General features: G+C 43.7%; 2 protein-coding genes across 6 annotated transcripts; one reads left to right on the top strand and one right to left on the bottom strand.

Annotated features, from left to right (window-relative positions):
• Positions 1-48,759: 48,759 nt before the first annotated feature.
• Positions 48,760-60,248, top strand: LOC147854141 (uncharacterized). Of its 5 annotated transcripts, XM_087332364.1 has the most exons (17): positions 49,490-49,535; positions 49,633-49,715; positions 49,869-50,914; positions 51,020-51,045; positions 51,158-51,256; positions 51,477-51,622; positions 52,061-52,646; positions 53,084-53,307; positions 53,426-53,461; positions 53,598-53,820; positions 57,497-57,697; positions 57,980-58,060; positions 58,155-58,306; positions 58,395-58,500; positions 58,595-58,762; positions 59,314-59,653; positions 59,917-60,248. In XM_087332364.1, the coding sequence occupies exons 3-17, from the start codon at positions 50,098-50,100 to the stop codon at positions 60,051-60,053; spliced, it is 3,342 nt and encodes a 1,113-aa protein (XP_087188490.1). In that variant the 5' UTR covers positions 49,490-49,535; positions 49,633-49,715; positions 49,869-50,097; the 3' UTR covers positions 60,054-60,248. The 5 variants fall into 5 exon arrangements, with proteins under 5 accessions (XP_087188489.1, XP_087188491.1, XP_087188490.1 ...); XM_087332363.1 differs by lacking the exons at positions 49,490-49,535; positions 49,633-49,715 and adding an exon at positions 48,760-48,849; XM_087332365.1 differs by lacking the exon at positions 49,633-49,715 and having other exon boundaries at positions 49,473-49,535.
• On the bottom strand, positions 60,078-64,607 carry LOC147854140 (uncharacterized). Its single transcript, XM_087332367.1, has 3 exons — positions 64,592-64,607; positions 63,157-64,060; positions 60,078-62,784 (listed from the first exon to the last, which is right to left on the bottom strand). The coding sequence occupies exons 2-3, from the start codon at positions 64,022-64,024 to the stop codon at positions 61,220-61,222; spliced, it is 2,433 nt and encodes an 810-aa protein (XP_087188493.1). The 5' UTR covers positions 64,025-64,060; positions 64,592-64,607; the 3' UTR covers positions 60,078-61,219.
• Between the last annotated feature and the right edge of the window lie 7,482 nt (positions 64,608-72,089).

Below are 72,089 nucleotides of genomic sequence, written 5' to 3'. Positions count from 1 at the left end.
GAATGGGCTTACGGAGGACTGGTCGAAGGTCGGAAGGGTGTGCCAACGGCTAGACAACGAGCGAGCCGAGAAGGCTAAGAGGAAGGTGATAGGGTGTATAAGATAATAGATAGTTATACACTATATGAGGGCTTGACCAAACCGATTAGATGGAGTTGAAAATCATAATATATTATATAGCTCTAGGTAATTATGATTAGAGAGTATAACTCAAGAAACTAAGAAAAAAGATAGAGAAAGCGAGCAAGAAATAAGAATGTTCTGATATTCCAACATCAAGAGAATACAAAGGAGACAAACTCCACATTGAACTAAAACCAAAGACCTTCCTCTTCTAAGACACTTCCTCTTCCACAAAGACACTTCTTCCTAACACTCCTCATCCACTCTTTTGCCTTCACTCTTAGCCTAATATCACTTCTTCTTTTATAACCTTCCTCTTCTTATCCACGTTCATGCTATTTTTAGAAGCTTTTTATCTCCCTATTTTTAGCTATGACACATCGACCTTCTAATCGTCATATCTCCCTCATCCATGCTCCAAATTTAGAGTTTTAAAAAGCTACGGATAGCTCTCGTCATAAACTTTCTAACCCATATTTACACGTGATATTTGGGTATCAAACGAGAGAGTTATGAGCGTTGGTTTCTGACTGCTTTTTCCTTCTTTTACTTTTCTCCATCTTTCTTGCTTTTAGTTTGACTTATACTTGAAACCTTGATTCGTGTTCTTGACCTTCGGGTGTGAATGCTCCATACCTTATATTTTTGTAGACTTCAATACCTTGAATTCTAAAAACACTTTCACATTTAGCCCTCCCCCTTGCTTTTTGGTGAACCATTTATGGTGAACCCTAAGCTACTAATAAAACTAAAGGTTCTCCTTCGCCTTATTCATGGCTATAGACAAAGAAGGAGAAAATAAATAGAAAAGAAACAAACTATGTGAGTAAAACCCCCGCTAGTCGATAGGAAAAACCTCACACTTCTAAACACACACACATACACATTGACAATTGCCATCACCATCTTTCTCCTTGTCAACACAAAGAAAGAGGTTACAACAATTAGTATATCTTCATCAACTTTCCAAACAGAAGTAGGTCTATGTGATACATAACTCTTGATAGAAGTAAGCATGTTAACATATGAATAAATCTTTCGAGCGAGCGAACCTTTTGTACAAATACCTTCAAAGCTTCGAGACTTGTCAGAATTGTCATATTTTGAATTATGTCGATCTTTGCTTCATCAACATGACTTTCTTCTTGGCACACCACATTCTCCACATTACCTTGTTTTTTATGTATGACCATTTCATCTAGAATCTCATCTCGAAAAGGAAGCAAAAATAAATCTCGTTTGGTTGAATCATTCAAGGATTGGAAGTTGACGTCTTTCTCCTTTGGAACAACCACAATAAGTGAGACAAACTTCAAATTCTCCATATGATAAATGAAACTCTCTTGTAACAATGCTTTATGATCTATCTTTTGCACAACCTTAGATTCTTGAAGAGTTTGGGCAATTGGTACCTTCAATTTGATAAGGTCTTTGAAGCAATCTTCTCCTTTTATATGTGAATAGACATTTATGAGTAATTTTGGAAACTCAAAAAGAAAAGAACTAAACCTTAGATGCTCTTCTCCTTGGATATAGCTTGAAATCATCTTCTCCAAGGTGATAATGCTTTTCTCTTCAATGACTTCTTCTTCCTCCTTAGACACCATGTGGAATGATTTGTTTTCCCTATCCCACGAAGATTCATCAATTGTTATGCTTTCCTCTTCTTGATTGCCATTGTCGATAGATGATTCCTTCTCCTTTATACATTTGATTAGTTGTGGTGGATCCTTTGATGGTGATAAGTTCATGATACTCCAATCATGCATTGCAAGTAATTCTCTTCGCTCTTGATCAAATTGTTGTTGAAGAGTTGATGCCCACATAACTTTGTTGCTACTCAATGCAAATCCAAAACATAAATCATGCACGAACACCTTCATACACTGCAACTTGGCACTTACCAATGCTTCCTTACACGCATTGATCTCCAAAAGCCAATCTCCAGTTATCACTTCTAGGTTACCTTCTTCATCTTGCAACTTCGTTGTGGGTACTTCACCATCAACAACTTCTTTTGTCATATCTTCCATTTCATCTTGCACATATTCATCATCAACCACCATATCACTTGTTGTATCAATAATGTCCTCAACATGATGTACATTGGCATCACCATCCATAACATCGCTTCTCATAACTATCTCCTTAGATTCGTCTTTCACATCATCATTCTTTATATCATGGTTGTCCTCATGAACTAGATGGGGGGACTCCACATTCATCACCTCTTCTTCATTGTCTCTGGAATCACCTTCATAGACATCATTATAACTCCAAAAATTAGAATAATGATATGAGGGAACCTGTTGAATTGGACATTGCAAGTAGGCTGGTTGTTGGCTCATGACCGATCCACAATTATTATAGCTTGGATTTATGGTATATGACGCCGATACTCCATATGCTTCACCGAATAACAACTTCTTCAATTGTTGATCATAACTTTGACATACTCGAAGCAAATCATGGAAAGACCTTGGGTACTTCATATGCACTTCATATTGAAAATATGGATCTAGCCCTGCTTTGAATCTTTCCATCTTGAAGTATACATCTTCAACGCCTCCAACAAGTCCAATCCAAGTGGACCATATATCCAAAAACGTCTTCTCATACTCGAGGTAGCACATTGGTGAAACCATACGCAATTGGAAAAGTTCTCTTCGTAGATCTGTCGCATCGCGAACTCCATATCGTGCCATTAGTTTATCGGTAGATCCAACCATCAATTAGTGGACAACCGTTCCTCCCGTTATACAGAAAGGATCGGCCCTCCCTGGAGCGCCAAAAATGAAAAGAGAGATGATGATAGAAAAGAGAGAGAAGGAAGATATAGAAACCCAAATCTACAAAGATATATTAATAAGGAGTGATGATCATAGAAACAAGAGAAAGAAGATACATAAACTCAAGCCTACAAGGATGAATTGATCACTAGAAAAACGCACTACATGAATAGGCAAGAAAAACACCACAAGAAAAAAGCCCCTTCTCACCACCTCACTCTTCTTGCTTTATATGAAGTTCTCCTCTAGTAGATAAGTTTCGCTTGCTTTCTTTTCCACGCTTTTTTTAGAGCTTTTCCATCTCCTATTCTTAGCTATGACACAACGATCTTCTAATCGTCATATCTCCCTCATCCATGCTCCAAATTTAGAGTTTTAAAAAGCTACGGATAGCTCTCGTCATAAACTTTCTAACCCATATTTACACGTGATATTTGGGTGTCAAACGAGAGAGTTATGAGCATTCGTTGTAGACTGCATTTTGGTGCCCGCTTTTTTCTTCTTTTACTTTTCTCCACGTGACTTGCTTTTTGTTTGACTTATCCTCAAGACCTTAGCTCGTGATCTTGCCCTCCGGATGTGAACGCACCATACCTTATATTCTTGTAGACTTCAATACCTTGAATTCTAAAAACACTTTCACATTTAGCCCTCCCCCTTGCTTTTTTGTGAACCATTTATGGTGAACCCTAAGCTACTAATAAAACTAAAGGTTCTCCTTCGCCTTATTCATGGCTATAGACAAAGAAGGAGATAATAAATAAATAAATAAAAACAAATGATGTGAGTAAAACCCCCGCTAGTCGATAGGAAAAACCTCACACTTCTAAACACACACACATACACATTGACAATTGCTATCACCATCTTTCTCCTTGTCAACACAAAGAAAGAGGTTACAACAATTAGTATATCTTCATCAACTTTCCAAACAGAAGTAGGTCTATGTGATACATAACTCTTGATAGAAGTAAGCATGTTAACATATGAATAAATCTTTCGAGCGAGCGAACCTTTTGTACAAATACCTTCAAAGCTTCGAGACTTGTCAGAATTGTCATATTTTGAATTACGTCGATCTTTGCTTCATCAACATGACTTTCTTCTTGGCACACCACATTCTCCACATTACCTTGTTTTGTATGTATGACCATTTCATCTAGAATTTCATCTCGAAAAGGAAGCAAAAATAAATCTCGTTTGGTTGAATCATTCAAGGGTTGGAAGTTGACGTCTTTCTCCTTTGGAAGAACCACAATAAGTGAGACAAACTTCAAATTCTCCATATGATAAATGAAACTCTCTTGTAACAATGCTTTATGATCTTTCTTTTGCACAACCTTAGATTCTTGAAGAGTTTGGGCAATTGGTACCTTCAATTTGATAAGGTCTTTGAAGCAACCTTGTCCTTTTATATGTGAATAGACATTTATGAGTAATTTTGGAAACTCAAAAAGAAAAGAACTAAACCTTAGATGCTCTTCTCCTTGGATGTAGCTTGAAATCATCTTCTCCAAGGTGATAATGCTTTTCTCTTCAATGACTTCTTCTTCCTCCTTAGACACCATGTGGAATGATTTGTTTTCCCTATCCCACGAAGATTCATCAATTGTTATGCTTTCCTCTTCTTGATTGCCATTGTCGATAGATGATTCCTTCTCCTTTATACATTTGATTAGTTGTGGTGGATCCTTTGATGGTGATAAGTTAATGATACTCCAATCATGCATTACAAGTAAATCTCTTGGCTCTTGGTCAAATTGTTGTTGAAGAGTTGATGCCTACATAACTTTGTTGCTACTCAATGCAAATCCAAAACACAAATCTTGCACAAACACCTTCATACACTGCATCTTGGCACTTACCAATGCTTCCTTACACGCATTGATCTCCAAAAGCCAATCTCCAGCTATCACTTCTAGGTTACCTTCTTCATCTTGCAACTTCGTTGTGGGCACTTCACCATCAACAACTTCTTTTGTCATATCTTCCATTTCATCTCGCACATATTCATCATCAACCACCATATCGCTTGTTGTATCAATAATGTCCTCAACATGATGTACATTGGCATCACCATCCATAACATCGCTTCTCATAACTATCTCCTTAGATTCGTCTTTCACATCATCATTCTTTATATCATGGTTGTCCTCATGAACTAGATGGGGGGACTCCACATTCATCACCTCTTCTTCATTGTCTCTGGAATCACCTTCATAGACATCATTATAACTCCAAAAATTAGAATAATGATATGAGGGAACCTGTTGAATCGGACATTGCAAGTAGGCTGGTTGTTGGCTCATGACCGATCCATAATTATTATAGCTTGAATTTATGGTATATGACGCCGATACTCCATATGCTTCACCGAATAACAACTTCTTCAATTGTTGATCATAACTTTGACATACTCGAAGCAAATCATGGAAAGACCTTGGGTACTTCATATGCACTTCATATTGAAAATATGGATCTAGCCCTGCTTTGAATCTTTCCATCTTGAAGTATACATCTTCAACGCCTCCAACAAGTCCAATCCAAGTGGACCATATATCCAAAAACGTCTTCTCATACTCGAGGTAGCACATTGGTGAAACCATACGCAATTGGAAAAGTTCTCTTCGTAGATCTGTCGCATCGCGAACTCCATATCGTGCCATTAGTTTATCGGTAGATCCAACCATCAATTAGTAGACAACCGTTCCTCCCGTTATACAGAAAGGACCTGGAGCGCCAAAATGATAGGGTGTATAAGATAATAGATAGTTATACACTATATGAGGGCTTGACCAAACCGATTAGATGGAGTTGAAAATCATAATATATTATATAGCTCTAGGTAATTATGATTAGAGAGTATAACTCAAGAAACTAAGAAAAAAGATAGAGAAAGCGAGCAAGAAATAAGAATGTTCTGATATTCCAACATCAAGAGAATACAAAGGAGACAAACTCCACATTGAACTAAAACCAAAGACCTTCCTCTTCTAAGACACTTCCTCTTCCACAAAGACACTTCTTCCTAACACTCCTCATCCACTCTTTGGCCTTCACTCTTAGCCCAATATCACTTCTTCTTTTATAACCTTCCTCTTCTTATCCACGTTCATGCTATTTTTAGAAGCTTTTTATCTCCCTATTTTTAGCTATGACACATCGACCTTCTAATCGTCATATCTCCCTCATCCATGCTCCAAATTTAGAGTTTTAAAAAGCTACGGATAGCTCTCGTCATAAACTTTCTAACCCATATTTACACGTGATATTTGGGTATCAAACGAGAGAGTTATGAGCGTTGGTTTCTGACTGCTTTTTCCTTCTTTTACTTTTCTCCATCTTTCTTGCTTTTAGTTTGACTTATACTTGAAACCTTGATTCGTGTTCTTGGCCTTCGGGTGTGAATGCTCCATACCTTATATTTTTGTAGACTTCAATACCTTGAATTCTAAAAACACTTTCACAGAAGGTACGCGACGGCGTGCCATCACAGCGGGAAGAGGCCGAACGGAAAAGGGAGTTGGCAAGGATCGGCGTTAGGGCCACGATTGCGGAGGCGTACGCAGCTCTCAAAGCGATGCTCGAGGAAGAGGGAAGATCAAGGCCGGAAGCCGAGACCAAGGAGACGGACTTGCCCCACGCGATGGCGGAAGATCGGTACGACGATACCACAGGAGAGGGTGCGGAACAAAACGCCCTCTCGACTTGCGGAGATAGAACGGCCAAGGACGAGGCCGAGATACCGATCGCGGAACCGGAACGTTGGGACCAGCGGTTTCGGGCGTGTCAGCCCGAGATCCCGGTCATTGGAGAAGCAAGCCCAGATGGGGCTTGCGCGATCGGTAAGAAGACGACCGCCGACCACGGAGAGCCGGTGGCTACGGACAAGGGCGTAAAACGGACGGGCGATTCTTTGTGTCTTCCCCCACTTACTCCCGAGACGATGGCAGTCGGGCCCAAGTGCCCACGTGAGTCCCAAGCGGAGGAAGGCGGCGGCGAAAGGCCAAGAATCACCGGCGAGACGATACAAGGAAGGAGCGGACAAAAGCCCACGGACCCAATTCCGGAGAACTCGGCATTCGGGCCCGTATGCCCATATAAGACCGAGGAGATGGATGGCGGTACCAAGGAGTCCTGGCACGATGCCAACGAAGACGGATGGGAGACGGCCTGCGGGAAGGCCGAGGACGGACACGGCACGTGGAGATCGGCATTCCGATACGGGTGGAGCGTGATCCGGTCGTGGGTCGTTTGATCAAGGCCGGGCTCGGCATAAAGGTGCCGATACGAGAGGGGGTGCGGGACGAGCCCCCCTCTTTTACATGGGGAGAAAGACCGACCGGGCGAAGGTCGAGATTATGAACGAGAATGAAAGCCGGTCCTATGGGATTCCTTACACCGATCCTGCTGCAGGCCCGAGTGCCGCCGTGAGTCCTATAAGAGAGATCGATGGCGACAGGAGAACGGGACTCAACAATCCGGAGAAGGACGAACGGACCTGGACGAGAACCGGGCGGAGCGGACTCCCGGATGACCATTCCGGGAGGGAGGAAGAGAGCCGGCCTACGAAGAGGCCGAGGACACGGTACGTCGGTACCACGGGAGAGGGTGCGAAACAAAACGCCCTCTCGGCAATGTGGAAAAGGACGACCCGGGACAAGGTCAAGAAGGCGACGAAGGTCTACGAAGGATCCTTCACACCGGTTCTAGAGACTTCGGCGGTCGGCAACGCGGCCGACGTAAGACCAAGATACTGACTGTGGCGGCGAGGTGACGAAGACAATGTGCGTAAGGAAGTCCTGTCCTACGGGATCCCCACACTTAACCAGAGACTCCGGCAGTTCGGCCAACGTGGCAACATGAGACCGAGAGAGAAGGTTGGTGGCGGCGGGAAACGGGACCCGACTACGCGGAAGACACGAGGAGAGTCCGAGAGGGACTCAAACAAAAGACACCCTAGTTTCGGCAAGCATAGAAATGGAGTCCGGTCCTATGGGACCCTCACACCGATCCGGAGACTCCGGTAGTTCGGCCAACGTGGCAACGTGAGACCGAGGGAGAAGGACGGTGGCGGCAGGGAACGGGACCCGACGACACGAGGTATCGGAAGGAGCCGGTAGGGGTGAACACGGGGAGGTGTGTCAGGCTTGAAAGGCACACCTTGGACAGAACAAGAATCTCGCAAGTGACCATCGCGAGCCGGATCGAAGCGTGACTACGGGACGGTGTTCGGCACGGGCAGGCCGAACGAAGGAAGTGGAAGACTCAGGACCTATCGCGGCAGCACAAAGATGGAAAGGGCCAAGCGGGCTACTACGGGGTGTTCCTCGGATGCAAAGGACACCGGTATGCGGGTGAGCGGCGATGCACGATCTGGCCGGGAAAGGGGCCGACGAGGCGTGCAATGAACCGGAGTACGGCACAGGCGGTGCCAAACAACCGACGGATCAAACCGGCAGCGAGCCGGGATGCGGATCACGGGAAACCAGTTTCTCACCGGCCGAAATCTCTCACCCTTCAACCAGATTTGGCACATACCGGTGGACGTGCAGTTAGGTGGGGGCGGATGTCGTGAAGAATTTCGTCCAGAGGCGGAAACTGGGAAACATTGGCTACATCGGCGGGGTGCAGTGTGTGTACGCACCCATGTACATTTAGTGTGAATATCGAGGGTGCCTTTATGGCGCCGAAGAGTAGTCAAGTAGGGGCAAACGATCCCATGGAAGGTGGGATTTGTCCCACATTGTAACACATCCCTTTCCTTGTTCTATAAAAGGAAGGGAACGCCCTTTGTGAAAGGGTTGCCCATTTTGCATTAGAGGGTATACCGTTAGGTTTAGAGTTAGGTTCTTCTTCTCTCTCCTTCGTGTTTGCTTACGGTTTGCTTTGGTTAGGCCTCTTGTGCAAGACCCCGCTCGGCGCGACGAGCTGAGAGCTCCCCGACGGCGGCTTGGCAGCAGACGACTACAGTAACCTACCTCAGCCCGGCTCGAAGCCGGGAATGTATTCTTCATATATATATACATACATATACGTTTATGTTTGTCTGTGTATATTCGCGTCGTTGTTGGCGTCGGGTGCTTACCCTCTCCTGCGTTTTCTGTACATAAGGCGTGAGTCAGGTTGAGCTGCGTGTGCGTGTGTGTGTGTGTGTGCGTGAGTCGGTGTTAAGCACTCTCTCTCTCTCTCTCTCTCTCTCTCTCTCTCTCTCTCTCTCCCTTCGGTTGCTTCCGGTGTGTTTCTGGGATGCCCCAGAAACAGTGAAGCACGACTCCCTACGCTCCATCACTCTCTCGTCCAAGACCCCCGTGGTCCCGCCTTTCTCCACGCATGCGCATAACAACGCGACATCGCTCTATCTTGAGCTGTTTTTATATTATCTCGTGCAATATGCAACATATCTTGCATATCCCAAAGAAAGTTTTGCGTACTTCGCAACTCATCATGATGTATATTAACATCAATCGGGGCTTGTGGCTGAAAACCATACATCAACATAAAAGGACTATATCCCGTCGACTTGGAGCTGTTATAAGCAAACTCCAAAATTGGGAGATAACGTTCCCATTTTGTTGGTTTTGCACCAACGTATGCTCGAAGCATGTCCTCAATAATTTGATTTACTTGTTCTGTCTGTCCATCGGATTGAGGATGATCCGTGGAGCTCCTGCTCAACGTAGTTTCTAACTTCTTAAAGACTTGCGTCTAGAAGTCACTAGTCAACTTTGGATCTCGATCACTCACGATATCGATCGGTAACCCATAAAAACGAAATAATTCGTCAACGAATTGGTAAGCCAATTCAGGAGCTGTTACCGTGGTTTTAGTAGCAATAAATCTAGCCATTTTAGTTAGTCGATCAACGACAACCCAGATGGCATCATGACCTTTTTGGGTGCGAGGAAGGCTAACAATAAAATCCATGGATATACTTTCCCACTTATTATTGGGAATGTCCAAAGGATGTAAAAGTCCGCTGCTTTAAGTCGCTCGGCTTTGTTAACCTGACACTGGTGACATTTAGTCACATAGTTATGTATGTCAGGACGCATCTTAGGCCAATAAAATTGAGTGGAGATGAGAACGAGTGTACGATGTATTCCAGGGTGCCCTGCTGAGGGTGCATCATGGCATTCAAAAATAATCCTCTTTTTGACCTCGGGTAAATCTGGAACACAAACCTTCCCATTACAGTAGAGCAAACCGTTAGCAATGTGGAAGTATTCCTTCAAGGATGTGGTGGTGTCTGTTCCAGACTCAACTCTTGCCCAGTATTTTGCAAAATAATTGTCATCAGGATACTTTCCTCGAAGGTGATCATAAAGATCTGATGTTATTTTAGTGAAGCTAAGCATGTTAACTTCACGGGTGCGACTTAGTGCATCAACGACAATGTTCATGGAACCTTTACGATATCGTATGGAAAAATCAAAGTCTTGGATGAGATCAGCCCATCGTGCCTTACGACCTTTCAGGTCTTGTTGTTCACAAAAATATTTCAAGGACTCCTAGTTCGTAGTTACCACAAAGCAATTTCCATAAAGATAATGGCGCCATGTTTTGAGCGCATGTATAACTGCAAATAATTCCTTTTCTTGAACGGTATACCGACATTGAGCAGAATCAAATTTCTTTCTCTCGAATGCTATTGGTTTACCATCTTGATACAAGACAACACCTATAGCATAATCGCTTGCATCGGTTTCAACCTCAAAAGGTTTTGAAGGATCAGGTAAAAGAAGTGAAGGAGCCTTGCAAACCAGGTCCTTGAGTTCCTTAAAGGCGAGGTCTAGTGTAGAATTCCACACAATAGGTTTTGTAGACTTACGCGTTTGACCTTTTAAAAGATCAGTAAACGACGTCGTCAATTGGGAGTAATTACGAAGAGACTTTCGCAAAAACCCGACAAAACCAAGGAATGATCGAACTTCTCGAATATTCCGAAGAGTGGGCCAAAGCTTGATTTTCTCAATGCGAGAAGGATCAATTTCAACTCCTCGTTCGGCTATAAGATGTCCTAGATAAGTAATTGATTTCTTGAAGAACTCACATTTTGAGATCTTCGCATAAAACTGTTTGTCACGCAATGTTTGTAAAACAAAGCGGACATGTCTAGCATGTTCTTTTAATGTACGGCTATAAACTAAAATATCATCCAAGAAAATAATGACAAATTTTCCAAGTTGTTCTTGGAAAATGTCATTCATTTCTTGTTGAAAAGTAGTCGGACCATTGGTCAAACCAAAAGGCATAACCAAAAACTCGTAATGGCCATAGCGCGTTGTCACGTTGTTACGCGCGTGCGTTGAGAAAGGCAGGACCACGGGGGTCTTGGACTAAGGAGTGACGAAGCATAGGAAGTCGTGCTTCACCGTTTCCGGGGCATCCCAGAAGCACACCGGAATCAACCGAAGGGAGAAAGAGAAAGAGAGGGAGCCGACTCACGCCGACTCACGCGCACACACACACACACACACACACACACACACACACACACACACACAGGCCGACCCGACTCACGCCCTTACGTACAGGAAACACAAGAAAAGGGGAAACACCCGACACCAACAGAGACACCAATATACACAGACAGACGCAAATGTATATATATAAAAGGAGGAATACATTCACGGCTTCGAGCCGGACCAAGCTAGGGTAGGTTACAACAGCAGTCTGCAGCCAAGCCGCCGTCCGGGGAGCTCACGGGCTCGTCACGCAGAGCGGGGTCTTGCAAAGGAGACCGAGCGGGAACAACCCTCAACGGTCGACCTCCCCCGCGAAGAAGAAGAAGAAGATGAAACCTAACTCTAAACCTAACGGTATACCCTCTAACACAAAATGGGCAACCCCTTTCATAAAGGGCGCTCCCTTCCTTTTATAGAACAAGGAGAGGGATGCGTTACAATGACTTACATGGGATCGTCTGTCCCGACTTGACTACTCTTCGGCGCCATAAAGGCGCCCTCGTTATTCACACTAAATGTACACGGGTGAGCACACATGCTGCACCCCGCCGATGTAGCCAATGTTTCCCGGTTTCCGCCTCTGGCCGAAATTCTCCACGACATCCGCCCCCACCTAACCGCACGTCCACCGGTACGTGCCAAATCTGGTGAAGGGTGAGAGATTTCGGCCGGTGAGAAACCGGTCTTCCGTAATCCGCATCCCGGCTCGCTGCCGGTTTGATCCGTCGGCTTCAGTTCTTCCTTCGCGCTTACCTCCCCGTAGGCTCGTTCGACCCGTCGATGGGTCCTTTGCCGCGATCTCCGTAGTACGCGTACTTCCGCTGGCCCTTGTTCGGCCGTATGAACGCCCCGATCCCCGCCGTATGCCCGATGTCCTCCGCTTGGGGAACGCCCGTAGCGGCCCGCTTGGCCTCCGTTGATCATTCGCGTCATCCTTATTGTCGTCCCATGTTGTTTCGCGTTGCCCTCGTCCTCTCGCCGCCACCTTCCTTCTCCATGGTCTTACATTGCCGCGATGGTTCGAACCGCCATGGCCTCCGGAATGGTGTGGAGGATCCCTCTCTGGCCTCCTCCGCGCTACCTCCGAACCGCGCAAACTGTCTCCGCGCTCGCCTTCCCGCTCCGGCACCTCCGTGTGCCACATACCCTCGTCCGTTGTTTGGCACTGCCTCTGCCGTACTCCGGTTCATTGCATGCCTTGTCGGCCCCTTTCCCGGCCAGATCGTGCATCGCCGCTCACCCGCATACTGGTGTCCTCCACATCCGAGGAACACCCCGTAGTAGCCCGCTTGGCCCTTCCCGTCTTCGTGCTGCTGCAACAGGTCCTGAGTCTTTCGCTTGCCGTCGTCCCCTCGCCCCCACCAGCTTGTCACCCCGGCTTGCCGTGTCAGTCTTCGCTACTTCGACGGAGCTACCGAGATCTACGAAGCGAGTGTGGAGGATCCTCCTCCAGCCTCTTTTGCCATCCCTTGACTCCAACCCTATGCAATCCACTAGGCACTCGTCACCTCGTTCCCGACACCTCCCTTGTGCCGTCTTCCGCCTGCGCCGAACACCGTCCCGCAGTCATGCTTCGATCCGGCCCGCAATGGCCACTTGCGAGACTCTTGTTCCGTCCCAGGTGTGCCTTTCCGGCCTGACACACCTCCCCGTGTTTGCCCCTACCGGCTCCTTCCGAAACCGTAACCGGCCGGTGAGGGTTTCGCACTTCGTCCGCCCGTCTTACCGGCTCCCTATCCGCTACCTCGTGTCGTCGGGTCCCGTTCCCTGCCGCCACCGTCCTTCTCCCTAGGTCTCACGTCGCCACATTGGCCGAACTGTCGGAGTCTCCGGATCGGTGTGAGGGTCCCATAGGACCTGTCTTTGTTTCTTCGCTTGCCGAGATCCGGGTGTCTTTTGTTTGAGTCCCTCACGACTCTCCTCGTGTCTTCCGCGTAGTCAGGTTCCATTTCTCGCCGCCACCAACCTTCTCTCTCAGTCTCATGTTGCCACGTTGGCCGAACTGTCGGAGTCTCTGGTTAAGTGTGGGGATCCCGTAGGACCGGACTTCCTTACGCCCTCTAACCTTGCCGGAAGGTCCGATTCGGTTCGTAGCCGCCTCGCTGGCTTGGTACCTTCCTTCTCTGCTTCCGTCATCCTCTCACGTTCTCCTGCCGCCACCGATCTCCCCTATAGGACTCACGCCGGCACTCGGGCCAACGCCGAATCGGTGTGAGGATCTCCGTGGACCGCCCATCCGTAGCCCTTTGCCTTCGTCCCCTCGCCGCCACCGTTCATCACTTTAGGCCTCGCGCCGGCTCTCAGGCCGACCGACGGTTTCTGTAGAACCGGTGTGAAGGATCCTCCTCGGGCTTGCCATATCTTTGACCCTCATCCTGGGTCTTCCTTCTCTCGTAAGTCGAGAGGGTGGCTCGCTCCACACCCTCTCCTGTGGTACCGACGTACCGTGTTCCCGGCCTCTTCGTAGGCCTGCTCTCTTCCTCCCTCCCGGAATGGTTTTCCGGAAGTCCGCTCCGCCCGGTTCTCATCCGGGTCCGTTCGTCAGTCTTTGCATTGCTAGGTCCCGATCTCCTGTCGCCACCGATCTCTCCTATAGGACCCACGCCGGCACTCGGGCCGATAGCCGGATCGGTGTAAGTATCTCTGTAGGACCGGCCTTTATTCTCCTCTTCATCCCCTGTACTTCTCCCGAACTCGTCATTGCTCTCCTTCTCGCGTTCTCGCCTCCATCCTCCATCTCTTTTGGTCTCACGTTGCCACGTCGACCGAACTGCCGAAGTCTCCGGATAGGACGTGGGGTAACCGATTTTTTTTTTGCAACGTCTTTCGGCGCCTCGTCCGGACCACCACCCCTTTTAGTGGTGTCGGTGGATAGCATCCGCTCTGTGATCAATCAAGCCCCGCCTGAGCTTGATTCTCCAATGTCCGAAGTTTCGGCTCCGATGCCGACCTTGCCAGACTTGTTCTAAACCTTTGATCACCTTCCTTCGAATTCTCGACCTTCGCCCGGTCAGTCTTTCTTCCCATGTAAAAGAGGGCGGCTCATCCCGCACCCTCTTCCGTATTGGCACCTTCATGCCGAATCCGGCCTCGGTCGAACAATCCACGACCGGATTACGCTCCATCCAAATCGGAATGCCGATCTTCTCATGCCGCTTCCGTCCTCGGCCTCCTCGCAAGCCGTTTCCCATCCATCTCCGTTGGCATCATGCCAGGACTCCTCGCCGGCGCCTCCCTTCTCTCCGGTCTCATGTCGGCACACGGGCACGATCGCCGGAGTCTCCGGAATCTGCGTCGAGGGCTCTTCTCCGCTCCCGACCTTGTCCTCAGTCGGCAATTCTCCGCAAGTCGAGAGGGTGTTTTGTTCCGCACCCTCTCCTGTGGTACCGTGGTACCGATCTTCCGCCATCTCATGGGGCAAGACCGTCTCCTCGGTCTCAGCTTGGAGCCTCGATCTTTCCTCTTCCTCGAGCATCGCCTTGAGAGTTGCGTACGCCTCCGCAATCCGGGCCTCAACGCTGACCCTTGCCAACTCCCTTTGCCGTTCGGCCTCTTCCCGCTGTGATGGCACGCCGTCGCGCGCCTTCCTCTTAGCCTTCTCGGCTCGCTCATCGTCTAGCCGTTGGCACACCCTTCCGACCTTCGACCAGTCCTCCGTAAGCCCATTCGCTCCGTCATCGTCTTCGAGCTCCATCCCGATGGCCTCCCGTTCCGCTCGATCGATCGACTTAACGAACAATAGGACCTTGTCCGTCCCCACCAAACCTTGTTCCCGCTCCGGGAGCCGAGCAAGCCATCGCTCGAACTCTCGGAACGCCTTCGTCGCGCCCCGGTGGGTCTTTGCCGATGCGACCCACTGGTCGAAGTCGTGTCATCCCCGGCTCTTCCGCCGTCCTCCATATGCCTGCAGGAGCGCCTCTTCAAAGGCCTCCCATGAACTATGAGCTTGTCGGAGCTCCTTTTCTTCTGCGTGCATACGGACGGCGAGATCCCAACAGAAGAATTCCATCCTCAACACTTCGTCCACGTCTCGCTCCTCCATTTCCGCGTTGTAGGCTTCCAAGTAAGATGGGACTTTGTCGCCGTTGAAACGGCCGACTCTTTCGACCACTCGCTCAACCGCTTGTTGCGCTGCTTCTCGCCTCATCACCACTGGTGCCGACTCCAACACCACTTTGGCCACCATCGCCATGAGGTCGTCGTCTTCCAACTCCATCCTCCCTTGCCGCCTTTCACGTCGGGTTCACCAAAGATGTCGCGTTGTTACGCGCGTGCGTGGAGAAAGGCGGGACCACGGGGGTCTTGGACTAAGGAGTGACGGAGCGTAGGAAGTCGTGCTTCACCGTTTCCGGGGCATCCCAGAAGCACACCGGAATCAACCGAAGGGAGAGAGAGAAAGAGAGGGAGTGCGCGTTTGACGCCGACTCACGCGCGCGCGCGCACACACACACACACACACACAGGCCGACCCGACTCACGCCCTTACGTACAGGAAACACAAGAAAAGGGGAAGCACCCGACACCAACAAAGACACCAATATACACAGACAGACGCAAATGTATATATATAAAAGGAGGAATACATTCACGGCTTCGAGCCGGACCAAGCTAGGGTAGGTTACAACAACAGTCTGCAGCCAAGCCGCCGTCGGGGGAGCTCACGGGCTCGTCACGCAGAGCGGGGTCTTGCACAGGAGACCGAGCAGGAACAACCCTCAACAGTCGACCTCCCCCGCGAAGAAGAAGAAGAAAATGAAACCTAACTCTAAACCTAACGGTATACCCTCTAACACAAAATGGGCAACCCCTTTCACAAAGGGCGCTCCCTTCCTTTTATAGAACAAGGAGAGGGATGCGTTACAATGTGGGATAAATCCCGACTTACATGGGATCGTCTGTCCCGATTGGACTACTCTTCGGCGCCATAAAGGCGCCCTCGTTATTCACACGAAATGTACACGGGTGAGCACACATGCTGCACCCCGCCGATGTAGCCAATGTTTCCCGGTTTCCGCCTCTTGCCGAAATTCTCCACGACAGCGTACGAAATGCCATTTTAGGAATATCGTCCTCACTTATTTGTATTTGATGGTAGCCAGTACGGAGATCAAGTTTCGTAAAATACCGAGCTCCCTAGAGACGGTCAATTAGATCGTCAGCCCGGGGCAATGGGTACAAATTCTTGATCGTCACTTTATTCAAGCGTCGATAATTAATACACATACGCCATGTGCCCTCTTTCTTTTTTACCAAGAGAACTGGTGCACCCCATGGAGATTTACTATAACGTATATAACGCATTCATAAGTAGTCCTTGAGTTGCTTAGATACCTCATCTTCTTCAGATCGACTTAAGCGATACGGAGGTATACTTATTGGTGCAACACCAGGTACAATATCTATACAATGGTCTATATTACGTTTAGGAGTTAACCCATCAGGTAGTTCACTTGGAAAAACATCATGAAAATCATTTAAGATTTCATCAAGTTGTTGTTGTTCAAAATATGTTAATTGAACCGGGACATTATCGATATTGTAAACGTGAATGTCTGGATCAAGTACACAATAAAATAACGTAGAACAAGATAACTCGGATTTTGATGAACACGAGGAAACAATCGAGAGGGATTGTTTTTTGATACATTGAATAAAATGCGTACAATCGTTCAGTACAAAAGAAATGGAATGGCGAACCCAATCAATAAATAAAGAAGAGTTTTTATTATAAAACCAGGGATAACCCAGTATTACATTGGTGGTACAAAGATTCATTACATGGAAGTCTACTTCCTCTATATAAGTATCAATAGAAATTCCTAATGAATGAATTGCCCCGTTGATGTATTGTACTCTTCCATCTTCCATCAGCCAAGTCCACCGTGTAGGTGTGATCAGTTACGGTGGGTTGGATTCCCCATATCTGAACCAAACGATCATTCACAAAATTGTGTGAGCTTCCCGAATCAAATAAAAATTGTACAGGAGATCCATTGATATACCCGTTTGCACATAGTAAATCATTGGGACCCAATACATAGTGAGGGAAAGAACATTGACAATTACTTAAATGATGTGTATAGACCTGAAGGACATTAGGAATCTGACCTTTATGGTCTGAAGCTTTAGGTTTGCTGTCATGCTCTTTCCGTTGGAGCTTTCGACATTGCTCTTTTGTGTGACCCTTCTTTTTGCAGAATGCCCAAAAAGGATGTTGTCGCTTACAATCGCGATCCAGGAATTCGTTGGGTGTCTTGCGTTTCCCAACAAATTGCAACTGCTTAGTCCCGGGCGCTTCGTTGGGTTTGTTGTGGTCCTTCTTCGAAGTGCGTTGATAGCGAATAACTATTTCAACGGCCTCTTCGAAGGATTTTGGATCCTTATCATGCACTATCCAATGATAGTCCGAATTGGGGATGCCATTGACAAAACAAGCTATCAACCAATTGTCCCCTTCTAGACCCGATTTTTGGATTTGGGTTCTAGCATGGTGAACATAGTCTTCTAGGGAGGAAAATTTCCTGCTAGAGAGGTTCATTAAAGCTTGTGGTTCCTCGGTTCGAGAGGGAGGTTGCAAAAATTGGCCCTTAAAAACCCTAAATCAGGTATCGAGAAATTTCCCCATAGTACGGAGCCCACGCCACCAGGCGGCGGCCTTACCCTCGAGTTCTCGGCCGACATATGCAATCTTCATACTATCTGGCGTGGGATAGAGCTCAAAATGAGACTCCCATCGTCCCAGCCATGTGCAGATTGCTTCTTCGGTTCTTTCCTTTTTGTCTCCCGTAAATGGCTTAACGACAAATGATGGTTCACCTTGTCGCTCATCAGGTCTATTAGTCTCACGTTGTAGACTAATGACACGTGCCTCAAGAGCACTCTGAGATTGCCGAAGTTCGGTCATCTGTTGAGCGGTGAAACTAAGGTATTGGGTTATTTGTGCCAAATACATCTCAATGGACATTTGTCCAGGAGGATTCCCTTGAGTTCCTTCCGCTTGAGCGGATGACATCGGGTCGTTAATTTGAGCCATTAAAGATTATTTCTGGAAAAGAAATAGGATAAGGTCAGAGATATAGTCATAACATCATGTCGTGATGTAAACATATCATGGGCGAGCATTAATCGATATCATTATCTCACGTCAATACCCCTCTAGACGTATGAGATGAGGTTCAAGATCAGGTTACTATGGTAACACAAAGGTGTTTTAAAAACCATGGGGGTGACAAATAAATGTCTTTCCCTGATCTCTATATCAATTTTTTCATGGTGGCTCCCCGAGGCTCAACCATGTATGTTCGCGTCATGAATAGTTTATACACGAAAAAAATGTTAACAATAAACTATGTTTCGGTGCCCACATAAGTGGTTTCGACTCTTTAAGTCCTATTACGAGGACCCCGAGGTGCACTTAGACCTTAAGTCTAAACATGTGTTATAGTCATATGTATCAAGGATGTTGTATGGTCTTGGTCATATTTGATCATATATGTTTTTTTTAAAAGAACATATATGTCAAGGGTCCGTATTTCGCCCTCATTTACCAAAACTATGTTGGTATGTTACCTAACCTCAAGTCTCGTAATTACGATGGCATACGCCAAAGTGCAACCTAATGGTCAAGCCAAATGAGCCCTCGTTTCGTAGTAGGCCCACGTGGCCCATCACATGGTCACGTCATTACGAATGCCTCTCGTAAGAACGAGCTCATGGTGGCATCGTATCCATGTAACGAGGGAGGGATGTTGGATACGTGTGTCATTGGAGTGACCTCACTTGAAGTGGGTCAAGCCCTACGTACTCAACATCATTATGGCTATAATCGTTTCTTTACGTAACGAAATCGAGGTCATCAACGGGGTTGTCAACAATCAAAAATTGTTTAAAAAGGGATGGTGACAACGCCATTCTCACAAAAATGTGAGGACGGCCACCAACATCCTTTTCCCGACAAGGACAACTTTCGATATAATCACGTAATAACGAATATACACATATGTTTACTTATCACATATATACGATCAAATACGTATATACGTGACCACATATGCCTATATTAAACATATCGTTATATTAAATAGCCACAAATGATGTGACCGAGATACGTAATCGAGGTATATACGTCTATGCACATGAAACATCCACAAATAAGAGATCATTGTAATACGCAATTGAGGAATTGACCTCTTACGCATACGAGACCAAACACATATCCTTTACAACAAATCAAGGTATTAAACTCATACGCAAACGTAACATATGTTCGTGAACGTAATACGTAATTGAGGTATTAACCTCGTACGCATACGACACTCATCACATATTATTTATATGTCAAACGAGGTATTGACCTCGTGCACATATGTAAACGTTTTAGATAATCAATTAAAGACCGCTACAACATCATTGACTTAATGAAAAAAAAAGACATATAAACTAAAAACATGATTAGATGGGAGAAGAGAGAATAGAGAAAAAAAAAATACGGAAAGAGTTACCAAAGTTCTTTGTTGATCGTTGTCTAGATCAAGGCCGACCGCACATCGATCGATCACCATCAATCAAAAGACAAACGAAAAACAAAGAAACATTAGTACATAGCTCTGATACCAAATATTAGAGATCTAGGTACTAAAGTAAGCTTAAGATAAGGATAAACTAATGATAAATAGAAAGGAGAAAGAGAAAGAAGGGTGTCGATCCACCCGACCACCCTCAAGCGAAGGGATCGAGATGGACTTGAGCCTCGATCGGCGTCCCATACCACTGTCGTGGCGTCGAATCGTACTTGGTGCTGGCGCGCTCGCTACAAGAGTTGACCCACCACAAGAGCAGAGTCTCGATGTAGTCAAAAGATGATCAAATGAGGTAGTTAGGCCTCTTATTTATAGCGATACCCAAGGCCCCCAGGCAAGTTCACACTTGACCTAATGGGTTGTCTCAATCCCGAGTATTAAAAGTAATCCTCCCCTTCTTTACATTCTCGTTTAACCCTCACACTTATCCACGTGTATAGAATACTACGGTAAATTCTCACCACGGGATATTAAATGGTCATGCCCGTAACATACGCTTTGAAATGTTGGTGGGTTCTTATCAAGGGGGACGTGTGGCCTCCTTCGTGGCATTGTCCGTGCCATGAGACTCGGCGAAAGGGTTGGTTGGGGTATTTCCCTAGTCCTGTCGCAGTCGGAATCCAGTCACCCAGCTTTGGACAATTTCCCCGGCGAGGGTGCCGAGTGGAACGTGCCGTTAAACTCGTCAATAATCCAAAAGGGGCTGGTCCATCAAAATCGTAACTTCCCTAGCATGGGACCGAGTCGTGTCTGGAAAACGCGGACCAGTTTGCCGGTGGTCAGTTCTTGTTCCAATCCTTTCCGATGTCGGTCCACAAAGGCTTTCCGTTGTCGTTGGCGCAGTTCAAGTTGGGCCATGCTCGCTACTCGGTCCTCGCTAAGTTCAAGGAGTTGTTCCAGCCTAAATTGTTCGGATTGGGCCTCGGGGAGCCTTGCTTTAACTTGAACTCGGAGACTCGGAACTTGGAACTCGATGGGCATAACGGCTTCGAGACCAAAAGACATCTGAAAGGGGGTGGATTGAATGCTCGTTTTGAATGTAGTGTGATAAGCCCATAGTGCACTCTGGAGCTTGTCATCCCAATCGGTGTGGTTCTCGTTGACGATCTTCTTCAGGATTGTCTGGAGAATTTTGTTAGTCGATTTTGCCAATCCGTTTGCCTGCGGGTAGTATGGTGTACTTTTCTTATGTACAACCGCGTAGTGTGTCATAAGCTCGTGTATTATATGGTTTATAAAGTGCCCACGTAGTGTGTCGTAAGCTCTATTGGGCATCCATAACGGCACCATAGATGTTCGTACACGAATTTGGTCGTGGATGCTGCCATGTTGTCTCGTAAAGCCTTTGCCTCGACCCATTTTGTGCAGTAGTCCGTGGCCACGATGATATACTTATTACCGGTTCGGGCCACGGCTGGTTTGAAGGGTCCTACAAAAATGTAACCCCCATTTTTGAAATGGTTCCAATGGGAGAATGGGTTGGTGTGGCATTCGAGCTTGTTCCATCGGTTGTCCCAACCGTTGGCACAAGTCGCACTGCCAATATAACTCGTGGGCATCCTTTTTCGTTGTAGGCCACCATAACCCACTCTGCCATACTTTCCTTGCCGTGGACTCTCCAGCGTAGTGTCCACCGGCGATTCCTAGGTGAGCCTCTTGGAGGATGGCCTTCTTCTCGAATTGTTGAATTGCCCAGCGTCATATTCCATCCGAGCCTTTGTGGTAGAGGATGTCGAAAACGAGACAAAAGTTTCGGCTTCGTACTGCGAGTCGTTTCCGTGCATCGAGGGGCATGTGGTCGAGAGGTAGGCCAGTACTAAGGAAATGGGTCATCTCCGTGATCCATTCATCTTCTTTGTCGTCTAGCAGCGTTGTGAGATTAAATAGGCCGGCATCGGGTAAATCGTCATACGTGGACTCGGCAGGGTCCCCTGACTCGAGGCGGCTTAGGTAGTCAGTGACGGCATGTTGGACTCCAGGTCGATGCTGTATATGAAAATCAAACTCTTGTAATAGGAGCATCCATCGAGCCAGTCGACCTGTCAGGGCTTGTTTATTGACCAGGTAAAGGAGGGCCGAGTGGTCGACGTGGAATGTGAAGTTCCGGCCTAAGAGATAATGCCGGAATTTGTTGATGCTTTAAACCATACGGAGGGCCTCGCATTCAGTGGTTGAGTAGTTCTTCTCTGTGGCCGAGAGTCGTCGGCTAGCGTAATACACTAGCCGGTACCAATTTGGTGGTGTGCGTTGCATGAGCGCGTTCCCGATGGCGATATCTGATGCGTCCACAAAGTCGTAAAAAGGTTCTGACCATATCGGGGGCTGTACAACTGGGGCATGCGAGAGCATTAATTTCAAAGCTTGGTAAGCCTCGTCCTCGATGGAAGTCCATTGAAAGGGAAGTCGATGCACCGCCGCGTGGAGTGGTGTCGCGAAATCGGCCAGGTGGCATATCATTCGGCTGTGCCATCTGATTTGTCCCAGAAATCGGTTGAGGGCCTTTGCGTTCGAGGGTGCGGGGGCGTTTAGGATGGCTTGTACTTTATCCGGGTCCATGGCGATACCTTCTTGACTGACGATGTGCCCGAGTAGGTTGCCGCTTGTGACCAAGAACACGCATTTTGCTGGGTTTCAACTTAACTGAGCCTGGCGACATCGACCAAGACAGAGACGTAATTGGGTCATGTGTTCCAGTCGCTGGCCATACACGGCGAAGTCGTCAAGAAAGACTTGCATGAACGCCGGGATATATTCGTTAAAAATTTCGGTAATGATGCGTTGGAACGTGGTCGGCGCCATTTTCAAACCGAACATCATTACTTCTGCCACAAAAACACCCCATTCCATGACAAATGCTCTTTTCTCCTGATCATCCGGGTGCATTCTAATTTGGTTGTAGCTACTGAACCCGTCTAGAAAGTTGTAGCATTCGTGACCTGCCACCATGTCGAGAACGCTATTCGTGAACGGGAGAGGGAATCCATCCGTGACCGTTGCATCATTAAGCTTGCGGTAGTCGACGCAGACTCGGATTTTCCCGTTTTTCTTGGGGACGACTATGATTGGGCTTAACCATGTGGCGCGTTTTACAGGTCGTATGAACCCGACTCGGAGGAGCTTGTCTATTTCTTCCTTGACCTTAGCTGCATAATTGGGGTTCATCCGGTATCGTCTTTGCTGAATCGGCCGAGCGTCAGGGAGAAGATGGATATGGTGTTGATAGTATTGAGGGTCCAAACCCTTCATATCCGTGTAAGACCATGCGAATACATCCTGGTAATTGGTGAGTAAGCGTATGAGAGTTGCTCGTTCGCCGGCTGGTAAGTTATTAGCAATCTGCAGGGCGCGAGGGTTCTCATCCGAACTGAGGTTCAGTGTTTCGAGCGTTGATGCCTTCACTCATTGGGAGATGGTGAGTTCACGTTCAAAAGCGTCCCGAGCGTGTCATAATTCTGCGATGGTGGTGGGATCGGGCTCGTCCTAGGGAGGTGTATTCTCCGTGACCTCCTCGTCTAGAGGTGTGCCGACGGCCGATATAGTGTCGATTTTGAAGAGGGGTATGATAGTGGGATGGTCTTCTAGGAAGTCATCCACCTCGTCATCGGCTAACCCGTCGAGCATGTGCACCCCTTCCGCGTATAACGGCGAGGTGTTGTGGGGCGTGGTTACGCGTTCTTCGGTTATGATCCAGACCTTGGTCTTTCCTCGGCAAAACGAGATCATGTTGTGCTGCCAATGCTGTTTGATATTTGTTGTGCGCAACCATGGTCTGCCAAGTAACATTGGGTAGGCGCCCTGTGCTTCGAGTCATAATACAACGGCCGAGATAGTGAACATATGGCCTCCTAGAGTAAAGTCGAGGTGGCGGATTAATCTGATGGGGCGAACCGATCGTGTATCAGCCATCCAAAGCCAAAAGGGGCAAGGCTCCCATTGGTTTATGCCAAGGGTGTGACATGTGGCCTCGTTGATGACGTTCACACCGGAGCTGCTGTTGATTATGCACCCATGAAGGTCGCGTCCTTTAATCATGATTTTCACGGCTGGATTCTGGGAATCCATGAGGGATGGGCCCGTCCCTAGCTCTGTCAAGTTAATAGGGGGTACGACCGATTTGTCGTTAGCCGAGAGCTTAGCCAAGGTATCCTGAAAGCACGGCCTGAGTGGTAAGAGTTTATGCAGAGGCAGCGAGATCCTAGAACTGGTAAGGGCGTCCCACAACTGGTCATCTTTTGTCGATGTGGATGGTGCCGAGGACTGTGGTGCTCCGATGGTCGCGTCTCGCATTTCTGTTTGCATCCGCACCACATTGTTTTTGTTGGCCGTATCAATCCATTCTTTCGCTACTTGTCGGAGTTCATCCTGTACTTGCCATGGAGTGGCCTGGGCTTTACTGCGTGTTGTGACGTTTTGCACATCGGCCATAATACTATTCACGGCAGGAGCCTTTCCGCGGTCTGTTGTTGGGCATTGCGTAGCGTAGTGACCGGGTTGGTTGCACTTGAAGCAGGTAACGGCGGCCGAGTTGTTGGTGCCAGCCCGATCTGTGTGTGGGGGGGGCTGCGATTGATTCCTGGCCTCGTGTGTTGGTGAGTTGGTTCGGGGCGCGTTCGAGCTGCACGGTTCATTTTGAGGGGGGTCCCGACAACGGTTGTCGTTATTCCTTCTGGTGTTGCGCAATCCTCGGGGAGAGTTGCACCGATCATTACGGGAATTTCTCTGATCGTATCGGTCATCCCGATCATCGTCATACCGATCATAATTGTCGTTTGCCCGGTACCGATCATCGTGATAGCGATCACGGCGGTCGTCCAATCTCCGTCGGTTGTCGTTTCAGTAATGGTTGTCGTCTCGACGGTAATCGTCGTCACGGCCCCGCCTATCTGGCGATTGGGGTCGTTGGTTATCCTGGTTCCGGTAGGATTGTCGCTCATCCTAACGAGAGTATGTATCCCTGGGCTCGATTTGGCGAACCGGGGCCGTCATTGTGCGGTTAAGCATATTGTATTCACATTGCTCGATAGTGTGAGAGCGGGACTAGCAGATCGGACACTGTGGCCAGTGAGGACATTCGAGTGCCAGATGGCCCGATCCCGAGCAAACTATGCATTGGAGGGCTTGGCAAAAGCGATTGTCCTCATGGGGAAGGGCGCTTTGCAGTGAGCTCATAGAGAAAGTCGTGCTTTGTTGTGTCCGATCTAGGGCGAGGACGCGCGCTATGACTTGCTCGATCGTTTGGTTAGCAAAATTAGTAAGTGCGAGAGTTGTCCGTAGAGGCTCCCGTAAGCTGGAAAGGAATGCGTTCGGAATGTGTTGTGCAGAGACATCGTCAGCCACTTGTCTGTATAGATCCTAGAACTGGATCCTGAACTCTGCGATCGTCTCATGCGGTTCTTGGCTCATGGAAAAGAACTATCGAAGCAGTTCTCGTTTGGGCACCTCGCGATAGAAAAGTTCTAGGAACTTCATGCGAACGTCTTGGAAGGTGATAAACTCACCTGCGTCGAGCTGAGAATACCATTGCGCAACTGGTCCATCGAAGGATAGCGTAAACTCAGCGATTTTTGAGGCATTGATTTCGGCAGGCGAGAGTCGCTGCATTGAGTGGTTGGCCTGCCAAGTGGACACGAAGGCACGGATGTGCGACTCGGCGTCAGGGCCGTCAGTGTATCATGGGTAAGGATACGGCATGGTATCGAAATCTGGATCTTCCGATAAAACCGGAAAAGGGTTAGGGTCAGGGTGGGTGACCTCTAGAGGGCTTGGTAGAGAGGTCGGTGTGGAATCAACTCGCGACCGAGTAGCAGGTGCCGAGGATTGCAACCGGTGAACCTCCGATATTTCTTGGAAAGACTGGTCCGTGACCACCGAGTCGGAAGTTCCTTCAACTGGCTCAGGGCGTCGGGCAGGTGGCCAAGACCGCTTGGTGCGATTGGGTGCCGTAATGGCGGCTGAAGGTTGCCTTCAACGTAGTTCGTTGTGATCTCACAGCTATAACCGGGCGTGCCAAATTGTGTTAACCGCTTCTGGGAAAACACCTTTGATGAACCCACAAGCTATCGGTGTCAACGGATCATGTTACGTGGAAGTCTCCTCTACACGAGGAGAAGAAAGGAGAACAAGGAGCGTACACGTCTACAACCCGTCAGGCATAAACGAAGCTTGATTTTGACAGGAACACACGCTCCCTAAGCACAACGCTCGGCCACAACCGAGGCTAGGATCAAACACAGAAAATGGATAATGAACGCACGACACAGTGAAGAGAAGAGTACACAGGATGTTTACGTGGAAAACCCAAACTAGGGAAAAAACTACGGCAGCCCACAGGCTGCAAACTATCACTATGTTACAATGTACAACAGTAAAGCACCGAGGCAACAACCTTGAGCTTTCTATCTTCGCTACAAGCGGCGGTTACAACAGAGGCAACGACCTCTTCCTCTCTCTCTCTCTCTGTACACAGTTACGCTCGCAAATCTTGCACCAACAAGAAATGACCACTACTATGACTAAGTTTGCCCTAAGTCATATTTATACTAATATGGCTTTTCAGCTATTTACAAATATAGCCCCGATGGACTCTCAGAAACATATTTACGAATATGTCCCTTCATCCGGTGAGCACTCCCCACAGGGCCTGCATCATCCGGCGCTTGTCGAGCACACATCATCCGGTTCTCACCGGGTCTTCCGTTGCCGGGTACTCCACATCCGGTTCTCACCGAGTCTTCCATTTCCGGGTACTCCACATCTGGTTCTCACCGGGTCTTCCGTTGCCAGGTCCTCCACATCCGGTTCTCACCGGGTCTTCCGTTGCCGGGGTACTCCACATCCGGATTCGGCCGAGGCCGAGTTTGCTCATCATCACTATTCTTTTCACTTCTCATCTGGAGGGACCTGTTTCCTAACAGATTTACGAGTACGGGGAGAATACATAGATAGAAGAATAAAAACGAAACTTATATTAAATGATGAAACTCAGTGATTATAATACTCGGCCTCAGCCGAAAACAGTTCATACAGAACTTGCTGCTGGGATATTACTCTTGCTAAGAATGATCTAGTTGATCCCCCCTTGAGGTATGCATAACTTGGGTTATATAGTTTTTCCCTTCAGACAGAGCCAAGCCATCGGCTGATTGTGAGCGTTAAAACATGTCTATTTCTAGTCTTACTTATTTCCTCACCTACTCTTCTACCTAACGACGAGTTTACATAATATATTTATATTTCTGGCCTATGGACAACAAACGGCATAACGATATACTCGAAGTGCCCATATCGGGTGCGAAAAGCAGTCTTCCATTCATCTCCAGTTGGATCCGCACGGGGTTATATGCTCCTCGTAAGTCGATTTTTGTAAAAAACTTGGCACCATTTACACGTTCTAATAGACTTGATATAAGGGGAAGTGCATACCTATTCTGAATGGTGACCTTATTCAAGCCGCGGTAATCAACGACGAGATGAAGGGATCCATCATTCTTTTTTACAAAGAAAATGGGTGCACTTGCCGGAGATTTCGAATGACGAATAAACCCGCTTGCCAAAGTCTCTTCCATGTAGGCTCAAAGGACATCCAACTCGGTCGGTGACAAGTTGTAAATCGGTCCCCATGGTGGCTCTGTTCCTAGTTGTAGATCGATGGGACAATCATAGGGACGATGATGAGGAAGAGTAGTAGCTCTGACCTTGTCAAATACATCGGCATAAGGATGATATTTTGCGGGAAGTTGAACTAAGGATTCCTTTTTAATGGTGCTAGAAGGATGTACTGATATTGCAAATAGAAACATTGACTCCTTGCATCCTTCTTCGCGTAATTGATGGAGCGAAATGGTCGAAAGTCGATGAGTAGATTCTCAGGGTTGTTGATATCGGACTTCTCTTGTTCTCCAATCTATGTTTGGATTATGTACTTCAAACCAAGGTAATCCCAGGAGAATGGGATGCTCTAGACCACTAATTATATTAAATGATACCACATACACAAAGCTATCTAGGACAACCTGAATGGGTTCTGACTCTTCTACAATATTCCCAAAAGCAATGGGACGACCATCAATGACTACTACAGATGCGGGGCAAGGAAGTTTTCTTAAGGATATCTGAGACGCTTGGGCAAAATTCCGATCCATGAAACATGAATCGGCTCCGGAATCTAAAAGTGCTAAGACATGTACTGGAGGGGTACTTTTAGTACTAATTGTGACTTGGGCTAAGAACACATTGCTAACTTGCTTAGAGGGAATGGAACCACTAATGGGTTGCACAGATCTAGGGATGTCCAACCAAACGGCTCCTATTTTGGCTAGACTTAGTCTTTTAACTCTTCCTCTAATTGACTAAGGATTGAAATTTGTTTGAGATACTTGGGCTATCAGTACTATTAATACTATCAGACACACCTAAGGGAATTGTCTCGGGTTTAGTATAGGCTACGATTTGATTTACCTGTCTTCTTGGCCTATGGGGACAGTCGATGGCGATATGCCCTGGTCCACCACAATAAAGACATAATCGATTTGCATGTCGTCGTTGCTTTTCTTCTTCTGATAACGGGCCACGTTGACGCATGGTGTCGATCTCCATCGGCATTGGAGTATTTGCCTGAGATACATCTCGTGCAACTGGTTTAGCTGCGATTGAGGCATATGTGGGTTGTGGCCTAGTCTGTGGCATTTGAAATTGACATTCCGAACGTCGTTCGAAAAGGCGGTTGTCGCATTGGACCGCTCGACTGATTGTCTCTGTAAGAGATTTTGGTTCTTCGGTAAAGGTTAAAAATAAATCATTGATGTCGTTTCGCAGGCCATAGCGGAACTGCTCCATTAGTGCTTGATCATCCCAGGGGATATCTGAGGCGAGTAGATGGAAATCCACCGCGTAGGCAGAGGCTGGACGATCGCCTTGACGCAATCGACGGATTTTATTGATCGTTGTCCTCATGCTATCGGTATCTCCAAAGCAGGCTTTAAACTCGCTAATAAAGTCTTCAAAGGTATTAAGCAAGGGAGATTGTTTTTTCAAAAGCGGAGTGAACCATCCCAAGGCTGAGCCGCTGAGCAACGTGCCTATTAGGCCTACTCGGGATGCATCAGTGGGGGTATCGGGAAGGATGCATTTGCATGACTAAGCGTACTTGATTAAGGAATCCTCTGAATTGTGAGTGCTTTCGATCAAATTTCACAGGAAGACCAATCTTGGGCTCTTTATGAAGTCCTTGGGGACTTGATCCTTGTTGTTGTAATGGTACGATGGTTTCTTCGAGTTGTTGTACTTGTAACGCTAACTCCCCATGTTGTTGCTGCGTTTGCTGTTTTTCTAAAGCAATTTGTTGAAGATCCCCTAACAATCGTTGGCTTTCTTGTTCCAATGCAACGAATTTTTCTTTTAGTCACTGTAGCTCATAAAATTGTGCATCAACATTTCGATCATAAGTATAAAGATGATTAACAGACATTAAATTTTTTATCGTAGTCCCATGAATAAAAACTTGTTGGCTATTATTTACGTCAAAAGAAATAGTATGATTCAACCAATCGATATCAAGACTATGTCTATTATAAAATCATATGTAACCAAGAATTACATTTGCCGTTCGTAAACGCATTACATGAAAAGTCAACTTTTCAGTGTAGTTATTTATTACTAGGGGTACACCATGTGCAATTAATGAATGCCTTTGGACATGGCCTCCCGCAGTAAGGACTTTGTAGTCGTGGTCACTTTTGGTTCTTTTTATTCGTAACATCTGCACCATATTAGAGTCAAGAAAATTATTAGTGCTACCACAGTCAAATAGTATAGTTACACTTTGATTGTGGATAGTCCCATAAGTTTTAAGTAAATCATGTGGTTCAAGAATATTTTTTTGTAATGCAATGGTACTAGCGGAATTCAAATAATTCAAGAACATACTTGGATTATTGGAAGTTGATGGCTTTCTTTGCGGATTGTTGGAGTTACCGCTCTCATTTCTCCGCATACGTTGTTGGCTTTATGCCCAGGCTTCTTACAAAAGTTGCAGATTATTACCCGCCTTTTCGCATTGTCTCTTTGACCTATCAGAGAAGGTTGGTATCTATGTTTACCGCTTTCTCCTTTTGACTCTTTTGGTTGGTAACGAGCTTTTGTGTCAAATAGAATGCGGGCACGTTCCATCGCTTCTCCCAAAGTCTTGGGTTGATGAGTGTGGATCTCATAATGAAAATCTTTATTATGGAAACTATTAATATATAATCCTATCAGTATTTCCTCATTAGAAGACGACAAAAGTCCATGCTTTGTTATTGTTAAGAATTAGGTGATTAACTACGGGTTAATTAGTACCTAATTATATGATTAAGTTAAGCGGAAGATTAAGTGATATGTGTGTGTATGTGTGTGAGAGGAAGAGAGAGAGGAAGTTAACACTTATGAACAACGCAAGATGGGGGATAATCAACTCTATATTAACTTAGCATCATCATCATCAAATACAAAAATACCTACAATGAGGTATATATAGATCTCATGTGCAAGGGTAGGGTGCACATGTGTGAGGATGATATAGGTACAAAAGTATAAGTCCTATATTAAATGTACTTAGGAGTGGAGGATCTAGAATATCCCACTTAAGTACAAGGTCCTATTTAAGGCGTTATAGTCAACACTTCTAACTAGATTCTATCTAGGTAACTACAAAATTACATGGTTGACTAACAAACCAAACTAAGTTGAACCTTGATCTCTCAACACACCCCCTCAAGCTAAAGTGTGAGGCGTCCAACATCCGATTTTGCTTTCATCGGCTTCGTGTGCTTCCATTCGACCTTCGGCTTTCTTTGTCGTGGCAATCTCGGTTCCTCCCCCTCAAGCCGGTGACGAAGGCTTGTAGTGTGTGGGCGAAGGTCGACTACTTCCACCCATGGTGGGTTATGAGCCGCTTCAGTGGAGCTCATGGGCTCTTGTTCGACCGCTACCTTCATCGTGAAGACATAGTGATGGGCCATGTACTCGTTGTAGCCGAGCCGAGTGACAGAGTTCTTAGCTCTAGATGAGCGTCGAAGTTTTTCTCTCACCAATGTGAGCGCCTTCTTTACTCCGGGTGTCTGCATGATGGGTACACCAAACTCACTGTCTAGTGAGGGAGTCGACACATCCGAATCATTGTCGTCGGGGTGGTCAACTTCGTATTCGGGCATCTTACCTTTGCCTTTGTCCAAGGCCGTACTTGGCCGCGGCATGCTTGGAAGGCTTGAAGGCTCGTGTCGTCCACTTAGCTCGGTAGAGCTTGGACGGTCCGTTGGTGAAGGGCTTGGCCGAATATCATCCTACGAGTTGACGTTCAACTCTTCCTCGATCATGTCGGGTGGAGCCGAATCGAGCTTATACCAAGATGCCGATTCGTCGAAGACTACATCTCGACTCACCCGAACCGCTCGTGTCGAAGGGTTATAGCACTTGTATGCCTTCTTCTTGGATGAGTGTCCTATGAGGATACGTTCCTACGACTTTGCGTCGGGCTTCTGTCGGCTTTCGTTCGGGATGTGTACATTCGCAACGCTTCTGAACACCTTGAGGTGCGACAAGATCGGCTTCCTTCCGACAAGGAGTTCGTATAGAGTTAGCTCATGCACTCCATTGGTGGTGCATCGATTCATGAGATAGACGGACGTGGATGCCGCTTCCGCCCAATAGAAGTTTGGCATGTGTTTCTCATACATCATGGCGTGTGCTACCTCGAGTATTTGCCGTGTTTTCTTTTCGGCGACTCCATTTTGTTGGAGTGTGTGTCGGCATGAGAATTCTCTGCGAATGCCTTCAGTTTGGAGGTAGGAGGTGAACTCGTTGGAGAAGTACTCCTTGCCTCCATCTGATTGTAGGCATCGAATGTGCCGACCGGTTTCTTTTTCGACTTGGCCCTTGAGCTTTTGGAAGTGGGAGATCACTTCGCTCTTCTTCTTCATCAGGAAGATCCACGTGTAGTGGGAGTGGTCGTCGATGAAGGTGTCGTAGTATCGGCATCCGTCGATCGTCGGCGTTTGAGCCAATCCCCATACATCCGAGTGTATGACGTTGAGGAGGCATTTTCTTGCGTAGCTCGCCTTCGGGAATGGGAGTCGATTTTGTATGCCGAGTTGACATGCTTTGCATACTCAGTCGATTCATTTCGACTCGAATGTCGGAAGTTCGATGACGACTCCCTTTGTTTGCATAGCTCGGACCCGTTGGAGGTTGATGTGGCCGATTCTCGTGTTCCACAACTCGATGCTTCTCTCGGTTTTGAGACCTTGGCCATATATGACCGATTTCATCTCGTTCGAATCGAGGATGAACATGTGACCATCTCTCTGTCCCTTGGCTATGAGTCGGCCATCTTTCTTGATGAAACAACCTTCGTTGTTGAAGCGGACTTGCATGCCTTGCTCCACGATTTGGCCGACCGAGACCAAATTCTTTGTTATTGTGGGCACACGCAAGACATTCTTGATGCAATTATTTTGGCCGTTGTTGCCAAATGGAATGTTGCCGATGTGCCGAATCAGATGTGTGGTGTCGTCACCCGTCTCTATGATGCCGGGTCGCTCGGGTGTGCGCAAATCACTGAACCAGTCTTTGTGGGATGTCATGTGATGTGAGGTGCTAGAATCAAGGAACTAGACGTCTTTCGAATTGGAGGTGCTTGTAGAGTCGGAGGCCGACATAAAGTTCGCTCTATGCCTCATTACGAATAGTCCATCGTAGTGGTCATATTCGGAGTTGGTGGCGTAATACGTGCATTGTTGACTTGTCGAAGCCGACTCGCTTCTTCTTTTTCGACACTCCTCCTCACAGTGGGTTTTCTCTCGCCAAGATTGCCATCCGTAATGGATCAAATCGTTGTGCGAGGCCACCCAAGAATACTTGAACCATCTCGTCTTCATCGACGTTTATGTTGATGGAGCCAAGCGAGTCGGAAATGTTCTTTATCTTGGCGGTGTAGTCTGACACAGACATATCTTCTTGCCGAATGTGGTTCAACTCTTGTCGGAGTTGAAGCTTCTGGCGGTCATGTTGGTGGTGAATATTTTATTTAAGTTCGCCCACGCTTCTTTAGGCGTCTTGGTGTCTTGAATGTGGCTAAGCATGTGGTCCTGGACACATGTTGCCAAGTAATACATGACTCGACTCGTTGCTTGCTCCCATGTTGACTAATCGGTGTTCTTTGGGTCAGGTCGATTTTCTTGTGCACCGTTGATGTAGCTCCAATACCCTTGGCTGACGAGGTATTGGTTCATCTTGTACTCTCAAGATGAATAATTGCTCCGGTCTAGCTTTCCACTAGGGAGCGAGCTACCCATTTGTGTGTTCATTTTTACGTAGTGTCTTCCTTCTCATCTTTCCTTCCTTCGATCACATGCTACGTAGCGGCACTACGGTAGCGGATAGCAGGATTTTGTCGTCGGCGTCTCAAACACACAATCATGGAGTCAGGTGGGCTTAGTGGATTTTCTAAACCACACGCTCTGATACCATGTTAAGAATTAGGTGATTAACTACGGGTTAATTAGTACCTAATTATGTGATTAAGTTAAGCAGAAGATTAAGTGATATGTGTGTGTATGTGTGTGAGAGGAAGAGAGAGAGGAAGTTAACACTTATGAACAACACAAGATGGGGGATGATCAACTCTATATTAACTTAGCATCATCATCATCAAATACAAAAATACCTACAATGAGGTATATATATATCTCATGTGCAAGGGTGCACATGTGTGAAGATAATATAGGTACAAAAGTGTAAGTCCTATATTAAATGTACTTAGGAGTGGAGGATCTAGAATATCCCACTTAAGTACAAGGTCTTATTTAAGGCGTTATAGTCAACACTTCTAACTAGATTCTATCTAGGTAACTACAAAATTACATGGTTGACTAACTAACTAAACTAAGTTGAGCTTGATCTCTCAATAGTTATCAAGTCGCGGAAATATTGATTGAATTGGTCAATAGTCCAACCCTTATCAAACAAATGGCACATATATTCTATCACTTGAGAAATCGTATTGGGACGGACAAATTCCATCTTGAGAGTCTTTTCAAACGCCTCTCACGTTCCCAGTTTTCTATCCAACCACTCCCACCAAGATTTTGTGGCACCGATCCTCTCACGAACCACCATATCGATCTTTTCAGAGTCATTCTGAATATTCTCGAGACAAAAGTGAGCATTCCATTGGTTTATCCAACTGCTCACAAACTCATGGTTGTGTTGTTTATCCCTTCTTGAGAACTGTTGAGGAGTAAATGAAGGCTTCTTCGTATTGCTTGATGTGGAAGTGTGTGTCGTTAACTCCAAAATTTGTTGTAGAAGGTTTTCAAACTGATGCCTATTGGCATCAAGAAGCCCTTCAAGTTTGGAGGAGAATGCAGTTGTGACCATTGTCATTGACTTGACAATATTGTCTTGCATTTTACGGAAATCATCCCTCGTCACGAATTCGATATCGTCATTAATATCCTCGTCACGGACCAGAGATATTGGTCGGTCGTCCTCATCTCGCATCGGAGAAATTTGATGACCTTGACGGGTGGGAGATGTGGGATGTGTCGAAAAACTTCAATGGTTGGGAGATGTGTGATGTGCGGAATTGCGAGAGGAGGAAGCCATGATTAATAAGGAGAGTTGAGAGAGTAAAGAAAGAAGTATGCTAAAGTCTAAAGTACTAAAGTGTGTTATAAAAGACTTTAGAATTTGGATGAGGAAGTGAAGAGTGATAGATCATGAGAGAGTGGGAATACTTATATACCCAATTTTCTTAAGCCGGTGAATAATAAAGATCCCCCTAGATATGTCCAAATTTGGCATTTATCCCCTTTTCATCTATAGGGATTCCTAGATTAGACATTAGGAGTAATACCTTCCCTTTTAGGAAGTCGGTGACCACCTCTCTAAGGAATCTCTTGAATGCCTCCAAACTAGGAAATTCTCCCTTTTTAGTTATGAGAATTCCTAGTTTAGATTTTAGGGGATAAACATCCCCTTTTTGGAAGTCGGTGGGAATAGTAGGTGACTTCCTTCAGAATCACTGTACTAACCAAATAATGGTGATGATCATCCCAATAATGATTATCTCTTCACTCATCCTCCCAATATTCCTCCCATCCATCTCATACTCATGATCCCCTCTCAAACAATAATTTTTTTCTTATCTCTCTCCTTCACATCGATTAATAAATGATGATGATCTTATCCTTATAATCATATAATCATCCTTATAATCAACTATATAATCATCCATATAATTCAAACGCACCCATAGTGATGGATGATTATGGCCCTTTGATATAATCATAGGGTGGATGATCAATTGATTATTGACATTCAACTATCATCGCCCTAATTCTATTGGCCAATCTTAATAACATTGATTACCAATGATCATTATCCATATATATGATGATCATCAATTATTTCATCGAAAATTAGAGGATCAAGCATCACCTATAGTATTTTAGGTGGCCGACCTCTTGATATGCGATCTCCACACGTAAGACCGCCTCATGGGCATGGCCATCTTGATCAAGACGGGTATACGAAAAATAAATAAAAGAATATTTATGGTGCTTTTATTTTAATAAATATATATTGAATATCTAAATGTATAAACACATATAATAGTAATAATAGCAATAATTTTATAGAACTCTTTTTTTCTTTTACTTAACCCCTTGCTTTTAGTAATAATAGCAATAATTTTATAGAACTCTTTTCTTATTTTACTTAACCCCTTGCTTTTTGGTCCATCAAAAGTGGATTGAACTCAAAGCCTTTCTCAAGGATATGAGATGAATATACTAACTAACCCCTCACACAGATTTTGATGTCCAACCCTCAATATTTTTATTATACATAACGTCATCTAATACATTGCACATCAACACATCACCACAAACAGACTCTCTATGGCATTTTCGACACTCCCCCAATCCATTGTTTAACGTACATTCATCCGTAAAACAAATATCATATTTTCTCGTACTATAGCACACAACACGAATCCAATCAAACATTATTTTTTTAGGATTAAAACCGCTTTGATACCATATGTAATAGCCAAGATCATTAATCCTAAAATAAAGACATAAATGACACAATCATACGCATTACCACCCATCCGCCCCCGCGCCAGAGTCGACAGCGCAGACAAGGAATCTTGATCTGTCCCATACCAACCAGGATCGCCACGTCGGGACCTTGGTAGATGACTAGTCCACATTAAAGAGAGCTTCGTCAGAACCACTCATGGGGCTCCCCCATGACCAAGGAGAGTCTCCCCTATTTATAGGACCTAGGCCATGTAATGACATCTACCTGACCAATCATGTGTGGGGTACCCACTGACGTGACATTAGGTCAGTCCAATAAATCAACGACTCAAATATTACAGTATGATAGCCCCCAAATAAGCACATCTAAAACAATGAACATTACACATAGAGAAGACTCTTATAAAATAGTAGGTCATTCGGCCATGTGAATTGATTGTAATCTACATGAGGATGTTGTGCCTTAGAGCAAGAAGCACGATTCAGATCAATATGATCGAGAAATTCTTGAGAAAAGAGATATGTTTGAAGATCCTAATGAATAGAATTGAGGAAGCTGGAATCCACTGGCATGTATGAAACTTCCACTGCTTGTATTTGTGCAGCTCCTAAAAGAATTTGTTTTCGATTATCAAATGTTGCCTCACCAAGATGAGGTGCACGATATGTCCTTCGTGATAAAGCATTTGCCTTTCCTTGTTGTGATCAGGTTGATATAAAATTTTAAACTCAAAACAAGTGAGGAATTGTGCCCATCGAACCTATCATCTTGTCAACACTCAAACATGTTAGGTTTTTGTGATCATTGTAAACTAGTATTTTATGAAGAGAACCCTCCAAGAGATGTCGTCATTGCTCAAAAGAGTCAACTGTTGAGCGGACAAGCTCAACTTGATCTGGATCGGTATTCGGAACTGTTACCGCCTATCTAGAAGCAACACCTTCGATCCCTACGTGGAATCGGACCAAGAGACGTGGTACGAGTAGTCCCCAAGTTACCCTTGATAAATGGCGAGGACTTTACGACACCTTCACCGATGAAACACAGTACTTAGTGCATGAAATAGAAAATTTCACTTTGTGGCGTTACGAAAGTACCACGAAAACACAGATCAAAACCCAACTTTGTTATATTAAATAGATCATGAATTACATGCTCACAGCTATATGCCGGTATTAATTTCTATTCTTCTAGGCTATATAGCTTATTCTATTTTGATCCTTCTATCTCTCCCCCTCTCTGTCTTCAACTTATTTTCTTATATAGTTTTCTGTTTTCAACTTCTTCGGCGCGCATACTTACTCTTTCCTCGGTTGCGTATGACTCGGTTTCCTGTTTCATAGCACTCGTTTACCTACTTTTTACCTACTTTTCGTATTCCGATTCTTTATAGGAATTTACATATACAGTTCCCAAGGATATTACATTTTTAGTCCCACGGACAACAGGAACCAGAGCCGGATTGGAGGGCCGGATCGGAGAGCCAAACTCCTGTGCAAACCGGTAGGCCGTTGGAGGTCTACACTCCTAGACTACTAGGTAGTTATCCTAGGAGTTAGTGTCAATAGCTCAGTACGAGCATTGAAGTACTTCTCAATATTTTAGTCGGTCCTTTTTTAAGGACTTGTATAAAAGTGCTCACTGAGCACATTGTATGTGTAAAGAATCGGTGATGATTCTGTGCAGCGGAAGAACTATGTGTGTGGAGAGAGAGAGAGAGAGAGAGATTACAGAAAAGCAGGAAACTGAATTAACAAGAAGCAAGAATAAGCCAACACTTACAAAGAGAAGGAGAAGGTGCTTATGTAGTCACCTTCTTTCTAAGTTCTCTTACTAGTACCACCTCTTGGGAAAGAGGTCATGTCTTAACTACTTAAAGAATATGTGACATAGAACATTAACTTCTATGACACACTAGTTACTATACAAGGAGGTGGGGTGTTCACACACTTGAGTATTCTAGAGTGTGTTCCCACACACGGGAAGTTGAGTTTGATTCTCAACAGTATGTGCAGAGTGATTTTTGTAATTTGACTTTTTTATGTTGTTTTGCTCTCTCTGTCTCTCCTACGTACTGTCTGTGTAATTTAAGCTTTCCATTAAACCTTAGTTCTATTTTCTGTTACTATTCGGTTGAGCTGGTTTGTCTAAGCTTCTGCACATTAACTTTCACATGGTATCAGAGCACGAGGGTTGAGAATCCTCTGATCGCGACAACTGAATCATCAAAGACAAACCCAAACCTACACCCGATAAGAACAGAAACAAGAAATGGACGGAGTGATGGCAAGATCGCTTCCGACTGTGAAGCTTGATAGGAAAAACTATGCATCTTGGTCATACAAGATGCACTAGTACCTATTGGGGCACGATTACTGGAGTTATGTCGAAGGAGCGAACGAAGTAGCACCAGAGCCGATACACATGGACTTCCCGGCATGGGAACAAGGAGCGAGCAAGGTGTTGTACTGCCTCGCGTCTTGTGTGCACGGTCAGATGCTCGGCCACATTAGAGACGCAAAGTCACCGAAAGAAGCCTTGGAAAATCTTGAAAAGCTTTTTGCCACCAGTACAACGGCCCAGAAGTTGCAGCTTCGGCAAGAGCTCAACAACATCTGGTAAAGGGACATGTCAGTTACCGATTACACCACCAAGATCAAGGGGATCTACGACGCAGTATTGTCCATCAATGTGATGGTGGACGAAGACGAGATGGTGCAGATCTCCCTCAATGGTCTAGCGCCAAGGTAAAGGTCTATACGGATGACAATTCGCACCTGAGAGAAGCCACTGGAACCCATTGTCCTTCTTCGACTTGCAATCGATGTTGATGGTCAAAGAAAACCATGCAAGTGGTTCAAGGACCACTCAATCGGACAACCGGATGTTGTACACAAAGGTGGATCGACCCCATGGGTGTGGGGGACGAGGTGAGTCGGCACGCAATAGCGGCGGCCGGCAAGAGCAGAATCGGAGACATAGAGATAGTGCCGACAGCAGTTCCGGATGCTCCACAAGCCAAGGCGGCGTCGATAACCGGCAATCGAAGGTCGATACAGAATGCTGATATTGTAGCAAGAAACGCCACAAGGAAAGCGAGTGTTGGAAGAAGTGACCAATTTTGATAAATCCAAACCCTAAACCGGACAAGGAAATCGACAGAGCTTGCACTACCCAGAAGGATCGGAAGAATCCAGAATTGGAAAAACCGGAAAAGGGCCAACCTTTGTGATGGAGCACAAGGCGAACTCGATGAAGAAGACCACTTCCAAATACGAGGAAGTGTGGTACGTTGATACCGGAGCATCAAACCATATGAAGAGCCACAAAGAGTGGTTCTCATATCTGGAAAAACCGGAGCAACCAAGAGTTGTCGAAACCGGAGATGACACCCCTCACCTGATCGAGCATGTCGAAGAAGTCCCTTTAAGTCATGTCAAACAAAAAGGGAAGTTGATGAATGTGTTACATGTTCTGACAATTACGAAGAACTTGGTGTCGGTTGGAAAAATTGTTGACCAAGGGATGCAAGTACGATTCACGCATTTCAGGTGCTTCATTGAGGAAGAAGGCTAGATAATCGTGCAAGGGTGATAGCACGGGACGATGTTTATCCTCGACACCAATGCCGTCGAAACCGCTTTATTCACAAAAGGACAGAAAGTCCAGTCGGATATCGACTTATGGCATAAGTGGATCGGCCACGTCAACTATCAAAGGCTTCAGGACTAGCAATAGAAACAGGTTGTATTTGGATTACTGAAATTTAGTGGCCGAAAGGCCCAAATTTGTGAAGACTACCAACTTGGGAAGCAACACCGACTTCCATTACCCACTAATAGAAGCTGAAGCCATAACAAGCTCGACTTGATACATTCAGAGGTATGGGGACCGACACAAAACGTTGTCGTGAAGATTTTCGGCAATGGTGTGAAAATCGCATAAAACATACGAAATCGAGTATGAATCATATAAAACAATAATTATGAAAATACTATTTTAAAGAAGTTTAATACCTTAGTACAAAAAGATGGAGGTCTTCAAGAGCTTTCGAATGCACTTTACTACATAAGAAACGGACATCTAAGTCTCAAGTTATGTGGGTAGGAAGTTTGCAAAGGAAAAGAGAAAAATAAAACTATGAGATATCCCACATATACAGGACAAATTAGGATCTCACCATATATAAGGTAGAGCAAAAGCTTTTATCTTTGTGTTTATGTGTGGAGCATAGAGAGTTCAAGGTACCTTGAACTAAGCTAATTGGATAAGTGGGTGTGGCCAAGCTACTTGTAAAAGTTTTGGCCAAAACCGGCCGGCGGAGCCGGTGAGCTGGCGAACCGGCCGGTTACCGGCAAGCGACTCGAGATGTGGACCAAACCAAATCGGGATGCGGACTGGGCTGGACCAAACAGATGCAAATCAGACGGATTGGTGAGGCCGGTTGATCGCGGTGCATGGTGTCTTAAAGATATTTGGTCCAAAAGCCTAATAGTATTTTGTGCATTAAAGAAAAAGATGTAAGCAAGACTTGAACTTTGCACCTCCAAGATAAGAAGCAATAGGCTTACCATTAAGCCAAGTCAATTCTTTACAAAAAAAAAAATTATCATTATAACTTTACATGTAAATTCTCATATTAGAACTTGAGTGAGTGACATGTGATGCATGAGCGCCAAATGGCAAACATGCATCACATGCATTCCATGCATTGTATGCATGTCTTGTACCCTCACATACATCATATACATGGGAGCATCTATAAAAGGGTGGATGAAAAAGATCAAAATGGGAGAGCTTTGTACTTTATACCAAAATTAATATTAAGAAGAAAATTCGTTATCCAATTGATGTATTAATCTTTCTCTCAATCGAAAGTCAAGCGTTTTATCTTATCTCAATCTCTCTCTCTTTCAATCTATCTTAAATCCTTTCTCGCTAAACCTAGTGCAAACTTCGAGTCCTTCCGGTCTAGAACCCCGGTAGTTTCGCCTCACGATCCGTGCGTAGTGACGAATCTTCACGACAACGTTACTATTGGCGAGAGTCGATGTTTCATCTCCTTCATCGACGACTATAGACAACACACATGGATCTACCTTATCGAAAAGAAAAGCGAAGTTTTCGACTGTTTCCGAAGCTTACGTAATTTGATCGGACAGGAAACAAAGAGGAAGATCAAGTGCCTACGGTCGGATGGCAGAAAAGAATACTTTTCCAGCCAATTCAACAGTTATTTGTAGCAGAATGGAATTCAGAGGGAATACAGTTGTCAATGCATGTCGAAACAGAACGGCGTAGCGAATCGGTTGATCGTCGAGGCGGCACGGGCAATGTTAGAAGAGAAGAGCATGCCCAAGTTCTATTGGGCTAAAGCGGTCCAAACGGCCATCTACATCCAAAACTGGATCGGGGATAAGGTGCCAACACACGCGATGTATTTCGGGCGGAAGCCAAATATAAGGCACCATTGGATATTCGATAGCATTACCTATGTGCATGTGTCAGATGAAAAGAGGAGAAAGTTGGACCCGAAGTTGGAGAAGTGCATATTAGTTGGCTCCTCACATGAGCAAAAGGGGTATAAATGTTATAACCCCCAAACAAAGACAATTCGAGTAAACCGAGATGTCGAATTTGACGAGTCCGCATCCTGGTACTATCTACCGACTCCGACCTGAATCCGGAAGATGAGGCTAGTGAGCCCGAAACAATCCGGGTAGAAGAGGAAGAAGTGTTCGATCTGATCTCATTTCGGTTGAGGCCGAATGAGCAACAGAGTCGTAATGATCAGTCAGATGGAGAGTCGGCAAGTAGTGGAGACTCGGTCATGCTTTCCCTGCGCAAAGAACCAAGGAGATAGTTCATGTGCAAAGAGAAAGGGAAGAAGAAGATGTCGGAATATGACACCGATAGAGACAAGTCGGATTGTAGCGAATCCAACTTCGAGAAGAATAAAGACAGACCTTCGAGAACGAAGTTTGAGTCGGCCAAGAGGACCTTGAAATCGGCTAACGAGAAATTACATTGATCAACCCACCAAAATAACCTTGTAAAAAGATACGATTATCATGAGTACATGGCACATCACTATGTGTACATGACAAAAGTGGCGAAAGTGCGTGAGCTGGAGAGTTACGCAGAAGCGGCAAAGCACGTGCATTGGCATGCTGCAATGGAGGAAGAAATGTGGGCACTTGATGCCAATGTCACAATGTAGGACCTGGTTGATCCTCCCCGACATTACAAACCGATCGGTTGCAAGTGGGTATTCAAGGTAAAGTACAATGCCGACAGTTCGGTCAATTGGTACAAGGCCCGGTTAGTGGCCAATGGATATGCACAAACCCACAGAAACAACTACAACAAGACCTTCACTCCGGTAGCGAAAATGATGACGGTCTGTGTGGTGTTGGTGGTTGTGGTGGCAAGCGGGTGGCATCTTCACCAAATGGACATGAAGAATGTGTTTCTTCAAGGTGATCTTGAAGAACATGTCTACATGATCCAACCCCCCGGATTTCAGTCGAAGATGAACAGGATAGCAGTGTGCCAACTCAAGAAGTTGCTTTACGACTTGAAGCAAGCCCCTCGTGCTTGGAACTCGAAGATCATGCACCGTTTGCATAAGATGGGTTTTGTGGCCTTGACGTCCAATTCTTCGTTGTTTATCCGGAGAGGTCTGGAAGGTCCGATGTGCATCTTGCTATACGTGGATGATCTTGTCATCACCGGACCCAGACTCATTGAAATCGGCCAAGTGAAGTCCCAATTGTCGAATGCATTCGAAATGAAGGACCTAGGGGACCTTCATTATTTCCTCGGGATCGAAGTGATCCATTCCCCCAACGACTAATTGCTCTCACAACAACACTATGGGTTGAATATGTTGTACAAGTTTGGCATGATGGATTGTCCGCCAGTCTCCACACCCCTGGACTGAAACCTGAAGCTTCATCCTGACTCCGGACCAGCCTGCAACAAGAGACAGTTCCGACAAATTGTCGGATGCCTTATATACTTAAAAATCACCCGACCCGACATCAGTTATCCGGTAGGGATGATAAGTCAGTTTATGTAGAAGTCGGCCATGGAGCACCTTCAATGCACGCACCGAATACTCAGGTACGTTAATGGCAATAAAGATCGGGGCCTATTATGCCAACACGGTATAAACAAAAAGCTAGTCGGTTATATAGATGTCGACTGGGCCGGTGATGTGTCAGATCATCGCTCCACTTCACGTTATATGTTTTCTTTGGGTAACGCAGTTGTTGCGTGGAGCAGCAAAAAGCGGCCAACAAATGGCTTTGTCAAGCACTGAGGCTGAGTATCGGGGCGTTATCGTCGCCACCTATGAAGCCATATAGCTCCGACAGCTATTACAAGATCTCCGGATCTGATCCCGATCTACTACGACAACATGAGCAGCATGCAGCTCGCCAAGAATCTCATGTTTCGTGCTCACACTAAGCACATCAAGGTCGCGATAAAAATTCTTTGGTTTCGGGAATGTGGGTTCTCAACGGTGAAGTCGAACTTCGGTATGTTCAGACGGATCAGCAAGTTGCTAACATCTTCACCGTGGTGATCGGAATCAACAAGTTGTAGCACTTCTTAGAGATGCTTGGTCATCAACATCTCGACATGCCGCACTTGATGGGGAGAAAGGAGGGGGGAATCGATCGGAAACCAGGAAAACAAGCAAAGGAACCGGGGAATCAATCGGAGAAAAGGAAACAACCGAAATAAGGGGAGACAAGGATGAAAATGACGTCGAATCTGAATGTCAAGTCGGAACATGCGGCGACGACGGCAAAGTCAAGAAGGACAGAACCGACCTGAAGAAGAATTCCAAGACTTGGACATGGTCTGATGTTTTGAAGGGCCTTAAGATCGAGGACGAGTTGGAGACAACCAACTTGGACAAGAGTGGGATCGAATCAGAGGCAGTCAATTTGGTTCAACAATTTGATTCGGAGGAGCTGGATCAGTTGAGTGCCAAGCGGACAAGAAGGCAACGGAAGTCGACAACGGTGTCGTGATGTGGCGTGCTCGAGTGTGGGAAAAACCGGCGAAAGGGGGGTCAAAATGTGCATGTGCAATGTGTGCACACAAAGGCAATTAGTTGTGCACATAAAATAAAGAAAAGGGAAAAGGAAGGGTGAAAATGTGGTATCGAGTTTCGTGTAAAAAAGTAAGAGAGAGGAGAGATGAAAAGTAGGGAGGAGAGAGAGTATGCTTTTCTAGATATTTACTTATTAACTATATTAGTAATAGGAAATGAAAGGGCTAGTGGATAGATGTACTATCCCTTAACTTGAGGTACATGGATCAAGTCCAAGTAGAGAGTGCAATGTGATTTAAGGAATTTTATTCCTTTTGTATTGAAGGGACGATGTGGGGAACTCTTTCCTTTTTTAGCTATAAAAAGAGGTCGAGAGGGGCTCATGAGGGTCGGCCATTTTGGGGTTTGAGAGGTAGTTAGGGTTTGGGGAATTATCTTCTTCTCTTTAATTTCTAGGGTTTTCTAGGGTTTGGGGATGGCACCATTAGGGTTTTGGTTTTAGGGTTTTCTTGTTTACTTAGACCTCTACCTTCTCTTGGGTTTAGGGGAATGAGTTCTTTCTCGTCTTCTTCTAGCTAGGGTTTAGGGTTTAGGGTTTCAATACTTCTTCTTTTCTTGCTCATTTGTTCTTATGGGTTCGGGATCTCTCTCATTCACATTCTCATCTTGAGGTGTGTCTGTGGCCTTGTGTTGGTGTTGGTGCCCATGAGCCCGAGGCTCATTGGTCCGGCGTTGCTTCACTCCCTTCGTCGTTGCGAGCCCGTGTGCCCGCCATTCGGGTGGTTCTTGGTCCATGGTGTTGGTGGTTGCGCTCATCGTCGCAAGTCCGTGAGCTCGCCATTCGCGTGGTTCGAGGTTTATGGTGTTGGTGTCGTCGGCTCTCGTGGTACATGGTTTTCGGTTCATGTGGTGTGCTCGTACTCTCGTTGTATTCGAGATTATGCTTGGTGTGCTCGTGTTTTGTGGTCATCGTCGTCACGAATTCCCATTTCCGTCCCTCTCCATTGTAATCAAACCCTGTTTTATAAAGGGCTTTCACTTTGGGATGGTCACCATTTTGTTGTTTTGGGTAGACCATTAGGGTTTCATCCTTCTCCTACTTTACTATTCGGTTAGGGTTTCGTCTAGTTATGCTTGAGCCGGCGTATATGGCCGCGGTTGTAAAACATTGTGTGTCTTGGTAATGGAATTTTCATGGTGAAACTTGGCTCGGTCTAGCCCATTCTCTTGTCAATCTTCGTGCCTTGTTCTTCCTCTTTTGTGCTTGAAAGCTCGTAAGGGTTAAGCTCTCACTTCCCCTCTTACTCCCTAGTTCAAGACCCCGGTGGTCCCACCTAATCTTATACGCACGCGCGGATTTCCGCGACACCGGCACGAAGGAATGGGCGGGTCGAGAAGCACCAAAGTCACAACAGCGAAGGAGCTGAGATGGACCTCTTGAGCAGACAAGCCAACCGAGAAGGTCGAGGTGTGCAGAACCGAACGAGTCGTGGAAAGCGGGACCGGACAAGTTGAGGAGCGTGAGCAAGGCAAGAAGATGCCAAGAAAAGCCGATTGCGAGGATCATCAAAGACTGATATTAAAATCTAGCCTCAAGTTGAGCTTGAGGGGGAGTGTTGAGAGGACAAGCTCAACTTGATCCGGATCGATGTTTGGAACCAGAGCCGGATTAGAGGGCCGGTGTCGTGATGTGGCGTGTTTAATGCGAAAAAAAGTGAAAATTTGAGGATACATGCACATTACACAAATACTTGTAAAAATGAAAACAATAATAAATAAACCTAGGACATGATGGCACTGAGTGCATATTGAGGGTTGCAAGTAGGATTTGAACCTTACACGTCTAAGATAAGAAGCAATTATCACGCCACTAAAGCTACTAATACATGCTTTACATTTTGTATATTTTGTTTTCATAGGTAGCGACCGTGGACACAAAACCATGGTTTTAAGCCTAGCATGGTTTTGTGCATGTCATAAGCAAAACCGTGTGCACAAAACCATGGTTTTAGCCCATGGTTTTGTGCATGTCACAAGCATGGAGAGACCTATAAAAGCCTCTAGTTGGGCTTGTGTATAGGGGGGGCTCAATATGTGATATTATCATCATCACTATCACCATCAATATAATAATCTTCTTCTTATTATTCTTATTGATCTTCTTCTCGAGTGTAAAAATTTCCGATCTTCTCAAGTGTAGTGCTCACTGTTTCCCTAAATCTTACATTCACATCGTCCTCTTCTCAATAACTCCCTGGTCCAAGACCCCAGTGGTCCCGTTCAAGCGAAGCACGCACGCACGCGCATCTTCGTGACATCTTTTGGTGAACCCGACGTGAAGATTGACGGGGGAGGATGAAGATGGACGAGGAATATCTCATGGAGGCAATGTCAAAGATGATAATGCAATATTCGAGAGAAGGGAAAAGACGAGATGCGGCCCAACAAGTCGTCAAAAGCATGGTCGAGCGAGTCGGCTATTTCGACAAGGGCATACATATACGGAACGGACACCCCCGTGTTTGTCGCTATGTCCAGCCCAGAGTAAACATTTATGGTATAGGTCATTGTCAAAGTGAATTGGTTTCGAGCAGAGTACAAAGGATCACATGCAACCATGTGTCGTGGAGCCTTAAGGTTTTGGTCTGTGGACTCTACAAGACTTCTACAGGAAACTAAGGAGCCATTATTACATTTTCCCGATCCACTGTGAGCAAGAGTTCTTAAACAAGGATCCTCACTAGTTAGAGACTTCATGGTGGTCAATTGTGCACATCAACCGGCGAGGGGAGGCAAATATTGGACTCAAATTCCCTCACATAGCATAATAGTCAAGACTATGGCACAAGTTAATAAATAATAACACCACTTCTATTATCAAAAGTGTGTTCGATGCACATACAAGCCTTAGGGTTTGGCTAACTAGCACTTAACCTTAATCAATCTTAAGCTTGAATGAAATAATACGAGAGAGAGTGAAAGCTCTATTACATTTAAATTTAAAGGAGATACCCCTGGAAGAGAGAATAGCTCTCAAAGTCACTAAAGTGTGAATCTTATTGCTTTAAATTACGATGACGTTGGGCTCACACTAGGGTGGCCATTTGGCTACAAGCTTTCTAGTAAGATTTAATGTTTCTCCATTGTCCTATTGTCTTTCTTGAGCTCCATGTACATTGTTGATGTTGATGTCTTCATAACTAGTGTCCAGGATGGTAGATACTTAACACATGGGTTGATCTCAACAATAAGAGTATGAGATTTAGATTGTTCCTATAAATTGAAGCCTCACTCTCTTGTCAAACATCAATTGTGGGCCTTCTCATGTCAAGAATCCACATCATTGAATTCTCTTGTAGAAATCATTACAACAGTTCCTATAAATTGAAGCCCCACACACTTGTCGAACCATTACATTCAACACCATTTGTGGGCCTTCTCATGTCAAGAATCCACATCATCAAGTTCTCTTGTAGAAGTCATTGGTTAATTTAGTATTTCCTTTATTTCCTTCTCGTCTAACTTTTCCTCTATATCTTTGTTTTTGTATCTTCGATTGGTTCATGGTAGAATCTTTTTAATGTGCATGGGAAACCACAAATGAAAGAATGACTCGATCATAGATAAGATAAATCCGGAAGACAAACACAATGTTTCGAAGCTCAAAAATAAAGTAATAAAAGAGAAACTGTAAGTATGTACTGGGACCAAGTTGGAACAAATTACTAAGAAAAAAAAGGTGATATTTTCTATTCTATTGGTCGGTATACCCCCTTACATATACACATACATATAAATACGTACACATACACATATAGATATAGTCTATAGGTATATATATATGTAAATATAGATATGCATTATATACACATACATATAAAGATACACATACAGATACAAATAGACACACATACACAAGTAGATATCGATATAGAGATATATATCGACATAGATATATATTATATAATTATATACATAACTATACATATACAAATACATATAAAGATACACATACAGATACAAGTAGACACACATACACATGTAGATATCGATATAGATATACATTATATAATTATATACATAACTATACATATACATATACATATACATATACATTATATACACATACATATAAAGATACACATACACAATTATATTGTATACATATACATATACATATACATTATATACACATACACATACACATACACATACACATACACATACACATACACATATACATATACATATACATATACATATACATATACATCATAATCATAATCATATACATATACATATACATATACATATACATCATAATCATAATCATATACATATGCATATGCATATACATATGCATATGCATATACATATGCATATGCATATACATATACATTATACATATGCATATACATATACATATACATATACATATACATATACATTATATACATATACATTATATACATATACTGTTATAAACTTATATATATGCAAAAAAGAGACATACATATGAATTTGAAGTGAAAATGAGTGCATGTTAAAATTGTAGGAGGGAGGGAGAACAGAAGCAGAAGCAGAAGCAGAAAGACGAAGAAAAGACAGAAGAGCGAAGAAGAAAGAGAGGCGAAGAATGAAGAGACAGAGCCTGACAGAGAAGGGAAATATGGGTGTCGTCTTCATCGAACCTCTCTAGCCAAGACTCTCACGAAAATAGTTGCTACATATTTATTGAACAGGTTATACAAATCCTCACACTTCCTTTTTGGTTTTCTTCTTCTTCTTGGAAAACCCTAAATTTGGGCCCTTCTCCTTCACTAACCATTTTAGGGTTTATCTGCTTTCGCAGAGTCATGTACCTTAAATGTGTTCCTTTTCACGTGAAAACAGAGTATAGGTGATAGAATACAGGATATTACCTATTGTATGAGTAGGTCACTCACCTCCACGGAGCCCAAATTATTAGAAGGATTTATTTTTCTTTCCATCAATTGAAAGCTCTGTACTTTGTCTCTAACCTACCATTTACCTGTTTTTTGCATTAGTATCACATCATTAGCATGTTAATCACATCATTAACATTTTAATCACATACTTAGCATGCTAATTGCATATTTAGTATTTTAAAACGCAGTGTTAACATCTTCATCAATTGCAGCTTAACCACATCATTAGCACTTTAAATGGATATTTAGTATGTTAAATCAGATCATTAGCATCTTAATCGCATTTTTTGGAGCCTAACGAAATCATCAGTATCTTAAGGATGTCATGAACATCTTAATCACGTATTTAGTATGTTATATCATATTCATAGCATCTTAATCACATTGGCAGGGTCTTTATCACCTCAACAGCATTGCCCCGTTCTCTGATTTGGTGCATGTACTAGAATAGTGACCTTGGTTGCCTACCCTTACAAGAGGTTATTTATCTCGTACCAACTAAACTGTCTTTTGTTACCCTCTGGACTTCTGAAAGGAAATTAATTATGTACCCATTATTATGCATCACCTCTGTAGGTATATGCAATGAGTTCCTATTCCTTTATGCGAATTCATATCCTTGCATTTCTGAAGACTGTTCACTCGAAATCAATGACTAGGTATGAGTGGCAATGTTCATTTTGATTCAATGGGATAGCCACCATTAATATTTTTGCTGAATTAATATGCATTCATTTCTTGGGCATATATCGTCTATTGATGTTGAAATGGTGTAAGATTGGATTAACTCTTTCTGTGTGCCACAATGTCAGGTGGATGGAAGGGCATTTAATACAGGGTCCTAATTCACATATAAAAATTCTACCGTGGCAAATCAATGATCTACTCATGTCGTTAGATTCTTCATATCATCAGAGTGAAGTCTAGCAAGCAAAGCCTCTGGTATTTTGCTTTTACAGGATTTGAAAGACCTTTAGACACAAATTTCCATAGGATTTAAAAGGAACTGGAAAAGGTTATAGTATAATCTGGCAGGTTATCATGGATGGCATGGCTGAATCCGGCAACGATATTCCTGAAATTCCAGTTCCATTGAAAGAAGTGCCTTTGGCGGTTGTTTCGAGATCAGAACCTCATCCTGACATAGAAAAGCTGGGGAAGGACAAACCAGAAAGGTCAAGGGTTGAAAGTACACGTGATATAGTAACTGAAACAGTTGATAATGTGGTAACTGATACAATTGCTGATGTAGTAACTGACACTGGTAATGGTGTAAGTGAAACAATTGATAATGCCGTAGCCAGCACAATCAGTGATGTAGTAACTGACACAATATGCAGTGTAGTGAACGAAGAAATTGCTAATTTTAGAACGACCACAATTGATAACGTGGTAACTGAAACTGAAGGATCATTACGATCAGAGGTGGATGATGATGAAGCTAAATTAATAGATGGAACTACACCATCATCCAATTTCTTGGCAAAAGAGTTTGATAATGGGAAAGGTAAAGAAATAGAAGGAGGTGCGCCATCCAATGCCTTAGAAACAGTGATGGAACCTTCACCAGAGGTATTGGACCAGTCCATACCTGAGGCAATGGATCAATCTGTATCAAGAGCTCGTGATGTTTTGATTGATTCTTTCTCATCTTCAAACATTCCAAAACTTCAACCGTTCTTGAACCCTTTTATTTCAATTGAAGCAGCAAAGGCTTCCATCTTGTTAAATAGAACACCATTTCCAAGTACTTTTGACAACAACGTGGTGTCCTCAGTCGAAGGAGAGACGGTGCTGATCGTTGAGAACTTGAATCTTACATCCCAATCTCAAAGGAAAGATGACGATGAGTTTCCTGGTATATTCTAGAATCTCAACCGTTTTTCATGTCCAATCAATCCTGTAGGAAAACCAATATCCTGAAAATATTTTGTATTTATAACACAAAATGATGATTGTGCAGATCCACATGAGGAAACAGATATAGATGTAAGTGTGTTTTGAGGAACTCAACTTTTGTGATAAAGCATGCAAAAAGCCTTTTTTTAGGGTGTACCCAAAGTCCTGAACCTTTTTTCTGATAAAACTTGTTGAAATTCAGGGGAATACTCTGGTAGGCAAAAGAGTGAGAAAACAGTTTGGGAAGAAATTGTTTGAAGGTGATGTCATTGAATATGATGCAGATAAGAATTGGTATAAGGTAATTTTCACTTGATCTGATTATTTTATGAACCAAAAATGTAATGTGGTGTGTATGTATGTGTCCATATATCCATTACTCTGTGCATATAAATTATTTCCATTTGCAACATACTCAAGGGAATTGGCTACTGGAATTTCTTGCAATAACTTTCTGGTGTTAAAAAGATCAATTGATTTTGGTTTGTTTATGGTTAATACTATATGAATTCATAATGAAGGTTGTTTATGAAGACGGCGATGAAGAGGAGCTTGAGGGGAAGGAGGTGAGACGATTATTAGTTCTCAGTGATGATGCAATGGAAGATGATTCATATGAGAAGAGGAGACACCGACGTTCTGGCAGTGTTTCCAATAACATCAAAAGGTTGGTTTTTATACATGGTATAAAGTAATTCTAGAATTCAAGGGTTTGGAACTGCATCATAAAATGATGATATTGGTTTTCTGATTCCTCACGAAGAAGCAGCTTCATAATTCATGTTGCATAAATCATAAACACTGCCGCCAGACTGCAGGTCTGGTTTCAAGTAACTTTTAAGCTCTAAAAGATACATTGGGTCAGGATTCAGTTTACAAGTGGTGCCCTAGTTATTTTCATCCTTTGACAATCATGAAACTTCATGAATAATGATTATGGATGTATGCGCTTTTGCTCAGTTATTTGTAGCATAGAAACATTAAGATAGAAATAAGTAAATGTAATATTTGAACTCATAACATATAATAAACAAGGACAACCCATGACCAATTCATCTAACACAGGTATGATATATGATTGAATGGTGATTTGGTTTTATCTCAGGAGTACAAAGAAAGGTAAGAAAGATACTGAACATGAAGCTTCAGAGGATGGCATTAAGGAAAGGAAATTAAGGGGTTTCAGAAAAAGTTTTGTGATAGACACATCTAATGATGAGAGTGATGTCCAAGGTTCAGCAAGTTCAGATCAGACATCAGATGTTAATGATGAGCCAATAATGAAGAAACGTTCTAGCTCTTTAAGGAAATCAAGGTGGAAGGGCCGTGATAAGAAACGAAAAATAGTTGACAAGTCTGACAGTGAAAAGGAAGATAATGTTATTCAGACCAGGCTTAGCAGTAGATATAAAGATGATGCACATTCAAGAATACAAGAAACTCCAACTGAGCATCAAATTTCTACTCGAAAGTCGACAAGTTCTTTAAACATCCATTCGATCACTTCTGATGGCCTTATATCCTCAAAGCTCACAGATTCATCACTAAGAAAAGATGGTCCTACCTCTGAGCTACCAGATCCTGAGGGTGGCGGCGTAAAGTTGGTCGGCCGGAAAACACAGAAAGATTTTGGTGGCGAATTGTACAATGGGAAGATAATTAGTTATGATAACAGGGTGAAATATTACAAGGTGAGTATTTTTTTTAAGTGAAAAAACCTCTGCAAATAGCCCTGAGTTTTGCCGTGGCCAAGTCCCCAAAAGTAATCATTTTGGGAAATACCGAAAACTTAGGGGCACTAAAGGAAATAAACAAAAACTTGTGTATTTAGGAGCATTTTCACTATTTCAAATGCCTGTTATGATGGTTACTGACATTGTTAGTAGTCCTCTTTAATAGCATATTGTTTTGAGAAGCTTAGTTTGAAAAGATATTGTAAAGCTCTTGTCTGCATTATGGCTTTTTTGTTATTTCCTCCATCCCAGAAACTTGGATTTTGAAAGGTTACTCATCACTATGTTTGCAAAAAAGAGCAACTGCATTCACATTGTGGTTTGCACTTAATGACTTATTTCAGATTAGATATGAATAGAGACTTACCACTTTCTGATTTACCAAAAACATGAAGGTCCTTTATGAAGATGGAGATGAGGAAGAACTGGAATGGAGTGAACTGGAGCCAACATTAATACTGGAAGAAGAGAATCAACAAAATCTTACTTCAGATGGTTCACCCCGAATTGAATCTGAACTGTCAAGGGGACAATTGAAAGAACATTCTAAAAATAAACAAAGGGCCAATAGTCTTTACGGGGGCGACACAACCAATGGAGAGCTCCCGATATCGACAAGGTTTTAACCCTTTCTAAATAGTTGATCATATAGTCAAGGGAGTTGTGATTTGATTTTTTAGTTTGAGAGAAACTCATATGGACATTGTAGCTCCTTATACTTGATTTTGATGTTGCAGGAGGTGGAGGAAAAGAAACCAAACCACACATGTCAGGTAGCTGCAGGATGTGTTCTTTTTTGTTGATGGACGTTCTTATGAACTCATTATTTTTTGAATGCTTCTTTAATGTTATGTAACTGAACACATTAAAAAGGAATTGTTCATTGAGTTGAAAAAATTGCCGATGCAGTAATATGATAAAGGGAATGGATGACTCGGATGTTGTTAGTCCAATCCCAGATTCTCATCCTCCACCTCGTCCATTGGTGACTGCACGTTTTGCTTCAGCAAGTGATGCAGACACATTCGAGTACTTTGGTTGGGGTGAAGTTGTGAATTTTGAAAGGTCCAAATGTCCAGAACTACGAGCAACGCGGTTACTGCCTACGTCTTCCCCAGTAGTTCATCTGGCGGTAAGGCAATATGATTGCTTTGATAAGAAATTAGTTGATTATGTATGAATATGTGGCTCACTTGAAACAACTTCGAATCCAATATTCTATTTTGTTCAACATTTTTATCACATTATGATTGGCCACTGACTGATACTTCACAGTATATTGGAAAGGGGCTATAATCCAAGAGTTGTGGTCACTTGATGATCCAGAAGAGGGTTCAGTTTCCATTCTCAAGGACTTACCATCCTCCAATTAAGAGTGCATTCCGTGCTGGAGGTCCAATATTTTTGTATTGGTCCTTTCACATTAAATTGGACCTAAAACCGTCTGTTCGGATATATAAGGCCATAACACCTAAACCAGAAGAGATGAGTGCTCAATTGATGGGATTATTGACTTGTAAGGGGTTAAAATATAAAGATGCATGACTGGAAATCAGTGCGACAGAGTGTAAGTCGATATATCTAAAGCCAAGGTGATCATTCATCCATTTCATAAGAGTTCTTAACTATTAACTTTTTAAGAATAGCACAGGTTAAAGGCACATTTAGTAGTGATGCGATTATTTGCAATAGGTTTTGGTGATTGTAGTTAATTTCAATAAATTACTAAAGAGACATCAGCGAGAAGAGCTGAATTGTGCATGCCGAAGAGCTTAGAGCTTATAGGAAATAGTTTTAAAGTTCAAAAATTCTTTGGCAATCTGGTTGTATCATGTGTGGATTTGAACCCATGACCTATGGCTTCTAGAACTAGGTAGAGTTTGAAACAGTTAGTCGAACTATTTTTCTGAAGGATTGTGGAGATGAAATTGGAGGATCTGTCAAAATATTTGCTATAACTCAGATAGGCAGTGCGCTAGGTTTTTTAACACTTCTGTAAGTCCAAGAGCTGAATGAGGTAGGTCCATTAATACAACACCATTCAACAAATGATGGAGAAGACAGATCCATGGCGTTTTGGGCGAAGTTTGATCGAGCTTCAAAAGCATGGGATATCAACTCTTGTATTAACATACGGAATGCAATGAAAATTGCAGATCACTGACTTCCTTCATGCCTATGCATCCATAGACTATGCGCAGAGGTGCATCATAGAATGAGTAAAGGAATACCGATGACAACTGAGACTATGAATTCAGGGCCTCAAGGCACATGTCTGATCCGCGTGTGAGCACACAGATGCACTTGCTTAACTTCGTAATAAACTTGCTTCACAGCACTCACTTCTTCCATGTCCACAACTCCATTGACAACATGCTGAGTCACCATATACTGACCAGAGGAACATTGATGATGGCAGAGACTGCGAATACTAGGAAACTAGTGACATGGAACATTCCATCACCAGATCATAGCGATGATTGCTTGAGCACCCATGTGCATTTGGTTAACTTCGTCATATTCTCACTTTACTGCACCGTGTAACCTTGGATACCATGTTCCGCACCATGAAAATGGTTCAGAAGATGGGGTGTGGATGATCTTTTAGAGCTTTTGAGCGATGCTATGCATTATGTAATGATTGAGGAAAGGTTGGTGGAATCATTAAGGATGAAGTGGGAAGATGCTAAGAGGACAAAGCTAGAATACTACATTGCAAATGTCAACCCCGAATGTTGTTCTCAATATAAGGCAAGAATGCCTATTGATCGTATCCAACCTTATCTCATTACCAATATGAGTAGTAATGCTTGTAGAGCCCGCACACTACTTCACACTCTATCTCACAAGTTCGGTATCGAAGTTGCATCATGGTATCAAAATGTAATGAATTTGAAGGCATGTAAAGTATGCAATGAAGGCATGGTAGAGGATGAATGTCACTTGCTCTTCACATGCTCAGCATACAGTGCAATTCGTGCAAGATATGATGACATATTAAGAGGGAGTGATAACTTAAGACACCATGTAGAAGGTTGAGCTCATATGTGTATGCTTAATTCACGCTTAGAGACTTTATGCTTCCATGTATGAATACCCCTTTTTAGGAAGGAGACACCTATCAAGAACACATGTATACTCTGGTCCCATAGGTCAAAACTGGCCTCTTTATGGATGATAATTTTTTTTTCTAAATTATATACAAATTAGTTCTGCATTTCATGCTTGTTTATCTTGAGCTTTATTTTTGTTTCAGTATTGATAACATGAATTCTCCCAAGTTTCTAATCATGATTTGTCTTATAGGCCGATTTTGGCCTCCATAGATGTTAATATTTCTTTCTTTCTTTCTCTCCCAATTACAATGTGTACTCTCATTGTAGAGTTCAGTAGTAAAATTCTTGAACATAAAGCATCACTAATGAACTCCATGTACACTATGTGAAATGATATAATCTGGGCAGAGATGGGAGCAGCACCTATAATCATCGAGGCATTGTTCCGATTAGTGACATTTATCCAACGTCTTTGGGAGCTCTCTAAACGAAGGTACCCAAGGTTGGCATTGATGTCATCAAGACAACTGGCTGAAAATGGAGACATTCATTGTTGGTATGCTGAAATGCAGCAATGGTTCGAGTCACAAGGCATGAGTATAAATGCACTACCCCCGTTCCAATATTGCTTGGACTGTCTCCATCTAAATATGACCAAAGTGGAAAAGAATAGAGTGATCCGAACTGATATTATTAACTTGGAAAACAAGATAACATGGATCAGCCCCAAAATACCACTTGGTACGAAGATGGCCCACTATAAGACACACTTCTTACACACATTGGAGGATGGATTCATCATCAGGCCACCTTATATGGACATACATCTATCTTATGCGCTGTGTAGTGTGATAGGGCAGCTGCGAACTTCATCACATCAGTTACAGATTGAGGTAGGCAAATATACACAACTACCTCTAGAAGAGAGAATTTGCCAATTGTGTCATCAAGGAGTGGAATCTAAAGAACACCATGTTTGTCACTGTAGTGTCTTTTATGAAGTTAGAGGTAGATACCATTGCCTCTTTAAACAAGGCTTTGGCCCAGTACGCAAGGTAATGGAATATGAGGACCAACGATGCCTAGGACTTTTCTTGCTAGAGCTCAAGAGACATCGGGAAAAGTTGTTGAAGAATACAGCCACACAAGCTCATCCACAAAGAACAATCACAGCCCCATCACTCCTACTAATCCTACAAGTCCATCATGGGATACACAAATGGGCTCCAAACCAGGACATAACAAAGGGGATTGGGCAATAGCAATTTGCTGTGCACGTAGGCCCCGGTCCCATGGACCATGACCTCGACACCCTTGTCATCGACAGATAAAAGCCATTATCTCCCGCCATTGTTGGTGCTTCCCTCGCTTTGGAGACATTTCCATTCTGGATCGACCTATGCTAGAGATCTTTCGAAGACAAAAGCTACAATATACCTAACTTGAGAATCTCACATGTGCCAAAAACCAAATTCCCTCGTTTCTTCTCTTTTCATCTTATTTACTTTTATATTTACTGTGTAATATTTATTTTATTTTGATTTGTTCTCAAAAACGAGACAACACTCAAGATGTAATCTCTTATTTGGTCTTATAGGCCATTTTGGCCTCTTAAAAGACGTTAATATATCTTTCTTTCTATCTATCTTTCTTTCTCTCTCGTTAATGATTAATCTTGAGGTTGAGTGTCAGCCATAAGTCTTGTATTCTGTTATGCTATAACTTTTGTGCATCTTTGAATTTCCTGACCAGGCAAGTCATCACCATCTGGTTGCACTAACTGCGGCTGGTCAAGTATGGATCTGGCGATGCAAACATGGGAATATTCACACTCAATGTAACAAATGGGAACACATCTCCCTATTAGATGACAAACACATTATTCTTGTAGATATCTCAGGGCCAGATGTGGATAGGGCTTCGGCTGGTTATCAGGCTGAACAAGAAGATCAGGTATATTATGCAACTCTTCTATTCTTCAACTTCTTGAACAACATGCTGCCATTGTTTTCATGCCAAAGGATACTTCACTTGTATTATCAGTCAAAGTAGTATATAGAGCAAGAGCTATTATAAGCTCGGGGATATTATTGCCTCCTTATGTTTGCTATCATGTTTCTCATCTTCATTTGTAGTAGGGAGATGTTTCAGTCTAGGGATAAAGTTTTTACACTATTATACTATACTACTAGAGATGAACACATACTTATTTTGGAATCTAACATATAACTGTAGGTTCCCGATCCTTTTTATTTGGTGGCAGTGGGTAGCAATGGTGAAGACATCATTCTCCAAGGATCTCAAGCTCATGAACCTGTAAGTCATCGCACTTGCTGATATCATTGCTTAGTATAAAGCCGAACTGAGATCATTCACCATGATATCTAAATGAACTTTTTGTCACTGTTAGGTGCATACATATCAATTCAGGCATGAACCCCGGTATCCGAGCCTTCGAGAGTCGTTTTTTGGATCTAACCCGGATGCTTCTAAGGATGTTGGTAGAATCGTTCAAGTCAGTGTTGGAATGGTAGAGGCTGCGGATGAATCTCCTTTCATTGGGTAAAATAACTGATATCCTTTCAAAATGTAGCTGCTCAGGTTTTTACTTTTTGCGTTAACAATGTGCCACATTCTTTTATTTTTACAGTTATATCACTGATACAGAATCTGTATATATGCGGTCGGCAACAAGGGATTACATGGAAGAAGTGAATCTCGTGACAGGATATACTGGAAAACCGATAAAGATTCAGGTAGTATGCACACTTATTTGAACTGATATAGTAGTATTATGCCTTTGTGCATTGAAATAAGTTTATCTTTGCTTTTTGGTGTTTTGTTCTTCAGTGTGGAAGAGTATATCATGCTATCATGATGACTGATGATGGTCGTGCATGGACATGGGGACAAGGCTATTATCCTGGATCAAACTTGGTTTTGACGGGTTTTGCAAACAAATGGTCATCACCTTTTTCACTTTGCCAGCCAGCCGTAGGTACATTGGTTGGACGAAAGGTAATTGATTGATAGGCTTACTCTCAGATACATCATTATAAGAAAAGATACTTTTCACTCTGTAAGGATTGTTCTTTATGTGTTGCCTTTAATTAGCAATTTGCCTCTCTAAGAGGAAAATCTATTGTTTTTCAAGCTCCTATTTTAAATTGAAATCATATTTATGTAATGGGCTGCCAATATTTTGTTGCGTTTACTCCTGACTTTTATCTCTTGCATTCCTTTTTTCTTTTGTTACTTTCGTTTTGACAAGTTAGCATATGTAACCATAATCTTTTGTTAGTTTCATAAATCATTTACAGATGTTAATTATGTCATTCTTTCTATACTTAGTTTTGAAAGGTTGATTGGTTGCAAGTATGAGGCAAATGCATCATATTTTTGGTTTGCACATAATTTCTTGTTCCTCATAGCTGATTGATGCTTGGCTGCTGTGGTGATGGCTTTATTTTCTACTTTCTAAATGTTGATTCATGATCACTATGTTTGCGAAATACGAGGGAATGCCTCATGCTGGTGCTTTGCATGTAATTATGTCTTGTTGGTCGTAGGTGATTGATATCGGTTGCTATGGTGAAGACTTTATTGCACTGACAAATGATGGAGAAGTTCATCATTGGACACATGGCCGACCAAATCCTGCTTCGGGGGTTTACAATGTTCCAGCAACCCTGGTTGATGGCCAAGGTCCAAGCGTTACAAATGGAGACAAGCTCAAACAAGTGGCCATTGGTGCAGGTGTTTGTTCTGGAATCTCGGAATTGGGTAAAGTTCACACTTGGCGGACGTCGATGAGAGGAGGATTTGTGGGCATAGTTGGTTTGGAGCAAGAAGCTTTGACACCATTAGGGCGCGACGAAGGATTTAAAGACACTTCAATACTTTCTCTTGGTAAGGTTGTATGTATGATGGTTTAGTTTTGGATCAATGTCTACTCATCATACCATGTTATGAAATGAAACTGAAAAGTAGATTTTAGTAGCATTATCTTAAAATTCTACGAGGAAGAAACACAGAAATGCCCCAACGTTTTGCTTATTTACAAGAATATACTAAACCTCAAAAACATTTGTGAGGTTATTGTTCCGGTAATTACATCCTAGTGTTTGAAAGGAGTGGCTCTTATTTTCGGGAATTTATTATTTCTTTTGCAGCTGCAAGAGAAGCTATAAAGGTTGTATGTGTTGCCAGTTCATTGCTTGTAGTGGTGAGACGGAAAACTCGAGGGAGGCGAGGATGGAAGAAGTCATCTTTGAAGGGGGAAGAAGTTCAAAATGAAACCATTACTTGATAACCATAAATTTTTTGCCGCAAACCAATAGAGAGCAAGGTTAATTGCATGTGGAATTAAAATATAATATATGCTCTAAACTTAGAATGCTAGTTTTAAATTTTCCTTGTGGGAATATTTTCTTTTGGCATTGCAATTCTTATAGAATATACGAACACTGAGATGTTTTAAAGAAACTCTCCCTGTATTCATACACATGAAAGTTTCTACATTCATATATACACGATACCTTGTGGATACAACTGAGCAATTTTTGAATTTTTGGTTGTCTTGAGAAGATGTTCTTCTAGACATGTGTAGAAGACAAGATTTGCAAGGTATTTTTTTGTAAAAGATGAGTTTATGCTCTTTACTTTCCCATGTAATTTTCTTTTATGTAAACATGAATTTATGGTCTTCAAAAAATGGTCTATGTTTCTATCAATGTTCCGTCTATTTTGCCTTTATTTTCTAAGTTGTGCCTTCACTTGCAAGATGATGGAGATCTCAAATTTGTTGTTGCTCTTAAATGAGGTTTCCTCACAAATCTACATAACCTGTATTTGCTCTTTCCCTGCTTGCTTTCTGTTTCTGTGCCTGGTGCTGTTTGTTAATCAAGCAGTTCATTCTATCCGGATCACATGGATTTCTTGCTGTAATTCGTTCTGACCTTGGTATGTGATTGGTAGACTGGTTCTTACCACTTTTAATAAAAGATTGAAAACCATTTGTTTTGACGTTGATTGAAATTTGAAAGAAAAATGAATGATTGAACCAAGTGATATATGACTTTGGTATTCTATATTAATAAATATTTGCATCGATAATGGCATTGTCTAATATAAAATGAGGAAATATGGAATCATTTTCTTGTTCTCAATTAATGGGCTTTTGTAGAACCTATTGTTATGATGGAGAACATAACACATGATGAGTATATATATGTATTTGTTATAGTACATGTTTTAAACTATATGTTCATGTGAAAGACTACGTGCGTATGGACAACATATGTATGAGCCATTATCTCATATGAAGAACCACTTTGCATGAACATACATGGGTGAAGAGAATGCACCCAATGATATATACTTTTGTAAGTGAGTAGATAAGAATTAACCCTATTTCTTCAAAACTAAGAGGGCATCCCTAGTAAATGAACTAGGTTATATAAGAGAATCCAGATTTCATGTTGTGGCTGCATCAGAAAGTAGTACCATAACATGGCTACCTCCATGAACCCTTTCTTCCAAACTGTTGAATGGAAATGTGTTGGGGGAATTAGACGATAGATGTGGAAAAGTAGGAACCAAAGCTACCATTTTGCTACATGACGAAATTCTCTCATCTTCCTCTTGCGAATACTTACCAACAACTCTTCCCAAGTCATGAGAATTGCTAGCACTGCCAACATCATGCGAGGAGATCCAATGCAGACGGCTTTCAATTTGTTGTGTGGACATATTATTTCCACTTGCTAAAGCAATATTGGATTTGGTAGCATAGCTTCTCATATCGATGGATTGGTTGACAGTTTCGAATTGAGCAGTTTGCTGCTTTGGTAGTACATTGCTACCTGTAAATGACCCAAACCTTGTATTGGATATGTCATGCATAGATGTATCACAGTGAAGGAGAGCAATGCTGGTATATGATCCACACCCTGAGTTGGATAAATCATGCCTGCATGTGTCAAATTGATCAAGGAGAGCACTACTAGTATATGACTCACATCTTACATCGGATAAACCATTATGCCTAGACATATCAAATTGCTCTAGGAGATCATTATGTGTTGAACAAAGCCCCATTTTCCCTCTCACAAACTTATCACAAGACCCTTTCTGACCACTTAAACCATGCATATCCAATACATTTCCACCATATACAGAACCTTCTTGTCCCCAACATCTCTTCCCTCCTCCATGTGCTTTACAAAAGTCAGTGCTACCTTGCGCACTTTTATCACACCCTTCGGATTTGCATCTCTTTCCACCACCATGTCTAACACAATAATTTGTTCTACCTCTTGCACTTTTCATGCAACCGATCATAGAGCATCGCTTACCTCCCCCATGTGCGACACAAAACAAGGTACCTCCATGGACACTTTTAGTGCACATTCCTCCACCGTATGTACACCTTTTTCCACCTCCATGTGCTTTACAGAATGATGTACTTCCCTCGGCCCCTTTAGTGCATCCTTCATATTGGCATCTTCTTCCTCCGCCATGTGCTTTACAAAACCCAGTACTTCCTTGTGCACCTTTCCCACATTGCGGGTGTTGACAGCGTCTCCCACCACCATGAGAGATGCATAACCCCGAAAGACCCTCAGCACTCCTTGGGCACCCTTCTTGCTGACACCTTTTACCTCCTCCATGACGAATGCATAAACCCAATTTGTCCCTGGCGGCCTTTCCACATCCATCGTGGCGGCACCTGCGGCCCCCTCCATGTGCAATGCAGAAGTCCGTCTTCCCTTCAGCACTTTTGATGCATCCGAGGAAGTGGCATCTCCGGCCACCTCCGTGCACCTTGCAGAACAGGGTTCGACCCTCAGCGCCTTTGTTGCAGTTTAGTTTCTGGCATCGCCGACCACCACCGTGTGCGATGCAGAGCCCTGACGCACCTCGGCCCCCCTTGCTACATCCTTTGAACTTGCATTGCTTGGAAGCTCTTTGGGGTTGTAAATCCTTGGCACCAACTTCCCCCCTGGCACCCGAATATGAAACATCGGCCTTCACCAACTCTACATGTGTCAACATGTGATTACCAGTTTCAAAATCACGGGCAACTCATTGAAATGCAACTCAGTTTTACCATAATTCCTATAATACTAGTCAAAGGGTTCACCAAATTCCTAAAAGGCCACTCTGGTTAACCATAATTCCTAAAATACCACTCAATTCCGAAAAATCCATTCAGTGAGATCAATTTCAAGAGGACACACTATCATACTAGCTAATCTTTATAATCAGCAAATCATCTGTTTAAATTTCAATATCGCAACAAATCATGTTAGTCATTTTAGTTGCTTTGCCCCTGCAGTTTTAAAATTTCAGAAACACTGTCAAAACTTCTACATTTTCTTTCTAAAGCTTCTAAATTTTTCTAAAACTACCTGGATGCCCATTATCAGAAGAAATGTCCAGATCCCATGCTTCATTTTCTCTCACATCCATCAACGTTGCTGCCACTGTTGTTTTTGTCATTGGATTCAATGTAGACTTCATTAGCTTACCAGAAGTGGAACCCTCATCTAGAATTGGGACATGTTCATACTTGGAGGGGAAATTTCTGGTCCCCATGGAAAGATGTGGTACATTTGACACAATATCTGAGGAAATATTAGCACTAATGGATAGAATTGGCACATTTGAGGCCAAATCGGATCCTCCACACAAACCAAGTTCAAGGTTTATCTCATCACAACAACTATCGCTTTTGATAAAATCCTCTGACACAGTCTCGAAGCGTTGAGAGTGACATTGTATAATCTCAAGGTTTTTTCTTGGTGCTTTAACTTCCTGCTCTATATCAAAGATGCACTTAACATTCTCGGAATCGATGGAAATCCTATCTTCAGAGTAAGTTCTTCCTAAAAAGAAATTCCCCTTATGATATGTTGGCATAATACAGACCTTTGATAAAACCTTCGTATTGCATACCGTGAGACCCAATTTCAAATCCAGATCCAGAGTCATATGATGAACCCTTTCTTGACCTCTGTTGACTTGATTCAAAGCATGTGGATACTTTGCCACTGTTGACGAGTTATCTTCTCCATCTTTACAAGATGTTGTGCATATCCATCCAACATCTACCATGCTCGAGTTAAAGTTTTCTTCACAACTACATGGAGTCTCATAGTTTGCAATGCATCCCATTGCCTCATGTAACTTGCGTCCATAGCTTTCCATGCTTTCAAGATCTTTAAATCTTCCCTTCGACGAGAAGCCGAGCGAAAGAAGTATACGATCACCAGACATGCGAAATTTGTGATTTTGTTTCCATGTATATGACAACTGTAATATCGAGTAAATATATATGAGTACAGAGCTTTATGTAGCAAGATGTTGCAACAAATCAAGAAACCCATATACATATCACATTGTTTGGATGTAAGCGTTTTATTAAACCTATTGATAATGATGATCGGGCATCTGTGTGCACAAACAATAACATCCTCTTCACACTGCTACCTCTTCTCAAAAAATATTTGTTCTTAACACCGTGAAAATTCCTCGGCAGTTGAGCACTAAAAAGTTTGGGATAGAAAGATGTGGGTCATAACAGAAACCCTAATTTGATTAATGAACGAGAATTTTCTTAAAGCAAAATTGAATTCTTTGAATCCTAAACTGATCTATAGTTATGAAGAAGACAAGCTTTAAAAAAGCCCAAAATAATCAGTGACAAAAAATTCAAATAAAGCAAATGAAAAATCAATAAGAAAATAAACACAAAAAAGAAGAAAATAAACTGAGATGAAAAAACACACCAGAGAAGGAAACTTGATCTTTTTACATTGAAGCTCAGATAATTTATCGAATTACCTGATAAAATATCTGCCAATTCAACTCCAACAAATGAATCAATCAAGACCCAATTTGATTAGTGTAGTCACGATTGATCAATCCAATAAACATTGACCAGGAACCTAAGTTAAGTCTCTGCAAATTCGACCTGACGAATTCCAACATCCCTGTAAAATCGACCAAGGCCCAGATTTGATTTCTAATATTTCATCGCTGCCAAGAATGAATTGAGTAGGTTTCTATAAACCAAAGATCCAGTGTGAAAACTTGATTCCTTTTTGGCATTCGAAATTGACCAAGACTCTGATTGAAATTTTTTTCTTGACCAAGAATTAGATTGAGCTCCTGGAAATTGTTTTCTGGCAAATACCCAAATGATTTCTTGCTTAAATGGCAATGTATGAAAATGTTTAGACTCTTTTCTCTGAGAGACTATTTCTTTGATATGTATATATGCCTCTACAAGTATCAGGTCATAAAAGAAAAACACATGAAGCAAAATGATTTTGAGGAACAAAAGAAACCTGCAAACCCTAATACCCAAGAAAGAATCACGCTGTTTTTTCAAACCCTATCTTTTAGGCACATATTTAATTCTTTGATTTTATGTTGTGTGTTTTTCAAAGATGCTTCCTAGGAATAAAAATTTAGAGATATTTGTGAGGCCATAAATGCAAACAAGTAATCTATACATACACTGTACACATAACATATATGCCAAAATGCCAAAAAGCAGTGCGTAAAAGCGTCACACCTTCGCGACATGTGGCATCGAACAAGTTCTAGACATGTGAATGGCACTCCATCCCACCACACAATTGTCCGTGCCTTTACGTTAAACTCGCCCTTGATATTTCTGGTGTTGCCTCTGCCCGATTTGGAATCGAGATTGGGGCCCGAGACGACAGAATCTGCACCAGAAGCTGTCGAGATACGAGTCCTGGAGACTAGAGAGCTCTTGTGCCGCAACGATCGGATTGGTAGTCACAAAAGATTCGACAAACAAGAACTAAGTAAGTTTTTTTCTAATGGAATCATCAATAGTGAAGCATTTAGGGATTGGCAATCATGAAGTGGCCCATAAGTGGCCCTAAATGACCGTCTTGCAGATGCTCCCCATTGATTTGATTCGTAGATTCCCAAGGGCTTGCTTCATTGGAATTTTTAATATAAATGAGCAAGCATAATGCTACAGTTTTAAAGCTTGTGCTTTGGTTATGCATTCATGTGCAAACTGATGGGTCTAATATTGCATTCATTATATTCACATTTTTTTGGATCTAGATCATGCATACAAACAATATTCTCTATGGTTTTTATTATTTCATTATGTCTTACCTTCTTTCTTCTTGTCTTTTAAGTATGCAAACAATCATTTTGGATATCAATTTTCTAAACCTACAACATAAAACAATCAAGCTAGCACGTAAGGAACAAACACTTTCTATATGTTCTGTCTTTAATAGTTGATTATCGTGATCCATCATATAGAGTGGCCTCCACCTTTAGAGACCATAGGGAGCAACTCTGGCCACCTTGTTTACAATTGCCACGTCACGTTTTGTCGTTCTCATTCTTACAAAAATATTTTATATATTACATATTACACACAATTATATATGTACATACATACACACACACACACACACACACACACACACACACAATATACCAAACACAAAAAATATACACATAAATAAATTACATATTCTTTTTATTTTCCCCGAAAATATCCTTTCATTAGTTATAAATAGTTACAAGAATGTTGACCTACGGTCAAGCTTCCCTTGGTATGTTGCACTCTTCCATGGGTCCCTATCCCTAAAGGATAGATAGTGTCAGCACTCCACCACTCAATAACCTAGTTATGTAATTGGTGATGGGAACAACCATACTAGTGGTGCAACCACATGGGTCTTGCATTTTGTAGTGTGAGAAAAGGGGCCTTCTTTCAATAGGCGATAAATTCGAGGCGTTGCAACATTGCAACATCTGTCTCACCTCTAATTTCATCATACTACCCTTTCAAGGTATGCACCATTTGCATCCAAACATTCTGTGCACTTTCCACTGGGATGAACAATAGTATTATCAAACACCTTAGAACATCTAGCAGTCCAAATAAACCACACTATGGTGGTGCATAACAGCTCCCATACCTCTTGCATTGCCTTTAACATATAAGGAATTTCCATATGACTTTGTTGCACCACCCTTGTCCTTCCTCTTTGAATTCTAATAATCGTATCATTTCGACATGTCTCATATGGCCACATCATTTGTGTTACCGTAGCCCATAATACCATACCCCACGAAAAACTGTCATCCCTAAACATAAAGGTTAGAATTCGGAACACTCTTCTCCAAACTTATTGTGCAGCCTGACATTCCCACAAGCAATGTTTCAATGTCTCCATCGGACAACTAAAATAGATGCATGTAGTCGGTCCACCGGATTGTTGCAACCACTAGTCAATTGATAATGCTCTATCTATTACTAGCCATTGGAAGACATTTATTTTCATTTCTTGTTTCCTTGCCCATAATGTCCTCCAAAACTTTGCTAAGACTTCGGATGTGACCCCTTGATGGGTCCAAAATTGACTAGCCCATGGTGTAATCCTACGTTGAGCTGCCAAAATGTGTCGTCCAATATAAACTGAGTACCGAAAAAAACCACACCTTTTTTCTGAATGGTTAAATGGATCTTTCCACTGAAATTCCCCTAGATCCCATTGCAACCTTATTAAGGATTTCTTTTCAAATACTCCCAGTTTCCAATGTTCCTTGACTGCATCGATTTGTGGGGTTGATGATTCACTTTGATCCACAATATGCAAGGACCCTTATTTTAGAGAATGTAGCATGTTGCAAGATCTCTGGTTGTATCGTTGATCTACATATAACACCATCTTCCTCCACATCATAGTCTTGAAATCGCTCGCAAGACAAATATCACTTGAATCCTCGTAAATACCCCTTACCACTTGGGATGATCAAATGATCATACCATAGTGTTGGCATAAAAGGTCGACTCATTCCACTTTGTATCCTTAATGTGAACACATTCTCTAGTTAGGGCTTGAGTATATAAACTCAAACCTAACATTGTAAAGAATATCCTAGAGAAAAGAGAGGTACAGAGAAGAGAATAAGAGAGAACTTCCATTAAAGCTTAATCCAGATCTATCTCCCACCCTTCTTCTTCTTGCATATCTGTGTTGTTTGTTGTACACATCTTGTTAGGATTTCGGTCCCTCCGGCTGGGATATGAGTACCCGACAAGGAAGACCCGGTGAGAACCGTATGACGCAGACCCGGTGAGAACCGGATGATGAGTACCCGGTGAGAACCGGATGACGCAGGCCTGGTGAGAACCTCTCACCGGTTGAAGGGACATATATATAAATATGTTCTAGAGAGCCCAAAAGGGCTATATTTGTAAATAGCCCGAAAGTCATATTAGTATAAATATGACCTAGGGAAAATAGTATTAAAAAGTTGGTTGTCATTATTTTGTATAGAGATATAGGTGTAACTGTTGTACAGAGCGTAGCAGAGGGAGATAAAGAGAGATAGAGATAGATAGAGAGAGAGAGAGAGAGAGAGAGAGAGAGAGAGAGAGAGAGAGAGAGAGAGAGAGAGAGAGAGAGTCTCTGTTGTAACCGCTGCCAGGCGAAGATTGTGAGCACGAGGCCGTTGCCTCGGTGTTTACTTGTTGTATTCCTCTCGACATAGTGATAGTTGGAGTTTGTGAGCTCCCGTGGTTTTTCCCATTTAGGGTTTTCCATGTTAACATCCTGTGCATTCCTTTCTGTTTGTGTACTTACTTCCATTTCCCCTTTTTTCTGTGTTTGATTATCATTAACTGATTGAAGAATCGGTTGTGGCCGAGCATTATTTCGCATATTCGCTACACTCTGGTATCAGAGTGAAACAACACAGAAAATGGAAGATTCATTGGGAGACATGTTCAAGCTCATCGGTTCCAACTACTCAGTGTGGAAGTCGAAGATGAGGGACATGCTCGTGGTTAAAGATCTTTGGTTGCCGGTTCAGTTTGGGGACAAGAGACCGGAGAAGATCGATGCCACGATATGGGAGGTGATGCACATGAAGACAACGGCGTACATACGGTGCTTGATCAACATGAGCCTGTACAACAACTTTAATGAGGAGAGTAAGGCTCATGAGCTCTGGGAGAAGATCGACATTATGTTTCAAAACAAAAATGCTGCAAATCAAGTTTCGATATTTTGGAAGCTAGTGAGGCTCCACTATCAAGATGGCTCTAGCATGGCGGAGCACATGAATGCCTTCCAGGGGCTGATTCACCAGGCAACATCGTTGGAAGTACCTCTCACCAATGAGGTACTAGCATTGCTCCTGCGCGGTTCCCTCCTAGATAGATGGGAGACGTTAGTTGTCACTTTGGGCAATGCCGGGCCGGAAGGAAAACAATTATCCCTAGCAAGAGTCAAGTCGAGCTTGCTAGATCAGGAGGCGTGCTGGAAAGACAAGGATACGAGCTTTGACTCCAAAGCGCTCCTTACAGAATCGAAACGAGGAAGAAAAAGGAACCGGAGTCCCTAGAATTGGGAAAAGTCGGGGACACGGTCAAAGTCAAGGGCAAGGCCCACTTGCTTCTATTGTGGGAAGCTGGGGCACTTCCAGAAGAACTGTTGGCATTTCCGGAAAGACAAGGAAACCGACAATACCGATTCGAAGCGGTCACCGGACCGGAACGGTAAAGACCGGACCGGAAGGGAACGACGGCAATCGCGGGAAGTGAAGAAGAGTCGATGCTCATCACTGAGGAGAGTGAGTTGAACCTTGTCGGTGACGAGACAATGTGGGTTGTCGATTCCAGAGCATTGTTCCACCTGACCTCGGACCGGAAATGCTTCTCATCCTACATACCCAGTGATCACAACTGTGTCCGGATGGGGAATGACAATTGTCGGCATAGGAGACGTGTGGGTGACAACACCAACCGGATGCAAGTTGCTGTTGAAGGATGTCTGAAGGCTACATGGGTAGCATGGGTAGCATCCAGAACGATGTCATGAAGTTCAGCAAGGGGAGCCTGATTGTGGCTCAGGCTCGGAAGGTCAACACACTGTACCTGATGAATGCCTAGTTATGCCCGGAAGAAGTGAACGTTGCTTCCGACACTGCCGGTGAGCTGTGGCACAAGAGACTGTGTCACATGAGCGTGAAGGGGATGAAGAGGCTTGCCAATGACAACCTCATTCCGGTGAAGGATGTGCATCTTGAGAGGTGCACCGACTGCCTGGCCGGTAAGCAAAACCGGACCTCCTTTCGATCAAGGCCACCGATGAGACGTAATGCATCACTGGAGTTGGTGCATACTAATGTGTGTCAAGTGGACACGAAGTCACATGCCGGAGCGCAGTACTTCGTGACATTCATAGATGACCACAATCGGAAGCTGTGGGCCACACCGTTGAAGACGAAAGATCAGGTGTTATCCATCTTCAAGGAGCTCCACGTGAGAGTGGAAAGAGAAACCGGCCTAAAGTTGAAGGCGGTTCAAGCAGACAACGGAGGAGAATACAGGGGGCAGTTCGAGGAGTACTGCTGCTCGAAGGGAATTCGGCTCGAATTTACCGTGCCGAAGACGCCAGAACTAAACGGGTTGGCCGGGAGGATGAACCGGACCATAATGGAGAGGGTCAGGAGTATGGTGGCACATGCAAAGTTACCCAAGACGTTGTCGCGTTGTTACGCGCATGCGTATAGAATGAGGCGGGACCACGGGGGTCTTGGACCGAGGAATACCCGATCAGGAGAAGGAGCAAGAAAGACAACGGTCATGCTTCCACACACACACACAAATACACAAAAACCTCAATCGAATGAAACAACGGAAACGACACGAATGCGTATATGTATATATATATATATTCTGATGAAAAAGGGGTTACAACCGGCAGGCCGGTGAGCGACAAATCTCCTACGCCTACGCACACACACACACACACACACAGAAGAGCGAGATGGAGACTCTACTGGAAGTACTCGGGCGTTCTGCGGAGCAGAGTCAGCCTCCCGAAAACCTGCATAGAGCAAATACAGAGAAAGACGGAGGAGAAGAGCTCGATCCCAGTCCGGCAACACTTCGTCCTCGACAAAAAGGCGATCCCCCTTATGATTCCTCTCCCTCTCTTTTATAGCCCAAGGAGGGAGGCCGTTACAACTTGTTACATCATCTTTATTCTCTGTCCTTTCGGATAGAGATATGCCTCGATTTCCTACCTATCAAATCCGTGCGACCTAGGATATTCACATAAGCCGACTTGTACCTAAATATGTATATTACAACAAAACTTGTGCCCGTGTGTAAGGGCCGGTTCGCGCACATCATTCTCCGATTCCGCCTAGGGACGGTTTTCTCCACGACATCTGCCCCCACCTGACCGTGCATCCACTGGTATGCGCCAAAATAGACTCTTGCCGGAGAACACCGGCCCGCTCTTACCCTTCGTCCTCCAGATCGCCATTCGCTCCGAACCGGTTGTCTTCATTATCCAAGTCGTCCGGGTCCGGTTCATCCTCGTGCCGCTTTTTGAATGCTTTGATCCTTTTCCCGGCCACCGGTACTGCCATCCTTGTCCCGTCAAGCTCCGTGAGATGGTAGGTCCCGTTGTCGTTGGCGCTTGTCACCAAAGGCCCGAACCACCTCCTTGTGAACTTCCGCATCGCCTTGTGCTAGTTGTTGAGGCTGTTGTCATATACCAGAACCCAATCGCCTTCCTCAATTTTCTTCGGCCTTAGTTGGTGAGTCCGGTCGAATCGTCCCTTGTTCTTTACCCTCGCGGCCCACAGCTTTTTCACGGCTCGTTCCACATGCTCCGGTCTTCTCTTGAGCTGTCGGATCCGCACCGCTAACAGCTCCTCCCGACTCATCTCGTCTCTCCAGTCCACCGTGGCCCATGAGGAGATCGTTCGCTCTATTGGCATGACCGGCTTCTGCCCGTACATAAGCTCCACCAGCATGAACCCGGTTACCGAACTGTGCGTAGTTCGGTTGGCCCACAACGCATAGGGTAAGAGCTGTAGCCAATTTCCGACCTGGCCTCCACATGCCCGCACTAACGCTTTGAAGATCGGCTCGTATCCGCGTTCCACCTTCCCGTTTGCCTCCGGATTTATGCCGTGGTGAGCGAGAGTTTAACCCCTAGCCGGTCAAACAACTCTTCAGCCTCTTGTGCGTCCAGTTCTCCACGATCGGCTATGATCTTTCCTACGCACCCGTACCGGCATACCACTTCTTCGATCAGAAATCGGCACATGGTCGCGGTCGTTTTGTTCGGCAACACTCGACCTTCCACCTAGTTCGTCAGGTCCTCTCGAGCCAGCACCAAATATCGCATCTGCCCTACCCCCATCGGCATCGTCACCAGATCCCGATGTCGAACTATGGAGTGCATATGACAGCTTTCGCAAGCCGTCACGAACCGATGCACGTCCCGGTATAGTCCCGGCCACCAAT

This window comes from Azolla caroliniana, unplaced genomic scaffold (genome assembly GCF_043228905.1).
Source record: "Azolla caroliniana isolate FFs.n. ecotype wild unplaced genomic scaffold, voAzoCaro1.0.p SCAF_16, whole genome shotgun sequence".
In the NCBI taxonomy this organism is placed as follows: Eukaryota; Viridiplantae; Streptophyta; class Polypodiopsida; order Salviniales; family Salviniaceae; genus Azolla; species Azolla caroliniana.
The sequence above is the reverse complement of the archived record's forward strand: the minus strand, read 5'-3'. Positions and strand labels throughout refer to the sequence as shown.

Excerpts from the sequence above, each read along its gene's own strand:
- LOC147854141 (XM_087332363.1), top strand. The coding sequence starts at position 50,098 with ATGGATGGCATGGCTGAATCCGGCAACGATATTCCTGAAATTCCAGTT. Across the intron at positions 50,915-51,019 it reads AGATGACGATGAGTTTCCTG|ATCCACATGAGGAAACAGAT; the intron begins GTATATTCTAGA and ends ATGATTGTGCAG. Across the intron at positions 58,307-58,394 it reads GATGAATCTCCTTTCATTGG|TTATATCACTGATACAGAAT; the intron begins GTAAAATAACTG and ends TTATTTTTACAG.
- LOC147854140 (XM_087332367.1), bottom strand. The coding sequence starts at position 64,024 with ATGTCTGGTGATCGTATACTTCTTTCGCTCGGCTTCTCGTCGAAGGGA. Across the intron at positions 62,785-63,156 it reads TTCTGATAATGGGCATCCAG|AGTTGGTGAAGGCCGATGTT; the intron begins GTAGTTTTAGAA and ends TGACACATGTAG.